The sequence below is a fragment of the Lagopus leucura genome, unplaced genomic scaffold (assembly GCF_019238085.1).
Source record: "Lagopus leucura isolate 7727_CA_CO unplaced genomic scaffold, USGS_WTPT01 Super-Scaffold_73, whole genome shotgun sequence".
Taxonomy (NCBI): Eukaryota; Metazoa; Chordata; class Aves; order Galliformes; family Phasianidae; genus Lagopus; species Lagopus leucura.
The window spans coordinates 5937322-6009410 of NW_024962252.1; the positions used below are offsets into that span (position 1 = coordinate 5937322).

Consider the following 72089-nt stretch of genomic DNA (forward strand, 5'->3'; position numbering starts at 1 on the left):
GCCTAGATCCTCCATGAAGGAGGTAAGACGGAAAGCTCAGCTGAAGTGCCTTTATGCCAATGCACACAGCCTGGGAAACAAGCAGGATGAGTTGGAAACTGTGATGCGCTTGGAAAGGTACGACCTTGTTGCCATCATGGAAATGTGGTGGGATGAATCCCATAACTGGAACACCACCGTTGAGGGCTATCGGCTCTTTAGAAGAGATAGGCTAGGTACGAAGGATGGGGGAGTTGCCCTCTATGTCAAAGAGTGGATAGACTGTGAGGAGCTCCCTCAGAGAAATGGTCAGGAACAAGTTGAGAGCCTGTGGGTTAGAATTAGCGATGGGTCTAACAAAGGTCAACTGGTGATAGGAGTACACTACAGGCCACCTGATCAAGGGGAGACTGTTGACAAGGCTTTCCTGCTTCAGATGCGGGAGGCTTCGTGCTTGCAGGCTCTTGTGCTGATGGGGGACTTCAACCATCCAGATATCTCTTGGAAAGACCACACGGCGAGTTGCAAAAGGTCTAGGAGGCTTCTGGAATGTGTTGACGATAACTTTCTGATCCAGCTGTTGGACAGACCGATCAGAGGTGAAGCGTTGCTGGACCTGCTGCTTACCAATGCGGAGGAAATCATTACTGGTGTTAAGGTTGGAGGCAGCCTGGGTTGTAGCGACCACGCCCTGCTCGAGTTCGTGGTCTCGAGGGAAGTGGGCCTTGCAAAAAGTGGTGTCAGGACCCTGAACTTTGCAAGAGCGAACTTTAAGCTGTTCAACAGACTGCTGGCTGAGATCCCCTGGGATGCTGTCTTAAAAAACAAAGACATTGAGGAGAGCTGGCTATTCTTCAAGGATGCCTTCCTGAGAGCAGAAGAACTCTCCATCCCTCTGAAGAAGAAAGCGAGCAGAGGAAGTAGGAAGCCGGTGTGGCTCAGTAAGGACCTGCTGGGCATGCTGAGGGTGAAGAAAGGTGTATACAGGCTCTGGAAACTAGGGCGTATCATGTGGCAAGAATACAGGGATGCTGTCCGGGCTTGCAGAAGTGTGATCAGGAAAGGCAAGGCTCAGGCGGAACTGAACTTGGCGAGGGACGTGAAAAACAATAGGAAGAAGTTCTACAGGTACATTGGCCACAAGAGATGTGCCAAAGCGAGTGTGCCTCCTTTGGTAAATGTAAAAGGAGAACTTGCTTCAACAGACAATGAGAAGGCTGAGGTACTGAACAAGTTATTTGCCTCAGTATTCACTGGTGGACAAGATTGCAGAACTTCTCATGTTCCTGAGCCCTGCATCCCTAAACCTCCAGGTGGGTACCGGGGTGACAAATCCCCCCCTGCTGTGAGGACAGAGCAGGTCCGAGACCACCTCATGAGACTGAATGTGTATAAGTCTATGGGGCTGGATGGTGTGCATCCCAGAGCTCTGAAGGAGCTGGCTGAGGTGGTTGCCAAGCCGCTCTCTATCATTTTTGAAAAGTCATGGCTGTCAGGTGAGGTCCTGGATGACTGGAGGTCACATCACTCCCATTTACAAGAAAGCAAAAGCAAGGAGGACCCCGGGAACTACAGGCCGGTGAGTCTCACCTCTGCGCCTGGGAAGATCATGGAACAGATCATCCTGGATGACATGCTCGACCACATGAAGGATGGGCGTGTCATCCATGACAGTCAGCATGGCTTCATCAGAGGAAGGTCATGCTTGACCAATCTGGTGGCCTTCTATGATGGAGTGACGGCATCAGTGGATAAGGGAAAGGTGACCAATGTCATTGACCTGGACTTGAGCAAGGCCTTTGACATGGTCCCCCACCACATCCTCATCTCCAAATTGGAGGGATGTGGATTTGATGGATGGACCACTCGATGGATAAAAAACTGGTTGAAAGGCCGCAGACAGAGGGTAGTCATCAATGGCTCTGTGTCCAGGTGGAGGCCAGTAACGAGCGGCATCCCCCAGGGGTCTGTCTTGGGACTGGTGCTCTTTGACATCTTTATCAATGACATCGATGTAGGAATCGAGTGCACCCTCAGCAAGTTCGCTGATGACACCAAGCTGAGCGGTGTGGTGTACACTGTTGAAGGAAGGAATGCCATTCGGAGGGACCTTGAGAGGCTAGAAAGGTGGGCCCGGGTGAACCTGATGAGGTTCAACATGGCAAAGTGCAAAGTTTTGCACTTGGGCCGGAGGAATCTCAGGCATCCATACAGGCTGGATGTAGTGGTCCTTGAAAGCAGCCCTGTGGAGAAGGACCTGGGGGTCCTGATAGGTGAAAAACTTAATATGAGCCAACAGTGTGCTCTTGCAGCTCGGAGGGCAAATGGTATCCTGGGGTCCATCAAAAGAGGGGTGGCCAGCAGGGACAGGGAGGTGATTCTCCCCCTCTACTCTGCTCTTGTGAGGCCCCATCTGGTATGCTGTCTCCAAGTGTGGAGCCTGCAGTACAAAAAAGACAGGGAGCTGTTGGAGAGGGTCCAGAGGAGGGTCACTAGGATGATCAGGGGACTGGAGCACCTCCCGTATGAGGACAGGCTGAGGGAGCTGGGCTTGTTCAGCCTGGAGAAAAGAAGGCTGCGGTGTGACCTCATTGCAGCCTTTCAATACTTAAAGGGAGCCTACAGAGGGGAGGGGAACCAACTCTCTGAAAGGGTAGATAACTGCCGGACAGGGGGAAATGGTTTTAAGTTGAGGGAGAGGAGATCTAGGTTGGACATCAGGGGGAAATTCTTTACCCAGAGAGTGGTGAGGTACTGGAACAGGCTGCCCAGAGAGGTTGTGGATGCCCCGTCCTTGGAGGTGTTCAAGGCCAGGTTGGATGGGGCCCTGGGCAGCCTGGTTTAGCATTTAACGTGGAGGTTGGTGGCCCTGCATGTGGCAGGGGGATTGGAGATTCATGATCCTTGAGGTCCCTTCCAGCCCTGGCCATTCTGTGATTCAGCGTCTACCAGGAAAAGGTCATTCACTGATAATTGTCAATGGTTATTCTATATAGAATAACATCTTTCAAACTGCATAATTCTTCACTGTACTGCTGTTCAAAAAAGGTCACTTTTATTTTCTCTTGTTACAGTAATGAGTACACTGTATTTTCTCTGCCCTGGGACAATTACTCACTGAGTCTTCTCCAAGGGGTTGGAGGGGGAGGCGGGGGGTTGGACTCGATGATCTCTGGAGGTCCCTTCCAACCCCTACAATTCTGTGATTCTGTGAAAATACAGAAACACAACTGAAAACAGGTGATTGTAATGAGAGGTTGTACTTTGTTTTCATCTTTTTAACTAAACTGTGCTTTAACTGTGGCATAGCCCTGTTAAGGAACTATTGAACTGTGACAGCTTAGACTCTGCCTAAAGTACAAACAAGGTACTCAAGTTCTACTCACTTCCATACAACACTGCAGAGTGATCACATATTTTTTCCATACTCTTGATGCTTAATTGCAGATACAAAAGCAAATGCAGAAATGTTCTTCAGTGTTCAGAATTGAGAGCTTGATCACATCTTCAGTATTATGCTTTGTTTTATTAGTTTGGGAGTGTTGACTTCCTGGAGGAAATGACTTAAATACTTCCACTTTATGATCAGTGTAGAGAATTAATCATTTCTAGGACTTGATTCATTTGGCCTACTTTGTATGTCAGCTTCAGAAAATACTGAATTGTAACTAAAATTACCTTTTCCCATTGAATATAATGGGATCCACAGGTGACTTGCTCATATCTTGAGAAGACATCACCTGCACCGTGTACAGACATGAACATTTGATTAGATGAATCCTTACCAAATTCTCTTGAAGTTATGGATACTATACTTGGGCAAAAGGTTAAGTTACTGCATTTTTAAATACTATATACTTTTCATTCACTTTGCACCAGAATTTTAATGTTTCCATGTATGACTTCTCATCCTTTCACCTCACACAGTGTGATGGGTATAACTCCATCTTCCTGATGATCTCTTTTGTAAAGAGATGCTGTTAGGTGTACCAAGAGCTATCTTTTCTCCAGACTGGTCAAATCCCACTGCTACAGCCCTTCTCATGGTGTACTACAGCTTTTCAACCATCCAGTGATCACAGAGGTCTGTAAACAAAACACAGTGCAGTATGTTGTTAATTTTCATATTAACTCATGTTTACCTTGCAGAAGATCTGCTCCTCAGCCAGTCCATCTTGAGCTGCATAATTGCACCCTCCTTACCAGGTACAAAACTTTGCCTTTGTCCTTGCCAGATTTCATGAGGTTCATTCCTCCAACCTGTCCTGGTTGCTCTCAATGGCAGCTCTGCCCTCAAGCGTAATAACAATCTAAAGTGCAGACCACAGTGTATTTGTATTTACTACGTTATCATAATCTACATTAATTTGTATTAATTAACGTCTCAAAAGAAAGGAAGAAAGTTAGGAATGAAGGAAAGAAGGAAGTCGAGAACTCGATATTGCTGAAAAATTATTTTAAGATAGTAAAGATAGGATCCTATTTCTTCTCTTTAGTGCTATGACCATAGTCTTTCAAGTGCCTGTCAGCACAGTGAGTTTGACCTAAAGACATAAGGTGATGTTTATCTTTCTGTTCGTCATTACTAACTTTTCAACAACATTTAATGAAAAGAATCCTGCAAAATTCTAGTGAAGATTTCTAGTAACAACTTTAAGAAAACAAATTAATGAAACAGTGAAAACCAAAACATTAAACAAACAAACAAACACAAGAAAAACAAACAAACAAAAAAGCCCACAGTGACTTTGTGGATAAAAATCTTCAAAATCCAAGCTTCAGTTCCAAAGCTGAAGATAGATTGACCCTACAGATTGTAAAACGAGGTTTGAGTATTTGTGACTGCTTAGACAGCACAATATTAAAGCTTCAGGTGCACAAAGTTTCACATAGCCAGTACGTAAGGCAGATTTCCATCCTCATGGCAGAAGAATGCTGATGTAAAAATTTGCTCTGATGTCTGTAGTGTGTAGCTGCATTATCAGATGAGCAAACTAAAGATACAAAAAGATGTCTATTAATCCTGCCATAAAAGCTCTAAGTATTATCTTTTCTGACATCTCTTCATTCTTAAATATTTTCCCTTTGAAAAAGAATTTTTCAACATATATTGAAAAAGAACACGCTTCACATTGCTTTTTTTTCTTTTTTTTTTCAAATGAAGCATATTTTCTTCCTTGCAGCAAAACCTCTCCATAAATATTATTACATAGCTACCAGTGGTTTAGCTCCTCCGTTCCTCCCATTTCTCAGATTGCTTGCCAAAGTGATGTAGTGTATATTACACAGAATCAAAACTAATTGATATAATTTAACCAATGCTATTTTAGTTGATTTTTCAAATCAGTGCAAATTAATTTACTGTGATTATTTCTAGTAAAATACATGAAATAGATTAATTTATTTTTCTCTAATACATAATTTCCCTGAAGAGCTGAGCTAGGACTGAGAAAATAATTTAACATACATAAAGAAATGCTCAACATGGCAATATTATTCACTTCTCCAAAGCGCTTTATAAACTGCTTCTGAAGTAAACTTAAAACTCTGGAACCACATTTAAAGGTACGTAACCTCAAAACCTTTGGCTTTACTTTGGTTTAAGGTAATGAGGGACTTTTTATTTTATCAAATTCTTGGTCCAGATATTTCTAACAGCGTGATCTGACTGGTGATAAAAATGCACACAGGTTTCCCACCAGGAAGCTGAATAAAGAGTTTCTATATGATGATTCTACTGCTCATATACAGCTGGACTTTTAACAACTGAAGGCAAGTTGCACTGAGAGCTGAAATTCTATATTAATTGCAAGTCTGCTATCTACTGAAAATGATTATATATATGTATATATCAGCATGCACTTTTTATCCAGAAAAAATGTGGAGCTACTTAAACTGATGAACTCTGGGTTTTGAGATAAGTTTAAATAAATATCCTCAGAATGTATCTGGACATTAGGATTATTGTTTGAATTTAAAAAGTGATCAGTAGCTGCAATGCTGCTTGATGGGAAAGTAAAATGACCTAAACTAGAGGTCTAACTTTAAATGACTGAAATTATCTAAATCAACCATAGCCACATTGTTTTCAACCCAGACAAACATCTGCTGAATTAATGACAGCACATGCTTCAGCTGGCTTCAACATTTGGATTCACTTGCACCTGTACTCATCAGCCATCTAGCTGCTATCAAAGCAAATGCAGAGGCTGAGCTGTGGCAGCACCAACCTCATAAGGCACAGCACACACATGGTGAAAATCAGTGAAACTACACTGGGATGCAATAGATACCAGCGTGACAGGTCAAGGTAGTGTTCTGCTTCCTAAGAACAGCCACTCTCAGAAAAGCTGCCTCAAGTTTTCAAAGCAGTGTAGGCAAAACTGAATTTTGTCTTCTCAAGTATGAAGAGAAGAAATTTTTATTTTAATTTTTTTATGGGACCAGAACATTTCTCCTCTAAGAAAGGACTGAGAGAGCTGTTCAGCCTGGAGATGAGGAGACATAGGAGGATCCCATCAGTGTCTACAGTTATCTGAAGGAAGGGTACAGTAGAATCAGAACCAGGCTCTTTTCAGTCACACGCAGGAGACAACAGACACAAACTGGAACATAGCGGGTTCCTTCTGAGCATCGTGTGACCAAGTGTTATTACAAGGTGCTCAAGGAGAGCAAGTCTCAGAAATAATTAAAAAGCCACATGGATGTGGTCCCAGGCAAACTGCTGTGTATGTTCCATATCAAGTAGGAGTGGGCCCAGGTCTTTTCCAACCTCAGTGATTTTGTGATTCTGTGAAACCTAAATGTTCAGGCTGTACTGACATGAAGTGCTGACATGTGACATGGCCAAGCTCATTTGCTTCCAGTTATTTGTTTCCTTATTTTGCTACTGCTTAGTATCAGATTTGACTCAGCATGATTGCATTGCTTTGCAGAAGCTAAAGCTTTGTTCACTGCAATTCAGGTTCTTTTTTTCAAATGGCTGGAGAACAGAAAGGGTTAGAGAAATCACTGCATGATTTTTATGGCTTCCCCATTGCTGCAAAATTTTGCATTCTTTTCTAATTAAAATTAGATAAAATTTTTAGAGGAAATGTTTGTTTTATTGTATCTTTCCAAACTCTCCTTGGAATCCCTCCTTTTTTTGAGGTACATTCAGATGTGCAGCACTGTAGTGATGACCCTGACTTTACAATATACACATCATGATACACTATGTCAGATTGAGTGGTACAACTAATGTGACGTGACCTTATGCTATACTGAATGTCACAGCAGCATTTTGGTTTTACCCTTCATTCCAAGTATATCTGTCATAAATCATTCTTCCTTGTGTCAACTACTAAAACACTTTTATCCACAATGATATGTGTTATAAAACACCTTATCTTCAAACAGTTTGGTGAGTTAACCCCAGAATATTTTTCTCTAATGTTTGGTTACTCACAGTATTTTCTCAAAATATTGTATTTTGTTTACCTCACTAAGTTACACAGAAAAGTGCCAATAACAATCTCTCCTGATTATTCAGCCCCTCTGTACTGTAAATAGTCTTCTGTGTTTGATTTCATGTTTCTGGTCAGTCCAGACCATATGAGATAACTTTTTTGTTTGTTTGTTTGTTTGTTTGTTTTGTCAGATAGTGATGTTGGGATGATCGTTCTGCAGTTGAGGTTTATAAATGAGTTGCTTTTCCACTACCCATATGATTGCTCTTGCTTGGTGTGGAGTAAATGGTTATTGACAACCCTTTGAGTTTCTGAATGAATAAGTAAAGAAGTGTATGGACATGAAAGCCACATGACAGGATATCCAAGAAAATTTCAAAAGTTCAAAGCTTTTTTAAAATTTATTTATTTCTCTCTTTTTTCTTTTCCTTTCTTTTTCTTTTGGTGAGATCTCAGTATAAATTATTGTATTAAATGAACTGGACTGCAACACCTGAACATATGTAAGCTTTGACTGAAATCAGGCAAACTGCTCACATTAATATTAGCCAGCTGATGATTACCTCTTTTCTGTCCTACAGAGATTTTCTTTTCCTTCAACTGATGATACTTCAAGTACTTGTTACAAATATTTGGCTTTCATCAGTCCACTGAACTAATGACTCCCGCTGTAATAATATTCTGTATTTGGGACCTCATCCAACTGCCATAGAAACTCTTTACTGAATTAGAAAAGAATTGAAGTAATATTCTCTTTGTGACCTTTTAGTATGGGTTGTAGTGAACTAATGTTTTTCATCCTTCAATTCATTTATTGCTGAGATGCTCCTGTTGAATTTGCTTTAGAGTTTTAGCATGAGGCAGCTCCCAGCTTGTTCAGGAATTGGTCCCTACAATGAATGAGGATTTTATCTCTTTGCTGCTTAGCTGAAATAGTCTAGAAAACATAAGATCATATATTTTTCTTAGTTTTGAACTAGAAAAGACAAAGCAGGTTTTCCTTAAATAAAATGACTTAAAAAATATTTTAAAATGTTCAGATTTGAACAAAGAAAGGTGAAGTGTTTTCATCATACTGCCCAACTTTGGAAACTTCAATGTACTTACTTTAGTTAGGACAAAAGTCCTCTCAGCCTAAATGTACAGTCACAGAAGAAAAATGGCCTCTCTCTTGAGCATAATTCCTTGTAAAATATTACTTTCTGTGCTTTGAATCAGCACCAGAGTCAACCTCTCACTCTTTCTCCCATGACTTTCTCAGAGATCACAGAGAAAAAAAGAAAAACAAAAAACAAAGATTAAAACAAACATTGAAGTCAGTGTCTTATACCATTACACTTTCCAACTCCTAACAGAAATGGTTTTTTTAGGTAGCTGCTGAACTGGAGTTTGAATCTGTACCATTGTATTTAACAGACTCTGAATTCGCTATTTGTATTGGTTTTGCTTTCCTTAACATACCTTTTTTTAGTGCTGGTATAATCTTTAAGAAATGTTGTATAGAGAGTTCAAGATGCAGCTGCACGTAGGAAAAAAAAAAGTTTCCTCTTTTGCTTTCAATTTTTTTACTAAAAATTTCTTAACTTTATGTTTCTTGTTCAACTTCTGTTAAGCAGGCACTTTCTTAGAAATGCCTACAATGACTCAAAAAATTTGTCCTCTAAGTTATAATAGTTCATTTAGAACTCATCATTTCATTGCACAGTTTTTCCTGCGTTTGTTACTTAGCATTTATTAACACTGTGTCTCTGATATATTTTATTACCCTTTTAGTTCTGTAACGCAGTCAGTGTCAGCTTTGACTTTCTGGCATAATTGTTCATCATCAGCAAACTTTGCTGCAGCACTATTCATTGCTTTATGTGAATTATTTTTATTGATTCAAAGATCTCTTCTGAATTCCTTTAACCTCCTTCCTTTTGATTACTGTTACATTTTTAGGGTTGAATTTTGTTACTAATTTGTAAGTGAGAGTTGTTTCTTACCAGTGATAACACATAAGAGACTTCTGAAAGCAACTCTGACAAATTTTGTAAGAGCTTCACATAGATAACTATGGGTGGATCACCCCATATTCACTTGCTATTTCACCTCTTCACAGAAATCTAATAACTCTGTGAATCAAACTTTTCCTCTGTAAGAAATATGTTTAATTACTGATGTTGAACTTTTTAACTTTTGTCATATTTGTCCATGTACCTCTTAATACATATTCAAATGTGTATCCCCACATCATCCCCAAACATTTTTCGAAGGTTATTTTCTTGTTACCAAATCCAGTCACCAGCAAGTAAGAGTTACCTATAATCATTAGTGCCTTACATGTATAAATACAAAGTATTTAATTTTAATTAAATTCACTTTTAACTTCTGAGTGTTTCCATGTTGTCCTAGAAATTTTGATGTGTTTCTAATTTATTTTGTTTTTATACTTTGTTTTCCTAATTATACAGTTCTTTTAAGGAAAACCAAACACTAATGTAGGATCTGGGTTCCATGCCCTTCACTGGGCTACGTAACTATTATCTGTAATGTAAACACTCAACATCAGTAGACGGAGTAGATTCAAGCGCTTTTACTCATCCCAGCAAAAGGAGCTTTCTATTTGTTCAAGATCATTATGAATAATACCTGATTGATAAAATTATCAACATTATTTTTTGATTCAGCTACATGTGCTTCTAATTTAATCTAAGTACAGTTTTTGTGTATTTTTGTACAATAAAAATATGTAAAAATAAAGTTGCTGTTGAACTACAGCAAATAAAAACAGGAGACAAACACCTTGAAAACATTCAGTGATACTTTATAAGCTGGTCTTGAGGCCTCAGTGAGCACAGCTTTTATCTATGAAATGTAATATTGTTATTTTCAAACCAAACTTTTGATATGGTCTTTGTTTACATCTTTGTTTAATAAGATAAATAAAAATGGCTTGAAGCAAAATAGCTAAGTGAAACACAGATCTATACTAAGTAAGCAATCCTAAGTAAAAAATGGAGAGTGCTTCAACTTTAAAACTAATGTATGTGTTAACTGCGAACCTTGAACTTTTATTAACCTCTCAAACAATAATAACTGATTTGTAAAAATGTGCCAAGTAATCATATTTTCAGTTCATACAAGATTTTAAAAGTGAAAACATAATGTCAAGTATGGATGGTTAGCAATTCTCTACAAAGAAGGACGAGGCTGCTTTCATTGTGCTGTAATCAAAATTTCTGACGTTTACTCAGGCAATATAATTGTGATTTATTTCTCTATTATTTCTATCAGGTCATCTCTTAAAAATAAAAGTAGACTAAGTGGTGCCAGAACTAGGCCGCAAATGACCATAAGAGAGAAGTACAATTCTCCTCCAAAACATTATTTTAACAAAAAATCAGGTCTGTTATTGTACATAATATAAACATGGCATTTTTTCCAGATACCTACAACACAGAGACTAAGGAGAGGCAGCTGTTAAACAAACAAGCAGCAAATGTGTGAAGTGTCATTTATCTCTAACAGGCACTCATGAGGCAATGAATTTAAATTATCAGCAGCCAACTATAGCTGGACCAAAAAATAAATGGGTACAGAGAGAAAGAATGGAGGGAAGGAAGGAAAGAAGAAAAGATAAGAAAGTGAGTATGATTTTTATTTTCTCTTGAGGCAGTATATAACAACATCAAATGACAGACACAGAAACATTGCCTCAGTATTTATTTGTTTATTTATTTATTTATTTATTTATTTATTTATTCATTCATTCATTCATTTATGGAAAAACAACAAACATAGCTCATTGCCACTGTTATTTCCTCCACTTATAGTCGCCCTTTTGGATTTTCTATAAGCTATCTTGCTACCTTTTGTAATCCTCAATTTCAAGGGCTATTACAGACTGCTGTGAATCAAAGCTACGCAGCTGTCTGTTCCTTCTTGGCTGAAATGAGACAGAATTTCTCAGGATGCTTTCTCAGCACAGAGAAGTCTTTTACATTTGTGAACGCTAGTGCAATGGGTGCAATGAATGAAATAGAAGTAAGAGAGGAAGAAATCATCATTTCTTCAAGACTCCTCTCCACAACTTCATGGTTAAGAAGAATGGTAAGAAATGCATAATTTAATACTTGCCGGAAAGTCTCCTAATCTAGCAGACAGTAAAGACATTGTAGATCAAGAACATGGCAGCAAAAACCTAAAGGATCTACTGGTCCTCAGAGTGATGTCCATGTGAGACATACTCTATTCCACGTTTCTCTGTGAAAAATCCATATAGTTTCTTTCCTATTCTTGTTCTCTTCTAGCAATATGCAACATGTTTTTTTAAAAAATGGTCGTGTTAGGAAGGAAACTAAGGAAACTTCATCTTTCAGCAGAAAAAAAAATGCACTTTTTTTTTCTTTCTTTTTTTTTCCCCCCCTTCATGTCCAACAAAAAGTTAAGAGAAACATTTAAAACATATCATACATTTCCTTCTGGTAGATCCCACGACTCTCAAAAAAAGTGATCCTTTACTTTCCCATTTTGCTAAGAAAAGATATTGACATTTCAATTGCACTCTTATTCATTGGCAGATGTGAAAATTAAAAACAAGGCGAAAATCATACAGGAAGTAACATTTTATTTACTTATAGTTTAATTAAAGTCAGTATACGTACTGGTTGATATGGTGTAGCATTCTGTCAGAGAAGGTAAAAATGCCATCCTAAGACAGAGGATTGTAATTTGTCATATGTGGGATATGAATCTTTTGAAACTTTCTTTTTTCTTTCACAGAAATGGGATGCACAGAACCCATTTAGTCCTTCAAGGCAGAAAATTATACTACAAAAAAGTAACGCAGGGAGATTGACTCTCCTATTTCATTAATGAACTCAGTTTTTTCTGCTTTGTGTTTGCGAGTATCTTTGTGACAGCTGAACTCTTGGTTATATTAATAAAAGGGACTGAGACTAGAAAATCAACATATAAGAATACTAAATGCAATAGCTTGACCTGAAAAACAAACAAACAAAAAACAACAGCCCTCTGTAGCTGGTAATTATAGCTCATAGAATCATAGAATGGCTTAGGTTGGAAGGGACCATAACTATCACTTAGTTTCAGTCCTGCTGCCAAGGGCGACTTCCCTTCTCTCCTGTCTTGCCCATCACTTCTATCCTTTGTGAATAACTCATTGATAGTTACAATTGCTCTAACTGTTCAGCTCTGATTTATTTTGCATAATTTCAAACTAAACTTTTTGTTCATGTACTCACATCACTGAGAGTTTAGCTCTTTGTGGAAGATAAGCTTTTCAGATAAAAGAAGCAAGCACTTAAATGTTTTTTTAATGATTCTCTGCAAGTCTTATTCCAAGGATACAAAGCAGCATTTGACTTTAGCTATGTAAAATAGAACATCTAACTGAAAATAGTCAGTTAAGCTCCCTTTATGGACAAACAAGGTTTCAACAGCCTCAGATACCCTACAATATCTGAAAAAGAAATACACAACTATGCTTGGGTACTTGAATTATTCCTCTTGCTAGACAATGGAAAGTGGCAAGGTGTGGGAATATAAGAAAAACTGTTCAGAGCAGAAGCTGTGGAGCAAGATAAGCAGCATGAGAATCAAGAACACCTCTAGAAGAAGAAAGGACGTCTCAGGGGTCTGACTGGATAAACGCCTGTGTGAACGGTTGAAGAGTGCTTTGTAGAATGCTCTGTTGACATGTAAAGGTGGATGGGAAAGTTATAGGGGTGGTTGGGAAAGCTAGAAAAAGAAAACTTGTGAAGTTATATAAGTGATATGAGAACTTGTAATAAACGATTTGAATCATTTGCATCTGAGTCCGTGCATCAGACACTTCAGCAAGGTTAGATACACTTTAAATCCCACTTTTATTGAAATCACCACAAAATTGATTTAATTTCACTTGTGCAGGTGCAGACCATTACCTCCCATGGACCTCAGATTAACAAAAAACACATGTAAGTATAAAGCCTAGGTAGATAGCTGAGAGTACTTGCAAATACTTTTGTTTGTTGGAAAACTGTACAGGTCTTAAGTAAAAGATAGCTATGTATGATTGTTTTTAAATAGAAGAAATACTCCAAGTAAGTTTACCTGCAGGTCTTGAGCATTTTGTGTGTTAAACAACAATAACCAAAAAAAAAGAAAGAAAAAAGAAAGAAAAACAAAAACCTCAAAACCACAAGGAAAGAAGAGCAACAAAAAAAAAAAAAAAAAAAAAAAAGCAACAGAGCAAACTGTTGACTCAGAATATGAATGAATAGTAAGTTGTGCAATTTTTCAGTTTGAAGGTTCACCACTAGGAATATCTTTATTTGTAACCAAGAGAAGAAAAGCACGTAGTTTTAAAAAGAAATGTGAATGATTGCATTATACTGTCACACAATCTATGCCTGCACAGCGTTGTTATGGAAAGTTGGTTGCTTTGTCCATTAAGAAACTGCATAATGCCTAATTCAAATGAAACAGAATCTTCCAAATAGCAGAGGGAATGAAATTTCAGACCTGTTCTCTACTTTTGAAGTTTAAAACACTTTGAGAAAAGACCAGTCTACAGATTTTTTTGGAATTTTTACAGACTCCCAGTTATATCACAATCTTTATATTACTAAACTGCACTAGATGCAAAGATACTTCAAAGCTAACAAAAGTAAAACAGATGCATGTAATGTGCACATTATTGCAAGACTCCCAAAGTTTTCTGTCCGTAAAAAGATACATGAAAACATTTTAGATACTTCCAATGCTGCAGATTTTCTGACAACTCTAAGAACATGATCACAAGGCTTTCTGAGGCTACAGACTGAGTTGAGAATCATCCCAGTACAGCAATGAAGCAAGACATTTACTCACTTCTAGAGGTAAATGAAAACCAGAAGTAAGCGGAATTGTTTTGAAAAAAAAATTCTGTAAATTCAAATAATGTTTAAACATAATGTCTCCAAAGTATTTAGAGATTCCTTTTCCTTCCCCAATGAAAATGTAAGTCTTCTATAGAACAGTTTATATCCAAGTTCAGTTGTCTTCAGGAAAAAAATAGATTAATATGTTTCACATAGATCAATATGCTGTTTCACTGAAAAAGAGAATTAGTGGATTCCAAAATTATGAAGGCTGAAAACATCCAACTGACATTTACAGAAGAGACATAGAGCTTTCAAGCATTTAATTTAAACAGGTGAAGTGTGTGTTGCATTGTCTGTCAATGGAAGCTGTTGATTTTTGATATTTTCCATATTTAAACACTTTTAAAATATTAGATATTTATATTTCTTTCCCACTGTTTTGGGGTTTTTTTGTTATGTGATGTGTAGAAGAGAAATGTTTCTGAATATGCATAAGAAAATAAAAATTCTCTTAAATGCTTGAAAGAATAAGAAACAGAACATAAATAAGAAGTTAATCAAATAGAAAGAGATTTGACAATAAAAAAAAATTGTTAAAAAATTGAAAGCAAAATATTGGTTTTCACTCAGACACTAATATGAATCACTGATCAGATGTATAACTCTCCAATTCTTTAAATCCCTAAAATTGTTTAAATCCTTATTTAATTCACTTAAATCCCACATACATAAGAAAAAACACTGAGAGGTTTTCACAACGCATGAGGTTTTCACAAACTCTTGGAGTATTTAAATTGAGTTGTGCTTGTTCAATTATTTTCTCATGAGAAGTAGAAATCCTTCTGACAACCAAGATGAAGATTCGGGCGTCTGACAGCCTAAGGTCTGGGGAGCTTTCTATTGAGCAGTCCATAAACCTGGAGCCACTGTGTGGTGGTCAGCGTAACCTACTTGTTGTGGATCTCATCATTTATGGATCTCATGCTTTGGTCTTCCTTCTCCCAGTAGGTCAAGAGGGACAATGAAGGTAAAAAGTTATGATGTTATAGTGTTTGCTGTCTTACTAGTAATAACTGTTTTATGGTCATTGATGTCTTACTGATTCTACACTGATTTACAGAAGATTAGATTTTTCAGTTCCTCCAGACTCATGTAGCTGATGTTTAATATCTTCATGGATTGAATAATGAAAGTCTGCACTAGATATAGTTTCTGCCTAATTCTTATTTTGTGATTTAGGAGCCATTGGAAACTCTTCTTTTTCCAAGAAGTTTAGACTGCTAAATACTTTGGCAGCAGGTCAAAGTTGACACCTGCCTAAAGAAGCAAGAACTGTGTAACTCCTTGTATGAAAAGAGTTTAAGGAAGTCAGCATCAAACACTACAGATTTTCATACCCTGGGATACTCTGCAGCTTCAATGAAAATTCTTCTGCTGGAAGGGAAGAACTCTATCTACACCATATTCAACAAATGGATGGAGGAATGTCCCATTTCATCAGTGCTCAGCAGGTGCTGTGGAAAAAAGCTCAAATACTTCCTCAAGAGCTTATTAGCTATTATTTATGTCAGCATCTCTCATGTTAAAACATAGAAGTAACTTGTCAGCTTTTGCATATTGTAGGCCAAGCTCTTTCAGTTCTCTAGCCATTAGTACTTCCATTAGCACTTTTTGAGAAACTTACTGTGTAATTGTGGATACTGCTGATCACATCAAGTCTTTAGAATATGTAGCCACATACCTATTTACTCCCCCAATTACTGAATTTCACATCATTCTTCTGCTGTCAATTTGTTCTTTAGAAAACTAGGCTTTTATTTATTTATTTAGCAATTTGTGTGTGCTTAAGACAGCCTGACTCAATTGCCACTCATAGTCTAGGGATAATTACATGTTAGATACTATAAATGGAAACAAAGCATGTATTCCCCTGAAAATACAGAAGAAGAGGAAAAAAATAACAAAGAGCAGGCAGTAGAAACACTTTAAACCTCTTGTCTTTCCATACCAGCTGTTCGACACTAGCACTCTTATTGAAATCACTTTTAGAGTGAAATCATACAGTGATGCTGCTTCTGAGATATTAATATTGTCATGTCTAAGACTGGATTATCCTCCCTAGGGCACTTTTTAGCAGGCTTTAGGTCCTTGCCAACACCAGCAATATTTGGACCCCTACCGATGATAGAGTAAAAGAATTGCCTTCTGTCTTAAAGAGAATAACTGCTCCTTGTGACTCACACCTCCTTACTCCTCTTGAATGCAGCTGTCTTTTTCTTATCACAGTTCAAGTAAATTTACAAGGATGCTTTAGTAAGAGAAAACTGAAAAGGCTGCTTATTCTCCAAGCTCACTATGTTGGCTTTTTTTTCTGAGGAGCACTCATTGTTCAGTAATGATATTCCCTGCTGAATTCACAAATTGAATCTGGGGGAGAGAGAGCGAGGATGTTTTGAAGGTTAAATTAAATGACACGTTTTGTCAGCATGGCCCATAAAGATGATAATGTGTTATTTATTGTGAGTTTTGATGTTATCAGGTTTGCACAACATAGAATGTAATCTCTGGAATATCTGCTAGATTTGTCCCATGTTTCTGGAGCCCAAACAGCCATGGAAAGCCTCTGGTTTTCTATTGGTCAAGTAGCATAATGTAAAAATGGTTTTATACCTCTAATCTGGATATGATGGGTCATAAACACTTCTCCCTACCCAGGATGAACCAAGCAACAACTCTTTATTTGGCACCACGTTTCTACCAATGTCTGATAAAGAAAGCTGAATTTATTTTACAGCTGTGTGCCACTGCTTGTGGCAGAATTACCGAAGTTATCCCAAATGGGTGTCTGGAGACGTAACCATATGATTTTACAGTGGAGGGACAAAGATGAATAGAAAATGAGAAAGCAGAAACTATGTAATATTGTGAACTATTGTATTTTTGGTAAGCTCACACCAGCATCATTGTCCAAGGTTGCCAGTGCTTTGACAGCATCCCAAGTGCCCCCATCACAACAGTTATACCATTCATCACTTAGAGGAGCAGTGAAGTAGCATTTTTACTCCATCATTCTTAGCAAGTCTCCCCAATGATAGCACAAAACATATGCTGCACTTTTCTCACATCCAGCTTGCCTCCTCAGAGCACTAAAGTACAATTCAGTTTGGCTCTTGATAGAAGAAGTAGTAAAAGGCAAAAGATTATTGACTTGCATGAACATACTGAAGCCCATCCAAGTTCAAATGAAGCAGTAATCCAAAGTTTTGGGTGGGCTTTGTGGAAGAAGGGAGATGTGGGAGAAAATGAAAGTAGACATTAAAGCAGTGTATATAGTATTATGTAAATGAAAGCCCAAATTTTCAGACCTAGCTAAGCATTACATAAATGACTGTAGCAAATGTTTCAAATTAATGTAGCAATTTTGCTACACTATTATTTATGAGCAGCAATTATCTTAATTTCTGTGTAACACTGAATTATTTCTGCCATTTTTGGTTAAGACCTAACAGTTTCTTTAACCTTCTAATAATTGAAAGCCTGCAGTTCATGTATTGATTTCTTCTGAAAACAGAACTTTTAAAATATTTGAAATTGCTGTAGGAAAAAGAAAAATCATTTTCTAGAACTAATGTGAAATTTTTTCTATATGTTTCCAAGTTCTTGAATTGAGTGCTTATAACATGAACTAACAGTTGAACTCTGAGGATAAAGAAACTATTATGGCACCCATGTAAGTTGTGTCTCTAAGCCACCTCTTCTGTTCTGTTACTATTGGCCTTAATATGAAAGGTTCTTTCAATATTCTTCATGATCTGTTGGAAAGAAATAAAATTCTTAAAAATTTAAAATCTTCCTACATAAGACATAAGAACATTACATAAGAAATCTTAACACAAGCAAGACATTAAGATGTATAGAAAATATCGCGTACTCAGGGAACTTTATACAGAAATAATGATGTAAATTATTGTAGAACCTTGGAGATATGTCAGGTATCTAAAAATCAGAAGATAGTCACCGTTAAAATTGAAAGACAATAACAAAAAGGAACCTTAGAAAAACTGATAATAAAAACATGCTTCTTTTCCCTTTCTTATTATAGAGAAAAACATGTAAGGATAGAATTTTATTGGTAAGAGGATTAGGAACTTCTTGTATCATAGAACAAGAACATATTTTACATGAAAAGTAGAAGTGGGATATCAAACCATGGAAAATTCTGAGACAAGTACTTAATTGGAAACAAAGTATGAGTAAGTATTTGTAATTTCTGTAGATTGTTCAGAATTATAATTAATTCTAACAAGCATTGTGGAAAAAATTTTGTATCTCTTGTAAAATTAGAGAGAATATGAAGATGAATATCTGTGTATTCTTTTACAGTGTCTGCTGTTGGTCACTTTGAAAAAATGGTTTAGTGAATTAGAGGAACATCTGAATTGATCCAGTATGACAAAATCCTTTCAAAATTGAAATGTAAATAACTTAAAATTTGGCTGTCTGAAATTACGTACTTAATTTAAAGACTCAAGAATTCATTGATCTAAGGGGAGGAAGCATTATTGAGAGAATAAATAATAAAAGCCAATAAACTAGGGAACTATCTAGTATTTTGTTGTTAGTGGTGATGCTGATGATTATGATGATTTTTCTTTGTTTACCTTCAGGGAGCAGAGGATGGACTTTATCCTCCTTTCTTATTTTATCCTCATGAGAATTCAATCCACTGATATCTGACCATCACGTTCTATCAGTGTCTGAGATGCACCTCATGAGATCTGATGGCAGTCAAAGACTCCTGAGTAGAAAATTTATTCAAAATTCCACTGTTTGGCCACTAGATGACTCTCTGATCTATTTAAATTTAGCAGGAAATGTATGTGGTAGACACTGGGAACACAAAAAATTGATGAACTTATTGTTGATATTGGTAGTTCTGTATAGAAAGAGAGTCTGGAATCAAGACAAAATTCAAGCTCAAATATTTTAATAACTTCATTTTTTTCCCCCTCAAGTCCACCAGAACTTAAGGAGAAATACAAATGCACACACACAAGGACAAAAAAGCAATCTTGACAAATCTAATAGACAAATCTGAAACTCCAGTGTTATCACTACATTTGTAATAGGTAACAGTAGGAAATAGTGTCTGATGATAATTCTACTGATGTTCTGTTGGTTCTAAAAGCTTCAGACATGTTTAATTCTTTCTTTCAGAAATTTTGGTCTCTTCCTGGGGAGTAGTGTTATTATTTCTTTATTTCTATCACAAATGCTTAAGGAAGTTGCAGTAGCATACAAGTTATGGTTACTCTCATCTCACAGGTGAGCAACTGTAAAGCTGCTAAAAAAAGGACTTGAATGCATGTGTGTGAGAAATAAAAGTCAGATCTGATTTGAAATTCCACAACTAAGTGATATATTGATAAAGGTTATTCTGGATCATGAATTTTAAGTCTGACTACTGACATCTGCAGTATTTCAGTGCTTGACAAACCCACTAAACTGACCAATTAGATTCCCTGTATAAAGAGAATTACAGTGAATCCCAAAAATGCATTCTTCATTGCTGTTTTATGCTGAATCAAAGAGCAGATGGTATGGCTGCCAATTGGTGTTCAGAATCATAAGAATATTAGGAGAATATTCTGTGTTAAAGTGGAGAGCAGTAAGCAACTCAACAAACCAAGTTTTGATAGAATTTCTTATCTGCTTATGAAAAATTCAGGAACTAGCACTCCTATACAGATACACACACACATGTATATAATGCTTACAGTTCTTTCCAAAGTGAATTACTGTCACATGCTATAAAGAAACCACATACATTAAGATCCAAATTATCAATGTTTGTTTCTTACACATAATGGAGAAAATGGAACAATTTTGAAGACTGTGTGAATACTTGTTTAGCCTTGTTTTTGACACCATGATCAGAATCACTGTTAAATAAAAACTATTTTTTCCCACCTGTAAAGATTATGTTTTCATAAGACAATACTAAAAATGATTTATTTGGTCAGCAGAAGTTTAGTTTGGCATCTGAAAGAATATATATTTTTTTTTTTGTTAAAATGATCGAATTCTCAAATGAAAGTAGAAAATAAAACTAATTATATCTACTCCTCACAACTAAAAAAGTATTTTTTTCATCAAAGTGATAAAGATTTTAAAAGTACTTGAATTCTCATGTGCATTTTCAAAATATATTCTAAAATGCACTCACTATTAGTGAATGAATGACTAATTATTTCAATATAGTAAAACAGATTTTAACCATCACTTCCTTTCAAAAGTAGGAAATTTTAACTTCAATATGCAACTATTTAAATGTAAATGCAAATTCTTCTAGCAGTGAAAAAAATAGTAAAGTGCAACCCTTAGAATATAGATCTGGTGGCCATTACATTACTGTAAATTGTACTTCAATTTCATTCTCAGCTTTTTCTCTGATCTACTTTTTATGCTTCATAAGAAATGAGTCAGTCAGGAGGCAGAGTGGAGCTGGAATGTTGCAGACAGCCATTTTCATTAGGTATTTTTCAGTCAAGCATGAAATTCATCAATGGAACATTTAAGATTTGTGTATTTCATTTTTAATTCTGGGTATTCCTTATTCATTTGTCTTTCTTGATAGCGAATGTTTTTATTTGGAGGCATTTGATAGAGTGATTTACGGAGTTTGATCAATCAGAGCCTATATCAGCTTAGCACACTTGTAAAAGTAGAGATGAGCAGTGAAATCAGGATATACAAGGGCTTCCTGTCTTTTTCTTACATTGTAAAATTTGTTAGCCAGAACCAAAAATTCAACACTCAGAAAGCAAGAAGAGTCTTCAAAAATGTAGCCAGAATTTTTTATTACATAAATTCACCTTAGATACAAGAGAACTGTGTAACATTAGCACTTCAATGTCTTCCTTGTTTTAAGTAGTTTCTTTCATATTCTGTGCCTTGGCAGCTGCAGACAGACTATAGCCATGGACAAATTCAGTCTAGAGAGATTCAGAAGCAAATCTGGCCCTCAGTCAAAACACTTTGAAATGGATGAAAGGGGGTCTATTGACTTTGATGGACTTTGGCTTTAGCTCTACCAGCTTCCACAGGCAGTCTGGGGTTCTGATTCTGGCTCCACATGATGTTAATATATTTTATTCAATGGCTGCTTAGGTATATATATATTGAATGGCACATGGAATAGGTGTAGGAATACAGAGCTTTACCCCAGAGATGTTGTTTAAAAAGTGAAGATACATACTATATATGATATATACATCCATAATACTTCTGAATTTTCTGCAATTTTCCTGCAGTCACACAAATTTTCACAGAATTGTAGAAAACTCTGAGTTGGAAGAGACCCACAGAGATACACAAGTCCAAGTCCTAGATCCACAAAGGACTTAAAAGTTACTTGAATTTTTAAATTAAAAATAAATTTCAAATTTAAAAAATTATTACTTAAAAATTAAGCTAAATATCTAAGACTTATATAAGCACTTAATGAACTCTAGTAGTTTGTGGTCATGCCTACAGCCCAGGGCAGCCTGTTCCATGCCCACTGCCTTCTGGTGCAGAACCTGTCCTTAACCCCTAGCTGACACTGCATCCAAAATGAGGCCTCCCCTCAGCCTCTTCCTTGGGCTGCACAAACCCAGGGACCTCACACACAGCATATATATCTTGCCCTCTACACCCTCTACCATCATTGCAGCTCTTCTTTGGACACTGATAATTTTTTTATCATTTTTGCATTAGAGCTATCTTCTGTCAGTGTGTAACTGGACACATGAGATGAAGTGGATTGCTCATGGAAAAATGAAGAAAGGAATTACTATCCACATGAAAATGACTTCTGTAACCAGATCTGAGCTAAAATTGCACATACCAAGTTGTAGCAAAAAAAAAAAAACGAAAACAGTTACCATTTGTGAGAATCCTTCTTTGTTTTTCTGGCTCAAAGTTTGCTTCCTTAGGTATTTTGTTGAGGAGGCAAGTGGTGGATGTTGTGTGGCAATCAACATCGCTGTGTGGACAATTTTACATCTTTGGAACTGTTTGCCTTCGGAAGATAGTGCTCAGGATTGTTTACTGGCAGAAGATCTAGCCTGTTACCAAATAACTCCTGTTTGCTATGGAAGACTGAGGGACAATGCCATTGTATCCTGCGAAGGCAAGATACAAGTTGGCGCCTCCCTGCTCCCTCTTATCTGCTGGCAAGGCCAGGAAGATAAAAACAAAGGAGTTTTCTGCTGAGATCCCAGAGCCAGAAGCTGCCACTCAAAGGAGAGCTGACTCAACCACTTTGGATTTTGAGCTGTCACTGCAAAGACCGCTGATTCAACCACTTTGAAACCATTGAAAAGGGGCCATCATCGCCATGGTCGTTGTCGTCGCGCCTCGTCGTTGTCAACAGAACAACTCTGCCTGACAACCCACCGCTACTGAAGATCAAAGACTGAACTACGAACCTCGCTGGATCCATGGTGGTGACTATCTCCCTCTTGCTGCCTATAAAGACTCCTTGTTTCTTCTTTTCTATCTTTCCTATCACCCTCCTTCCCTTCCCCATTACCCTAATTCATAATAGTGTCCGCCCTCCCCTTCCCCATTTCCCTGATTAAGATTTGTAATAAACTGGTCGGACCAACATTTGAACCATTGCTTCTTAATCTCACGCCGGGTATATAGATAATAAAAGAACCTCCTCTCCCTCCTATAAATTGGAGCGAGACACCATTGCATTTCACCGAGTCCAAATCTGCCTGAGAGAGGTTGTGGATGCCCCGTCCCTAGAGGTGTTCAAGGCCAGATTGGATGGGGCCCTGGGCAGCCTGGTCTACTATTAAATGTGGAGATTGGTGGCCCTGCATGTGGCAAAGGGGTTGGAGATTCATGATCCTTGAGGTCCCTTCCAACCCTGGCCATTCTCTGATCTGCCTGACATTGGGAAAAGGCCAGACTGCAAGCATTATAAGGAACTGTCAGACCAAGAGCAACATAGCTATGAAATAATAGCTTTACTGCTTTAGAAAGAAGATGAAGATATATGGCTAAGATTTCCTGTGATTTTTGAAAGTATTACTAAGTCTTAGAAAGTTTGTGGCCTTTATCTACACTTCTGTAAGCATAATATGCTGATCTAAGTACACGACAAGGGAGAAAATGGTCCACCACCTGCTGCCTGAATCAAGCACTCACCCACAGGTCACCAGTCTTGTCAAAAAGATTTGCACTGACAGAATATGAAATGGCATTACCATCAAAACATATAAGATTATCTTTCCTTTGAAGAAAAGCAACAGCTAAACTAACTTTGAAGTTAGAGGACAGGAAGGCAATTAGTTCGAAAATATTAGACACAAATGGAGAAATAAACTCAATGTTGCCACTAATAGAAACTGGCAGTTTCAAACCCTGAAAGATGGGCTTCTTAGTGCACTTTTCAGTGCCAAATCCCCAGCTGGAGCAAACTGATTTCGGACCATAAGAATGGAATCATTTAAATAGCCATGTCCAATCCTCTATAAATGCAAGCTTTTCTGCTATACATAAACAGATTTCACAGAACATCTCTGTGTCACTATACTCTCATGAGCCATAGACCATGTTCTGATAACCCACATAAATTTGAGGCTTACACTGAAAGACTAAGAGATGTATCACAAGAACAAAGCAAAGGAAACTGTGGAAATTTAAGAAATTATGCTAATCAAAACTTTGCAGATGATTTTAAAAAGTGAACTACGCTATGGAATACCTAACTTCTCTGCTTGCAAAAGACTAAACAGGAATCTGATTAGTGAAAACATCTTTGAACATATGAACAAAATAGAGGCAATTAGGCACTTATGAAAGTACAGTGCTATCGAAGGGATCAAATATGGGATTTCTGGTTGCCTTAAGCACTTGCAGAGCTTCAGTATTCTTCAGTTTATATTAGTTTAATATCAAGGCTTCAGTCTTTAGAATATATTTGGCATTACTTAAAGCTATGTTACAATTTCTGGTATCACTTTTTTTAATATTTTTACATAATTTTGAATATCAACTAAGCTGAGCTGTTCACCCTAAAATATGTTAACTGAATCTCAAATGGCTACATTCAGCTTTCGCACTTCATTATCCACAAACACGCAATCTGCTGTCTTGCTGCAGTACTGATGACCATAGTAACACATTCATTGAATGGCTTGGGTTGGAAGCAACCTTAATGACCGTGTAGTCCCAGTGCCCCTGTTGTGGGCAGGGTTGCCTCTCACTAGATCAAATTGCTCAGGGATCCATCCAGCATGGTCTTGAAGTATCACTAAATACATTTTGCAGACAGCAAGTAATTATTTTCCCCACTGAGAGAGTAACGTGGCATCTATAGAAATACAGAGCTTAGTGAGTGTTAAATCCTTTACTATTATTGTTATGCAGTTGATTTCTTAAAGAATCCAGGCCATCCTTTTAAATGCAATCTATGCAAGCTGTTCATGTCTTTTCTGCCTTTCTTTTGATCTGTTGTCTAAAACTAAGGTAAGGCTTACCTTGACAATCACCTGAGAATTTTCAGAAAATACAGAATGTACCTGTTGTTCTTTTTAACAGAATCTGCTATTGCTAGCATAAATCATAACTCTGTGAATATATGCTGAAACTATACTTTTGTTCAGACAAATCTGAAGATGTTATTAATACTACTTAAAACCTCGAGTGGCATAGACATCAGCTTCACATCAGAACACCTCTCACACTATTTCTCCTTATAAAAGTTAAAATCAATTGCAGATCTCTTAAAATGAGCCATCAGATTTGCGTTTTTTAAGATAACAGTGATATCAGCAGTGGTTCTCATGCTGGAAAACTATTCCTCTGGCAGGTCACCAGAATTTAGATTTGGCAGGCTGCAAAGTGTAATGTAAGGTTTACTTGCTCAATCAAGCATTCAATTAACTAACACGTCAGTATGCCGGTCCTTTGTGAGGCAAAATAAATGTGCTAAAGCACACTGAACCATCTGAATGGATAGTTGCATAATTAATATTTGTTTTTAATTTATTGTAAGTTGTCCAGATGCTCTGGCAATCAGTCCCTTAGATATCCTTCAAATAATTGACTGAGTCCTGTAATCTTACTAGAGGGCAGCAAATTTTCCTCTGTTTGATTAGAATTGAGTAAATGATTCAGCAGACATTTTCAAATTCTTTTTAATTTTTTTTTCTAATTAATGAATTGTTAACAGTTCTGAAATCATTTTCTTCAATTGCCCATTTGTTGATTGATATGGTTTATCAGTTATCCACAAATTATCTAAGATCATCATTGTTTTGAGACCAAAACATTCTCCAACTCAGTAAACCAAGTTTTATTAATATGAGGTTTGTCAAAGTAATAGTGCTCTTCTTGGGAGAAAAGAAAGCATGTAATTTCAGGGCATCTCATCTTTGTTAGCTATTTCAGCATTAGGTTAATTATATTTGTGTAATCATTAAGCAGAAAAAGACTGAGGGCAATATAGAGATAGGATGCGAGGAAATTATCTCAGATTGCACCACAATAGATTTTGTTTGTGTATTAGGAAAAATTATCTACACAAAAAGGGTGGTCAAGCATTGGAACAGTGCCCAGGAAAGCAATGGAGACATATAGATCTCCATTGATCTATAGAATAGATCTATATATACTATATATTCTATTATATATTCTATATAATAGAATAGATCTATTCTCTTACAGATTTGTATCATTCATTTATGCATTCTCTCAATTCATACACTGGACAAAATGTCATTTGCAGAAGAATAATTCCTTTACCTATCAACTCTATTTTATTTTTATTCTGTCCAAAGTTACACTGATTTCTCTACTGCCTTATTCCTGGCAAACAGTTAATGATCACACTCAATGTGCAAATATAACAGGGATCCTTATATTTTTCTGGTTAGTTGTAATTGTACAAAGCCATTCTCACAGATGAACACAAATAATAACAGATGCTACAAGCATTAGTGTACATAGAGACATTTATTTGAATGATAATGGAAACCTCAGCAAGGGTAGATTGGCTCATAAATCAGATTTATGAAATACTTTTTTGACCTCTGCATCTTGCATTCACAATACAGCGGGTTCATTTCAAGATAAACTGCTTAGCAGCAACCTTTTTAAATGTAATACTTCTATGTTTAAAAAATCTACTTTATTTAACGCTTTACAATACACAATATTTAATTGTGTTCTATAATATTTTATTTGCAGCTATGAAAGCTCATTAAAATATGTGAATAATATTTCCCAAGCTCAATTTAAGCTGTTTTCAACATTTGTTTTTTGACTGGGGTGTCCTCCGGGTTTTCATTCTCAGATGTTAGGATTTTACATACTTGTTAACTCAAAAACAAACAAGCACGACAGAAAAATCATACACACACACAAAACAGTTTGAGAGGTCATCAATGAAGTATTGATAAGATAAAGCACCAAAATGACTGTATCTGTAAAACACTAACCATTACGAACAAAACTAATAAGAACTAAGCATCTCATATTTTTGAGTTATTCAGTCAGAAACAAGTTCTATTAAGATTTGAAATTGGACTAGAACTTTTGTGCAAATATGTCAATTCTATCAAACTCAAAATCCTACATTTTCTTATTTCTTGGCATTGTTTTATTCATTAAAGCACTTCTGCACAGAAAGGAGGTCTACGGATCTTGCAAACAGAACTGCTCCTTAAATATCAGTACACATCTTACTCCTATTTCAAAGAAGTAAGAAATATTTGACAATCCGTAGCTTAACATAAAAAAAAAAAAAACAAACAACTCTAACATGCCATGTTTCAGCTTTATTTTCATTTACATTATCTTGGACAATTATTCTGAGGAAAGTCATTAATCTCATGCATACTCAAAGGTATGCACGATATCAATGATTTTAGGAAAATGAAATTCAAGAGAGGTTTTCTGATATCATTCACATTATGCAAACATTTAACATTTCTGCTTCTGCTAGGGTACATTATCAGCACACAGAGAATTCAACTTTGGGTTCCTATGGATTAAAAAAGTAACTAGCATGCTATGAAATGGAAAAGAAAATTATTTAGCACATATATGCAAGCTTTCAGTATGTCAAAATTCAAAGGGTATCATTTCTATAATTGGTGCTCCTACTGTAAGTGAGAATTTTACCTGCACTTTTCTAAGTTAATCTGTATACAAATTGTAAGTATAAAAAAACAGTTCAAGATTTCTGACTTTTTTTTTCTTTTTTAAAGAAGCTTTTTTTTCTACCCATCTATTTTGTCATATTTCTTCACCTTGAAAGAGAGATAAAGATAGAGGGAACTCTTTTACAGTCCTTAGCTAGAGCTAAAAGGACACAGGAAATATTGAATCCACATATTAATTGATTATTTTTGTAGGAGTTTAGCACTTGACACTCTTTTATACTGCCATAATTAAAATAAGTCGATGGGTCAATTAAAGTGAACTTTTCAATATTAATGACCTTTGATTACACCTAACTGAAGAATCAATGATATAAAGCCAGGACAGACTAGAAATACTGATCCAGAAACCTTGTAAAATAGGCACGCATATCATGCAAAAAAGTTTGAATGCAAAGATAAAGTAGGGTTGTGTCATACGCAAATAAACAGAGTTCTATCATTCAGTTATATGATAAATATTAACAGATACAGCACTCATCCAAGCCATCTCTGTTAAATGAAGTTGTAGCATGAAACACAACCTAAGCTTCTTAAAAGTAACTGGTGCCAATGCTTAATCAGATATTGTAATTACCAGAAATATCACTTATCCATGTTCTGTTATATTAGACCTATTTTCAGCAGCAATGCTTTTATTTACTTATTATTTTCAAAGCACTCACTGTTCTTGACAGATCTCATTTTCACCCTGCATCCATAATGTAAGATTTCTAAAGTAGACAGGTTAGCCTAGCTATGGCCCAAATAATTTGGTGAAAGGTCAACAGTGTGTTCAGTGGGGAAGGAGCCAACTCAGTTACAAGTGTTTTTCAAAGTCTCGCCTTTCAGCTTTTCAAATAAAACATCTGAGAAAAATCAAGAAAATGCCACTGCCACTTTACTTTCAAACAACTGTACAACAGTAGGTGAGCATAGCTAAACAACAGAACACAGCTTAATTCAGTGGTTTGCTTTCAAAACATTACAGCAAACGGAAAAAAAACAACAATAGCAATAACAAATGTTTAAATTAGTAAAAAAAATAAAAAATAATAATAAAAAAAATTGTGGCGCTATCATTAACGTATGCCAAAGAGAGGATGGATAGATACGTTACTGGGGCATTTTTTATTTATTTATGAACACACAAGTTAGTAGCAGCATAGTTCATACTAAAAGGATAGTTTGTTATTGCAAAGTGTAGTGCTCCTTGATTTTTTTCCTGCAGTAAGTAGCAATACATCAAAACCCACATATTTAATCAACTTATCTTGATGTCAGAAGACCATGGCATACCCTGAAGAATAAATATTGAATAGTGTTTATATCCTGCCAGTATATTCTTGGGTATCCATTTGTTGCACAGTTAATATACATACAGAAATGACTGCCATTTATTACCAGTACTAACAAAACAGTCAAGACTTATTGTGTGTGCATATGCATATTATATACATATTATGTATGCATTATGCATATGTATACATATTTACAATATTATATATATTAGTTGTATATCAATATGCATATAAATTTCTGTTTAAATATTTACAAACAATTATCACATTTTTCAGACTCAGTCTTTAATATTGCTTTCAACTGACTGAAAGGGCACGTGGAAACAATGGGAACATATGGAAAGAGATTATCTGTTTTGAGACCAGATTGTGATGTGTTTACTCACACTGAATAACTTATGAGGAATATTCCTTCTGTGGTGTAAAGTACTCTGCTGTGAAGGAGGGTCATGATGTGGCACTCTGTATTTACTCATGCCATTGGATATAGGATCTCAGTGTTACGTTAGAACTAATTCTAGGGCTTGATTGCTTCATTGTAAAGCCCACCACAGGATTGTGTTCATGAAGTAGGTACTGGTAACAAGCTCTAACCTCCCCTACATAGGAAGTAGAAAGACGACTGAAGTCCTTCATTTCTAAGTTTAGTTCATGACTTCATGCAACTTTCAAAGTAGATTGCCAATGTCACTGTGTATCCAAATAGCATTTAGGCTTAGAAAAATTATTTGTTACTTAAGGCTGATGACACTGCTTATTTTGCTCACTATTTAGCCTAGAGCGTATAACGAATCTCCAAAATGGGAATGGTTTTGTGCATGAGGGATACACAGTTACTCACCCTCACTAACCGTGGAGAAGAAAGAGCAGCTTTCAAGTTTAGCTTGAACTTCTTTCTTGAAAAGTTTAACTAACTCTCCCACCTTTTTTTTTTGCAGTACTCACATTAATTTCAAATTCTGTCTGCCTCCCTACTAAAACAGCAGGGGATTGGCACTTCAGAGACACAAGCCCATATGCTAATTCCCCATCTTCTGTCAGTGTCCAACACTTGGACCCACACAGTCACACAAGTGGAAAAAATATATATATTTGAAAAGCATTAACCCACTTTACCTAGGAAATTGCCAGAATTGCATAGATAATTACTATATGTACAAGCAAGAATATGCAATTAAGGCTCTTCTGGTAAACACCATGTACATAATTTTTCCATTGAATTGTGTGCACTTGATGGTCAGGATGTTGGCTAGACCTACTCCTCAACTTTAACCTCAAGTAAATGCCAGATGAAGGGGACAGACCCTTCCTTTACCCTTATGGTAAAGGACCTGATATTATAAACATTTGCAGAAGCAAGTGGTTTTATGCTTGGATCATATGCAGAACCAGAAACTCCCAGAATTCCTCAAATAAAAATATTCTTTCAAAAAGAAAAAGAAAAAAAATGAAATGTGATCTTATAAAACCATAATCTCAACTATCTCAATCCATATGGCCTATGCTGATGATTCCTCTGGATATAACCACCTGAGTAGGTTTGTTAATGATGCAAAATATTAAAAATTAAGAAGTGAAAGTGAATATTACTATCTGCTCAAGTATAAATGCTATCAGACAAATTCTAATTTCTTTTTCAAAAATACACATGGTTCAAATAATGATTACTTTCCAAGGCATGGTGACATTTCAATATATGGAAAAAGAATAATTTCACAAGGGATATGTATTATATATGTAAATTAATATCATATTGCAAAAGAGAGAATACACAGTGTCAAAATTACTTTCTAAAAAAAAAAACAAAAAAACCACTGTAGGACTAATAGCTTATACGTATATAAACTGAGAATAAACCCAATAGCACTCCAAGTAACAGAAGAATCCTCACTGCCTTTTTCCCAACCTAACATCTTCTTTTCATTTACAAGCAGTTCAATAAAATATCTGATCCCAGTATTAATTTTCTTTATAGTGAAACTGGAAAATAAAAATAAAGAATTGACAGATCAAACTACCATTCAGAGGATCCATGAATGTAGGGCTGTTTTACTTGTCATATTTGAACTCAGAGAGCAGAGAAGTTTCATATTTCATAATAATTAAGTAAATAAATTCCAGATTTGCCATGGAAACACTGACATTCATGAACAAACAGCAGCACGTGATCACACTCTAGTCATACAGTATTATCCTTTCAAACATAATTCTGCAGTGAAACTGCTCTCAGCTTAGTAGCCCAATCATACCTCCCTACATATTTCTGGATTAATCCTTTTGGACTGAGACCGTCATCTTTCTCCTGGGATATAAAGCAGAAAAGATACCATTTACAAAATATAAGCATCAACACATACCATTTTTTTTTTTTTTCATCACAGCTAAGTAAAATTATGGACAGAACACTTCTACGCTACTCTAGTAGAAAACTTTCATAGAAAATAACAGTAAAAGTCACAGTAGATATCACAGTCCCCTATTTCTTCTGTAGTTGAAAAGACAGATTTGGAAACTTTGGGGGATGGGAGGGGGGGAAGCGGGGGTTGAGGTACCTGATCCTACAGGATGTTCCATGTCTCCAGTGAGATCCAGAATTCTCTCAACTTCAGCCAACTTTGGTTGGAGTTACAGCTACTCAACACATCGCATAAAGAGGTCTATAAATTCTGACAGATTTTTGCACATCACTTACCTGAATATGAAAGACACTAAAATTAAATCAGGCAGGATAATTAACATCATGCACACTCTGCACAGACTGAAGGCCATTTCTTGTCACACCCTGAAGGCCATATCTTGTTACAACCTGATTTCAATCTGAAATCAATGTAGCATAATATTGCCCTAAATATATATATATGTATATATAAAACGAAGGTTTTTGTCTTTCTCGAATTGCATACAGATAATTTTTAGAGGGGAAGAAGTCCTAAAAAATGAAAGCAAAGTAACACAGAAATACAGAGCTGATGGAGATAAAACCCATTTTGCCATTCATTCCCATACTTCTGTACCTACATACCCAGCCAATAACCAGCAAACAATTCAGTCATGCCAGTAAAACATTTCACAAAGGCTCTCTATGCTTCAAGAGAACATGAAACAATTTTTTTAATAACATGTTAGCCTCAAAGCAATTCAAAAGACCACGTTTGGAAATGACAAGGAATATAGTATCCAAGCAAAACAGTTTCAATAACGCAGCTCCCCAAATAGTTAACAGAAAACTTGAAACATGGCACAAAAGCAGGATTTTCAAGTAACCTAAACCTGCAGTCACACTACAAGACAGTACTTCAATGGCAATGAATTGCTTAGATATAAATATTTACCCTACAACGCTAGACTGAAGAATGTAAACAGATCCCATGGATATAATATAATTTGTCAATATCTTTACTGATGGAAATGGAAATGTTAACTCAGACAGGTCACTGATCCTGAAAGATGAGTATAATCAATTACTTTTCTACCTGTCAGTCATACACATAATTGCCTCACTTGCATCCAACTGCTCCCCAGCCTTTCCTTTCTTGTTTCAAGGCACCGAACAATCATTTCTATTCACTTTTCACTCTTTTCCTACTGATTCTTCACATTGACACTGCTTGTTTGAGGTCTAGCCCATTTTCTTGCCTATTTCCACAATATTGCCTGTCTCTGACCTCAGAAAGGTGGCCCTTCTGTTCTCCTCAGTGCCACTTAAACCTCACTCTCTTCAAGGTCCACAAATATTAACCACCTCCTAATCAACACAGCCTGACCCAAAGCTCACCGAAGTCAGTGAGAACCTTTCTATTAATCTCAGTGGACTATGAATTAGGACCAGATTGCTTCAGATACTCAGGACTAAAATCCAGTGAAAGTAAAATGATCCGTGTGGATATCTCTGTTGTGAACAGCAGACTGCTGTAAACAGTTTCAGCAGTAATCTCAGATCAGTGCCATTTATGAATATTTCCAATACATTCTTCCAGACCTCATGCAAAGGACCGAGGCCCTAATTTGCTTGTTACTTTTATCTGTACAAATCTGGAGAAATGCCAAAGACTTCTGACAGAGCTTGAATAAACACACATCTAGCAAAGCCAGCTAAGGAAAACTAACATGTTCATGAAGGTTAGTTAGTCATTAAAAATAAATAAATCAAAAAACCCCACAACAAACAGTTTTAAAGGCTATTTAGATAGAGAGATGGAGTATTTGCAAAGCACAGTGAAACGTTTAAAGTCACTATGCTCTAAATTTGCACTGGTGAGGACCTGCAATGCTATTTTTGCACTGATCCTCTGTCTAACCCTACTTTATTAATTTGTGAACAATTTAAAGAAAAAAACATTTCAGAATTCAAAATTTACATGACCCCATTCTTTCTGTCTTTGTAGACACCTTGCCACTTCCTCTCCCATCTCTTCCTACCCCAGCTCTTCAACATATCTTACAAGGAAGAATTAAATTACTTTTGCCCACTCTTCCTTCTACTATTTATGTTCCATTTTTTCCTTAAGTGCTTTGGCTGCAACATCAGTATCTTTCTGCAATCTCACAGCACTCCCCTCAAGTGCTATGAGGTACTCAGCAACTGGAACAGCCTGGGAGATGTAATGCAATATAAATACATAAATACAGTGTTGAAGACTGTTAATCTTATGGAAAAGAGCTATCGTTACCAGACATTATTACCCATCTAATGTTAAAATAGTACATATTTAACAAAAGGTATGGCAATTCACTTAAAAAAAAATAAATAAATAATGCTTACCCCATTGTACCAACAGTACTTTAAGGTTAAAGGAAAAATAAAAGTAACACTGCCTATTAGGGCATAACTATGCTATGTGCATCAGTAAACAAAGCCTGTTTGATGACCTTCACTGAAAGAGTGTATTTATTTATTTTTTTAAACATATTTATGCTGATACTTATAGTGAACTACACTCCACCCTCACAGCTTCAGGTATGGGAGGCAAACCCTTTGTAGAAATGAAGTTACTGTTGCATCAAGGTTGCTAATTACATTGTTTAATACAAAAAGGAGCCAGGATACAGTACATTGATAGGGGGTGGAGTGTATTGTACATACAGAACAGGGGTGTTGCTTCTATTCTGTCATCTGACATTGATGTGCGAAGAGGGGACAAAAACAAATGCATTTTCTTTCCAGCACTGAAACATGCAAAGACAAATCACTTATTACAAGTTGTACGCAGCTCAGAGTAATAAAAATAGAATACAGATTTAGAAATGCCCCAGTATAATTTTTTAGATTTTACGTATATTTAATATTTTGATCTTCCACTTCAAAACTGCGAGTTAAGCAATGAGTGAATTGGATCTGAAATACAACAAGGCATTACCCACATCACATTAAAAGGCATCTTAAATGCAGCTGTGGATTCTTAAACTTAAGACTGAATGGGATTCTTAGTTGCTTAGAATATGAATTGCAAGATGAACTTGGCCACATTACATATACTTCAAGTGGAATTGTAACTATGTAATAAATTGCTGTTTAAAAAGACAACATGCAGAATTCAAACCTATTTGTTTCTTGCAGGATTCTGTTGATTTGTGCATGAAGAGGTAGTGATGCAGTGTTGCAATGAGAGTCACTACAGCGATACAAACCCACAGCCCAAGCATAAGAGTCTAGAGGCTGGATCTCCAAGGACCAACACTGAGTACACTGTTCTCTAAAATACACCTTCAACCAGCAAATTTAGTTTCAAGGCAACAGCTGCTTACCAACTTTTTCACAAAATAAAAGAACATTAAAAAAAGTGGTGGTAGAAGCAGCTTATAAATTATGATAACATTTAGCAGAGAGCTGCAGACAGAAAGCAAAGACATTTAAACGTGATCAGCTTCAACCAGAAATGTGAAAGCATTTTCCCCTGCTGATGTCTCACTAAAGTTGGCTGGGACAAAATTTGCGTTGCAGCTATGGGCTGAAGCAACAGTGTTGAGAAACAAAACAAACAAGCATTTACAACTCCCCCACCTGCAACCCCTTCCAACTAGCAAAGTATGATGGATGCTTTTAGTTGGCTGCAAGGCAAACATTAGCTAAGAACTCATTTAGCTAAATCCACATCCATGGCCCCCAATGTTTAAAATTTGTCATGGATTAAAGCCATGAAATAAAAATTAAAAAAAAAATTTCAATTTGAAATTTTATTAGCGTGTTGCTAGAATGGTCAACATCGATTAACAGGAGAGACTTTGTCCACACACTGAGAACAGCCTTCGTGCACCTCCCCCCTCTTTTCTTCCTCTCTCTCAAGCGCTCTTTCAGCATTAACACTATTGAAAGCCAAACAAAATACTGGCTATGGGTGTAAAGAACGCTGTTTGTTTGGAATGTTGCCATGGATCCTGCTTTCAGTCGCGTCCCATGGAAAGAGGGTGCAGCCGGCCGCCCCTGTGGCAGGCTGGGTTCCCCAGCAGGGCAGAAGGAAGATAGCCATGTACCCCACTGCGCACTATTCTTTCCCATCCACTATAGCCAGGTCTTTGATCACCCTCAGTTTGCCACTGGCATCGATTCGGCGCTTCTCGCGTATTAGATCCTCCAGACTGTGGAACCTCACCGTGTGCACTTTGTTCTCCGCCAAGTGGATCTTGAGATAGTACTGCTGCTGGGTGCCGGCAGCAGCCTGCAGCTCCCCCCCGGCTTTGAACTCCCGTTTCCCGAAGCGGCACCAGGCGGCGAAGCTCTCGGAGTTAGTCCAGCAGATCTCGTCGCTTTTTAAGCCCAGGTGCCCGCAGGCGTTTTGCACCACCAGCTCAGCCACCAGTGGGCGGAAGCGGTACCAGCTATTCACCACCCGGCCCACGTTGCCCGCGGCCGCCTCGTACAAGCTGTCCTGGCGGATCTGCCCCTGGTGCAGGTGGATGATCTGCCCGCTGCCCACGTACACTGCCCAGTGCGGCGGCGGCTGCTCCGACGGCCCCAGGTAGAGTAGCTCCAGCAGGTCCCCCGGCTTGCAGAGAGCAGGCAGCGCTGACACCGAGTAGACGCTCAGGTCCCCAGCCTGGGGGCCGCTGCTGACCTTGGAGAAGATGCATTCCTGGCCGCGGAAAGCGGAGAACTGGGTCTCGTTCAGCACGAGCTGGTGGTGGAGGTGGTGGGTGGGCGTCTCCTGGCCAGGGCTGCCGGAGCCCTTCACGCTGTACTTCTCTGGCTGGCCTCGCTCGTCCAGGTCCTCCTCCTCATCCGAAAAGAAGTAAGCCACCCCGACGCGCAGCTCGTCCTTCTCGATCCCCGAGGGGTCCCCGGTAGGCAGCTCACTGTAATTCAGGTGGGTGATGCGATCCAGTTGATTTCCCATCAATGACAGGGCGAGGCGAGGGCAGGAATCGCCGGATCTGGAGGAAGGGTGGGGTGGGCAGGGACAGAGAAAACGAGAGTGCAAACGGAGGGAAGGAAAGGAAGAGAGAAAGGAAAAAAAATAAAAAATCAAGACACATACAAAAGACTTCAGCGATTCCGCCCCGAGCACCCATTTCTCCCCCGCTACATCCCTCCCCTCCGAGTGAGGGGAACTCCCAGCGCGGATCCTTCCCCCTCGCTTTCGGGGTGCAGGGCAGGGCAGTGCCCCGGGGCTCCCGGCTCCCCGGCCCAGCCCCACGCCACAGGAGAAGGCGGCTCCTCGCCGCCCGCCGCCTCCGCGCGGGGGACGGAGTTGCTTCGGGAGCCTCTGCTCTCCGCTCCGCAAGGGAAAGGGCAGAGGGAGCGCTGGCCCGGAGGGTCCCGAGCCCGCTCGCAGCCGAGCCAAGCCGCTGTACGTGAGAACAGGATGCTGAAGAAGCAGGCGGCCTCGCAGCTGCCACCCGTGTCTACCCGCTCAGCCTCGCATTTCGGCCAGGACCTCGCAAGGAGAGGGGAAAAAATAAAAATTAAAAAAGAAAAAATAAAAAAATAAAAAAATAAAAAAAAAAAAATGAAGCACCCTTTGTCCCCGAAAGGTGTCCCTCTCTCCCCCCCTCCGTACCCGTGGTCGCCCAGCGGGTCGTCAGAACCCCCCAAACTCCTTTAAAGTCGTTCTGTCCCCATGGGCGCCGCAGAGGAGGTGAGTTCTGTCCTCCCCAAAGCGCGCCCGGTTCCTCCGCCCGCGCCGCCCCGCTCTGCTGTGGGCTGCTCAGCCCCTCCGGCAGAGCATAAGTACCGGCGGCGCCGCTCCCGAGCCCGCCCCGGCACCGCTCATTGGCCGCGCCGCGCTGCGCTGCGCCCGGTGGCGGCGGCCGTAGTGGGGCTCCGCGGCGTCACTGTCCGGTCCGGCCTCGCTGTCCCCCAACGCCCGAGAGTCTGATTTCGGCGCCCCGTGGCTGGCCTCTGGTTGTGGCACGGAGACCGCTCGGTGTCTCCGTGCGAAGCACGGCTATCCGGAGAGAGAGAGGGTTCAAGCAGTGTGCGCACCGCCAAGCGAGCCCTGCAACTGAAAAGAAAGCAGAAAAAAAGTGATTGCCATGGTAAGAAAAACGCCCTTCCTTTAGCTAGAGGGTTGTATCTCTCCGAGAATTTCTTCACCAGTCAAAGAAATGAGCGTCCGCTTGTCTAAATTCAGAACCTCCGTGCGATCTGAGCTCTGGATTTCCCCATGGTCAGACAAAACTGGCCTTTCCCATGGGCTGTTCTGCTCACCTATTGCACACCCCATTTTAGAAAGGGATGAGCTGCCTGTCTTTTATCATCACCAACACATTGAAATGTTGATGTTAGATGAGGTGACTCCTAGCTGTGGTCATCTGTCCACATCTGGCTGCAGCAGCAGTAGTGGGTTGTCCTAAGACAGAAGGTGGGCTATGGCTTGTCTTACATAAAACATAAGATTGCCTGATGGTAGCAGTCCATCTTTTCCTAAAATACGTCAAATCTAAAATCTACCATCTGTAGTAGTTAATGCCAGTACATATTTTACATATTATTTTGCACATTATGAAATCAAGGCTTAGGAATAATTATCTGATGTGAACACAGTTTCCCTATAAGATGGTGTTAGCGATGGGATTGTAACCTTGGTTCTTCAGAGAGCTCTCATCATGGGAACTTTTGAGACGAATTTAAATATTAAGACGCTTCATGAAAAACCTAATGTAATTATTTGATTCATATGTGAGTCACATTAAAGCACCATTTTTATCTATTCACAGCGGAAATAAATTTGTCGGATAGACATAAATATTTCTATTTTTGGTGCTTGTGGATACTAACCACCTTCACTTCTGACTCCCCAACTTAGACTTTTTTTTCAGTCCAGTCTTTGGCTTTTGTTAAATAAGAAAAATAATGCTGATGCTTTATTCTCATGATAGTGGCATGCAGCTTCTATCTACCTATAGCAACTTCCCATTTTTCACGGTAAAAATGTCATGCCTAGGTTTATATGGGTCAAATACTGGGTTTCTTATGTAGACATGTGTTTTCTTCAAATGAACCTTTAATTTTCCCATTCAAATATTTATATGCCTATCTTTCTAGGAGAGTATTTTGTTTCTCATTAATTTTTTAGCATAGGCAAAGGCATCAGATCATAAATGGAAGGGAGAAAAGGGCTTGTTCAGTGGTGTGACATTCTAAGACTGACCAGTTATTTTTCACTGTGGCAATTATACTATTTTGTTGGTTAAGACTTTGCGTCTTTCATAATTCGGGGACTACGGTCTCAAACTCATAGGTGTCTGAGCTGCTGGTTTACAGCAGTTCAGGATGCGGCATTCAGGGGTTTGTGGAATTAGAAATTGAAGTAAAAATGTTTATCTAAAAATGACTATATCCTAAAATATGTGTTTAAAAGTTTCACAGGAGTAAGCATAGTGGATGTTACAAACCTCTGAAATTGTTTAGATGCTTTTGTCCTGATTGTCAGAAATTATACATTCTTTTATGGCATAACCTTCATCAACTGCAACATTTTAAATTAAGTTATGAATACACCCTAATACACTTATCATTTAGGCTGGAAAAGAGCCTATGATATTTTGATTTTTTTCATAACTGTTAATTGTTAAAGCTAGTTCAAACAGAAGGCCATTTTCCATACATACATTCTTCATCAACAGTTTCTGTTTTCTAAACAGTTTATATTTTTCTTGTTCAAAGTCTGCATCATTTTAGGTTGCACTCACAGTTCACACTTCCCACATTTGCCAATCATCAAGGCTATGTGGAGTAATTTTTAGACAGTTCCAAACAAACAATACATTTCATCTTTTCCATGCAAAATAGTACAGAACAAATTTCTTCAGTGAACTGCATGGTGCAGAAAGAATCAGTCTGTGTTCAAGAAAGACTCTTCACTTCTAACTGGATGGAATAGCCCCAGCCAAATTTTAACCATTTTCTTTGCGTTCCCCATGCTTTTGAAAGTCTGCTCAATGAGTGCGTCCCATCTCTTGCTGAAGCACTTACCCCTGTTCAGGACACCTGCAACACCCATTTCCTACTTACCTTTCAGTTCTGGCTGCAGTCTGTCTCATCAGTGTTTTATGCTCTTCCTCTGTCCCTCAAGAAGGACTTTTTTTTTTCTCAGTTTCTCTCCAAGTGTAAGGAATGTGCCATAAAACAAAGCAAAACAAATGCCAGTATAAATGTTATTATATAAAACTGTCAGGACAGGAATTATGTAAACCAACAGCTTGAAGTAAACCTCTCAGTTTGAAAGCTTCTGTTGGTGTTAGAGAATGTTACAACAGTACAGTGTCCACAGAAGTATATTTCTGTGGCCTACTGCTTGTTTTGACTGAGCTATTCTGATGGTACATTTATCATCTCCTTTAGGCATTTTATTTTTGGGGAGCTTGTGGAGACTTACTTAGCATGAATGCTAGTGCAGGGTTGGCTTGGCTGCTCTCAGATCATGGCACTGGCAACTGTCACTCTGCTCACACTTGTGTTCACCAGCTTCAGCCTCATTAACCAGGGTCATAACCTTGTCCTGCACCAGGACATAGGAATTTGCCATTAATCCATTCTTATTAACTCTAACATATTTTTCCTCAGACTGAGTGTAGGGAAGAAACCTGACAACATCATCATATCTAGCTTTGTCCTGTTATACTATACTCCAAAGCAGTGAATTTACATTTTTTATTTCTGTTTTTCTTTTTGTGCATTTTTCCACCCTTGGTATTTTGTCAGTCTTGCATTTATGTTTAATTTAACACACTGAAAACTCTTAAAATATGTAATAAAGTAGATGCTCAGTAGCTTATTTTTTAAAAACTTGTTTTTTAAATAATATCATCATCTTGCTGTGAGCTCAGCTTTTAAGCCTTGGGCCCCTGTTGCTAAAAGTGGAGCTGAAACTCTATTAATTTAAATGAGTGAATGTTTGTGCTGAAAAAAATTGGAAACCCACTTTTCAATAAACAACCAGAGATACAAAAATTCATGACAAGTGTTGAAACTTGGCTATGTTTTATAAGCTTCCTCAATATCATGGAAATCCATCCATCACAATTCTGGCAGCATTGAGTCTCAAATGTCCAGTAGTTTACCTCTCTTTCTATTGTAGCCTGGTCTGCCCAATAGACACACCTAGATATAATGGGTACCAGGAAGGATCATCTTTACTCTACACTCCCTAAAGTGCCCAACTCCAGTTGTAATTTCACTATACATTCACATTCTGTGTCTGTTTCCTATATTTTCTTTACAATCTCAGTGTACCTTATGGTACCTTATCAGAAACAAACCATGCTAGTCCTCTGAGAAACCTGTTATCTGGACCGCAGCTGATGTAGATGGTAGAGTTGCTTATTTTGCAAACATCTTCACATGCAAATTACCCATATACATATATAGGCAAGGCCATAATGTCCAGGTTTGAGTAAAAGCGTGGTATGCAAGCTCTATAGCAGCAATGACACTACATAAGTATGTACAGTTTCTACAGTATCCAGTTCGGCAGTGTCCGGGGATTTTGATCCTTGAGCTTTGGACAGCTTCAATAATTTTTCATCCAATGATGTTGAAATATAAAGAGTGAAAACTCACTAATGTCAATAACTGTGGCCAGAGATTTGCCCTTTGCCTTTTTTCTTCACTTCTGCTGACTTCTGCTTGCTTTGTGCTTCTTGCATTCACGGGGCACTTGAAAGTAAAATTGGCCAGAGGCTGTTTCTCAGCCCTGAGGGAGATTATAACTATATACCTCAGATGAACTCTAAGCTCCAAAACTGGGTAGCTGCATCCAAGCTGCCTATTAGGAATTACTCTGAACCCCTTTTAATCCCTACGCTTTATAGAAGAATATTAGCTAGCCTGTGCCAAAGCCTTTCAAGAGGCCATGCTACCAATTTAATAGTATAAGAAATACCGTTCCACTCCATGGCCCTGTGACCTGGTTCTTTATGGCCAACTGTTTACACTTAGCTTCTGAAGGGGAGGTGAGGCATGACCCAGTGTTTTTGTTGTTGTTGTAGTGGTTTTCTTTTTTTGGTCACATATCACCTGGGAAGACCCAAACTTAATTTCTATATCCTGCTCAATTGATACAACCAAAAAGATACTGTATAAAAGATTTTGTGGAGGGCTTGGAAGAGACAACTGCCCTTTTAAGTGTATTTATCTCCAGAAGACTTACACAGAGAGGATTCCACACCAGGAAGCTGTATCCCTTTCCAGCTGTCAGGAGGCAGGGTGTCAGGAAGGAGCAGGATGTGGGGACCTATGGATCCCCTCATTACCAGCGCAGTCTCTGGGTGAGCTGTTGAACAGAGCAAATCTGGGGAACCGGTCATCTGAGGCTGACCCAGAAGTTAGGGCAGCCAGGCAAGGCCTTCCCAACACTGGCTAACCAGTAGCCCAGCCTAGGCATCAGGAGATGAAGTCCCAGCTGAGCCTCCTCAACATTCTGTCATTAACTTCACTTTTCTCCCAGACGTCTGCTCTGAGGTTATCAGAGCTGATCTTGAATGTGAGCAACAAACTCTGAGAAAGCAGAGGAAGAGCTTGTAGATCATATTCATTCACTGAGTATGAAAAAACTAGCTGAGGGACTAGATTTTCATTTAGATGTCTGTCTCTGCGCCACATGGAAACTGAATGCATAGGTTTTGGGGATAAGGGGTGGGAAAGGCTGCTTTTAAATTAGTTACTCTCTTTGGTAGTGCTTTCTTAAGTGTTCCAAAATGCTCAGACATACCACCATTTTCACATAAATACAGAAAAACAAAACAATAACAGCAAGAAAACACTCTGAGTTGACACGACAACATTCAAATGGAGAAAACTTGCTTATTCATAGCAGAACATTTAACCTTATCCAGACTGTTATTTTGTACAGGAACATAGTCTGAAAGTTCATGTTATTTACACAAATTTCATTTTACTTTTTAACTCTATTTGGAAATGAAAGAAAACATAGCCTAGCCTTGTATGAGCCTAACCAAATGTTTGTTAGCCACAGCACCTGTTGGGTTTTTTTTGGTCTTTTGTCTTTGATGACTATGAATTTGAAAGTTTTTGGTAAAGTAACCCTGGTTTTAAATTTGTCAATTCAATTACGCATTGGTAAAATTAGGTTCATTTTTTCAGGAGAATTTTTATCCTTTTTTTTTCTTTCTTTCCCCTGTAAAGATGCAGTTTCCCATTTTATTTAATCATGAATAAGAGGTGCATCAACAGTGAGCTTTAACCCCCCAACTACATACTCCTTCAACTTCTTTTCTGGCTGATCTTGTGAGCATGTAGTTACAGCATGAGTTTAAATTTGCGACACAGCTGAAAGGAATGTTGAATATGTTCCAGGTGAAAAACAGATCTTTTTTAAAGGTGTTAGCACTTTATAGTTGGTGCTCAGAAACTGTCAGGAATATCAGTCCCTTCTGAATATATCCTTTTGACATGGCTTTTATTAGATGTAGTTACATTGTTCCTATGGTAAAATTATGATGGCAGTGCCAACCTAGAAGGGAAATTCCTATAGTCTATTCTAGCTTAAACTACAAGTAAATATAAAGTAAAAATGTCTTAATAACTTTATTATAGGAAAAATATGTCCAGAAACTAGTGCAGCTTCAGAAAATAAGCTGATAAGGGAAGAAAAAAAAAAAAAGAGTATTTGTAACCGTCTTTTAATACAGTCTTATTAAGAGAAAGGACCACTGTCACATGGCAAATCAACTTTTGATGTCTTTCCTCAACTAGCATTTTATGACTTTGTGCAAAACTTCCCTGATCAGTATTGCAGATTGAAAAACTTTCAGAAATATCTGGCCATAAGGAGTAAAGTAGTAATGGTTCTTCACAAAAAAATGACATTTTCAGTGTTGGACTCTTTACTAATGAACTGTGTCTCTAAATGATCTAATAAGAAATTTATAATAAAGATATATCCATGTATCTACTAGTTACTTAGGTAATTGCTTGGCCATTTTATTTTTCACATATTCTTTGTGATACTTTATTAAGTCATTGCTCCCTAAATGCATTCTATTACAATTCTTCTCGTTTTTAATAACGTAATGTTCCTGCTGCCCTGAAGGACTCGTATGAAAATTAAAATGTTTAAATAAAATGGGCACCCAATGTGTCTTTCTATTAGGGTAGTTAATATTTTATAAAATATTTTAATCTGTTAAGCTCTTAATACCTCAACTCCAAAAATGACTTTTTAAATATTATAAGCAATAACATATACCCCTTGACAGAGTAGCAAAGAAGAAATTCAATTTTTTTTGCAGTTGCTATTCATAAACTATTTGAGCTTAACTCTCATGCTTTATGATGTTAGCTGAACCCTTTTGACTGAGTTACAGAACTAGATTCAGTACAGGAATCATTTCTTGTCATATGTAAATACCTTTTGGAGTTAGCCTCTATTTTCCTTTTTCAGATACGGAGCCCATTCCTGGAGACTTCAGCCATTCAAAACTTGTATCAATTATACCTCCACACCAGACTCCTTCTGCCTGTAGTGCAGAGAAGCCTGTCACCAGGGACATGCACACTATTTCCTTTGAAGCCAAGGAGATCGCTGTGTGCATTCAAAGAAAGAAATACAGCTTCAAATGCTTAGAAATGACAAATTTATACAATTAGAATTCATTCTGTTTGCAAAAGTGTATATGTTGTGAATAAAACCATTGAGACTCCACAGTGGTGCTTTTAAAAATAGATTTCTGCTCAACAAAAATGAATTTAAGCAACCCAGGCTTGTAAATTCATTACTATTCCCAGTAAAAATTTGCAAACGTTTTGCCAGCCTCTAAACTTATCCTTAGGACTGAAATGTGAGCAGTGGCTCTTCATATTCATCATTCTCACAGCTAAAAAGCTGGCTGACCTGATTAGACTTGCAAGTTAAACTTATTATCTTTGTACTTCTTTTTGTGATCCATATGAACTTGTCAAAAATTTTCAGAGATGTGTGTCACTAAACTTTAACCAATGATTTTATGTACAATGCATAAATGATTATAGACTACAGCTCATTGTGTTTAGCTGTGTTGTTTCTTCAGTAGTAATGGAAGTAACAAGCCATGCAACATCAATATTTATCCCTTTGTTTAGAAGATGAAACATTACTTGAATATTTGGGGTAGGATGCATAAGGTGTAAAAGTATTTTACCTTAACATTTTTATAGTTTGGTATTTTTTATTTTTAGAGAGCAGAAATGAATGCAATTTTGGAGGAGAATAAAATGTACTACAAAAAAAATAACATTGTGATTTGAGACAGGGCTCTTTTTGTACCTGTTTATTTTCTTCTCATCTGTACTACGAAGTCCCTCTAAGTGTCCCTGGCTATGTCACTGAGGGCCAGGTTGGTGCTTTCAATCATTACTTAAAGAGAAAGAAAAGAAAGCTCTCTTCTATTTTAAAAAACAATTGTCAAACTTTGTAACATATCCTACTGTTATTCATCTTAAATTTGAAAAATCTGGGTTCAGTTCTTTATGTAGCCACAGATTTAATTCTGTGTCATCTACTTTAAGTGTATCTACTCATTAGACATGCTAGAGACTATCTGGCTATTCTCCAGTCATCAAGTTGTAACCTTTCTGGTGAGAAAATAATTCAAGGAAGCACGAACAAAGCTTTTAACTAAGTGATTAGAGTACTCACCTTAAGGCAAGGAAACTGGGGTTCCTATTTCTGTTTCAGTAGTTCAAAGACTACTTGAGGTAAAAATGGAAATAGCCTTGAGATGAGAATGTTCCCCATGTAGTAGGTGCCTCTTTCTTTCCTACGAAACAGAAAAAACTCTGGATCCTACTTTCCTGAGAACTGGTTTCTGATTTGACTCCTAGTTACAAAGAAGGTGGTCAAGAGCATTACCATTTTCTGGCAGCAGTGTTTTACAACAAGGAGGTTGGGTGCTGTGACCTGTGGAGGATGGTCAATGCGACAGAGCACAGCTCAGAGCCCCAGGGATTTCCCTAGGATTTATCACAATTGCACTTGATTCTGCTGTGTTGCTTAGATTCAGGAAATTTTAGTTACTTTAATGCAAAACATAGTCATAGTAAAAGACTTGGAATCAAGGTGCTAAGAAATATAGGGGGAATTGTCCCTTTCTAGAAATGAAAAAAATAAAAATCTGTGGCAATGTGAGATAGTAATGTAGGATACAGAAGACAGTAGTGCTACAATCTCAGGGCAAGTCTGGGGAGATGTTGTAACACCATTAAAATGAAACAGTGATGTTAATACATATCTGCAGGGAACATGTAAGTGAAGTGCAACAAACATGGGATAAGGAGATACTATAAGAAATGAATTTAAATGATATTACTTACAAATTACTTAACGAGTGTTCACATGAGTTCATAGTGATAAGACAAGAGGGAATAGTTTTAAACTAAGACAGTTGAGATTTAGGTTAGATATTAGGAGGAAGTTTTTCACACAGAGGGTGGTGATGCACTGGAACAGTGGATGCCCCATCCCTGGAGGCATTCAAGGCTAGGCAGGATGTGGCTCTGGGCAGCCTGGTCTGCTGGTTGGTGACCCTGCACACAGCAGGGGGTTGAAACCAGATGATCGTTGTGGTCCTTTTCAACCCAGGCCATTCTATGATTCTATGATTCTGTGATTCTATGATTCTATGATTCTATGATTCTATGATTCTATGATACATGCTCATTTCATTTCACTTACAACTCCCTAGATGGTCAGTGACATAATTACATTATTTTTAATGTCATTAGATTCAAATGCTCAATAATACAAAATATGGATGAAATGCCAGGTGCGAATTCCCATGCAGCTCTTGGGTTGTATTTGCCCTGTACAGGAGAACTGCTAAAGATAAGAGACCTTTGTAGATTCTGAGTCCCAGAGTGATTGTTTTGCTCTGACCAACTTATATGGAGGTTTTCACCTGAGATAGTAAGCCAGTGTGTGGGATGTGATGAAGTTTGCAGCTACACAGCCCTGACATAGGCAGTGATTCAGCTCAGTCAAGAAATACCACTTTTGAATTGCGGTGTCTCCAAAACATTACATGTCAGTTAAAACAAGAAGGCAAACAAAGCAGAATAACCTATGAAAAAAGATTATTTTATATTGAGAGAAAAGTTTATGCTCTGTTAAGAGAGCGGGCTTTTAATCATGCACTTTTGTGTATGAAGTACAGGTAGGCAGGTAGAAAGTGACTTTTTCCTCTGTCTTCCAAAAGTGGTTTTCTTCCACATTAAAAAAAACACTAAATGCTGATATCAAAATGAAACATTCAGAATTTTCAAAAATGTGGAACATCTTTTTGATTTTGAATTTTCATTCAATTTAACTTGGATTTGAAAAATATTTTTTTATAAGTGAGTAATATATTTCTTGGTACACAGCGTATTTGCCAAAAGAAAAAAAAATAAAAATGTTGTTCTATTAAGCCATCTTGACAGCAGCATGTGAGCTTGGACTAGGACTACAATCTTACATTGTCTGGACACGTGAAATAGTGTGTTCCAGAATCAGAGATAGACAATTCCTTGTATGCTAAAAACACCTGAACTGGGCTTTGACAGCCTCTCCCCACTTTCTTCCCCGTTCCCTCCCTCCAATACTATTAACTTACAGTGTGATTTGTTGAGAATTGCAGAAATAAATTGATAAAGGGAAAAGACTCCGCAAAGAACCACCTGTAGTAAATTAAACTGAAAATGGTGTGAGTCGCATATGTTCATTACAGCCTTAATTGTGCTCATGATTCTGAAATAATAATTTATTTAGCATATTGCTTCCTTTTTAATTTCCTTTTAAATATATCTATTTTTTACCATTCAGAAATAGCTCATGGGCGATAACTGTTTCCTTAAGTCTGTTGATTGGAGAAAAATTTTTTGAAAAGTATCCATGAACTGAAATCACTTTTTTTCATCTTAAATGTTTTATTATATGTACTTTTCCTCATGAGCAGAAGCTTGTCAAAAAGACCTCAGCTATGAAAATGTTTTGGATGCATGTGACTCAAAATCATTTATGAAGTTATCAGTGCAAGAAAAATAATGATAATTTTCATGGTTCCAAGATACAGTTACTTTAAGTCCATGAGACAAGACAGATGGAAGAGAAAGAACTCAAACAAATTCAAAGGAGAAATATAACAACATCTTTTCTTAGTATAAAATTATTAGAATTAACTATTAGAAAATAATTCACATAATAATACAATATTTACAATATAAAATAAGTGTTGTATTAAGTGCACCGTAAAATACTCTGAATGTATTGTACAGAACAGGCAACTCAATGGTTTACTATTTAGCCAAAACAAAAAAATAAAAAGATACAGTCATTATCTAATCTTCTCCTTCCTGAACAACATCTCTGCATGCTCATAGTTCACATATATGATTCCACAATCTCCTGCAAATTTTATTCTAGCATTTAACTATTCTCATCATATTACTTTTACTTTTACTTACAATAACATTTTCTAATACTCTGATTCCAATCTCAGTCTTCGTTACATTTTAAATTCATCAGTTCTTTTATTTAATAGGTATGGAGAATTTTCATTTATTTATTTATTTATTTATTTATTTTGTACTTGCAGCTTTTTATATACCTAAATAAAATCCCCCCTTTTAAAAAATTATTATTATTTTTCATTTTTATTTATTTGAGCTAAAGAGTCCTAATTCGTTTAGTCTTGAGTCCTGTTTTGTTTTCTAGAATCCAGTTTTTAATATTCTACTGAGCTCTCTTCAAGTTTATATGTTTCACACACTGCAGTACCGAAAATTGGAAAAGAGAAATCCAACTGAGACTTTAACAGAGCAGGAGGGAGCAGGAGAACTGTTTACTGTCCCCTTGCCTATTCTATACCTTTCAATGTGGTGTCATATTTAATTAAGGTGTATACCTCTTTCCAAAGGTGTGGCACTGTTGATTCACTTTTATATTGTAATCCAACTGCAACTTTTTCAATGAAACAGGTTATTTTATAAATCCCTGTTTTTAACCTCAAAATTTTGGAATCTCTGAGAATCTTGTAAATCACTACACCTTGCTTCTTTGCCCTAGTGATTACATCCACCAGTTATTTCCTCCTGAAAAAAACCACTATATCACAAAATCTCTTGTTCACAAAGCAGTTCATCTATATAAACTGAAAGATCCTGAAAACAAGTTCAACTCCATGGAGAGCATTTGGATAATCATAAGTAGTAGATGTTCCCTCTATAGAGGAGCAATTTGCTTGCCATAGCTGATGTCCAGTACTTGGAATTCATTGAATCTTCCCCTAGGTAAAATTCATTTGTGGAAATGGCATGAAAAATAGAGATTTCAACATAATTAGTGTGAAAGCTTTTAAAAAATGGGATATGTAGGGATACCTGGAAGTCAATCTAGTCTATCTGCTATGTAAAATGAGATTATCATCAGTGTGTTTTTTTCTGACTGTGCCTTGTAAACCTTGAAAGATAGAGATTTCACTACTTCTCAGTCTGTTTCAGTGTTAGGTTACTTGCATAATGAGAAAGCTTTTATTATAGTCCTGTTTCAATTTTCGAAGTCTCAGTTTGCGCTGCTTCTTGTTGTCTGTTGTTGTTACAGAGATAGTACTGAGGTGCTTGAACAGACTGCCCAGAGAGGCTGTGGATGCTCCGTCCCTGGAGGTGTTCAAAAGCAGGTTGGATGGGGCCCTGGGCAACCTGGTTTAGTACAGATCTGGAGGTTGGTGGCCCTGTCTGTGGCAGGGAGTTTGAAACCTGACGTGGGTGTTGGGGTCCCTTCCAACCCAAGCCATTCTATGATTCTGTGAATCTATGATTCCATGATTCTACGAGTCTGCCACTAAAGTGAAGAGTTTAACCCTGTCATCTTTGTAACTGCACTTTTAGATTATCCCTTAGCCTTCTCTTTGCCATACTGTATAGATACAAGCTCCTCCATTTTTTATGGGCCACATGGTCTAAGTCCCTAAACATCATTTGCTATCTGATGGACCCTTTCTATTTTCCTCATGCTGACATTGAGCTGTAGAGCCCAAAATTGGATGTAGTGCTCCAATTGCAGCCTTGTCAATAATGTGTGGTGTGACTCACAAAGTACTGGACTCATTCCACAAATGTAGCTCAATATGCAATTTATCTCAAATTCACTTCTGCTCATATTCAACTTGAAACACCCAAACACTTTAAAGAAGATACTGCTCAGCCATACTTGTGAGGGTATTCCACCTCACATGCAGAATTTAGCATTTCTTCTTGAACTTCACAAAGATTCTGTTGGCACAGGATTCAGATTTCTCAAGGTCCCAGTGCTGAATCTGGATCATCTGGTGTGTTGAACACTTCCTTCTCAAGTGTTCTGAAGGAGTGTTCTGTCTCATCATCCAAGAGAAGATACTGAACTACACCAACTCTGCTATCCAACCCTGGGGTGCTTCATTCTATACCAGTCTTACAACTTCAAGCAGTTGAATATTATGTTGAAACCCAGTGGTGAAGCCACTTTTCAGTCCAGTTACAAAATGATTTATCCCACCACATATCCTCAGTCTCCAAATGATAATGTGAAATACACTGTCAAATGCCTCACTAAAGTGAAAGTTACAGGAACTGTTATCCTTTATTTTCACAGTCAGTCATTCCTTCACAGAAGGCAATTATATTAGTCAGATATGATTTACCTTTGTAGATCTGTGCTGAATGTTCCTGATTGCTTACTTGTCATGTTTGTACTCATAAAAGGATGCCAGCAGGATATACATACTCCATCTTACCAGGGATGGTGATTACTCTGACCACCTGATAGTTCTTCAAATTGTCTTTCTTACCATTTTAGAATATATGTTTCATCTGTCATCATCATGATTTTTAAAAGTAATAGCTTTACACTTACATCACCCAATCCTTCTACAGTGCTGGGTATCTCTTCAGGTTCTATAGGCTAAATAACCCATGTTTTTCTAAGCAGTATTTGTCTGTTGCCACCTTACCATTTTTCTGTCTAAACCATGCAGGTAAGACTGAGGCAAGACTAAACTTTTCCTATTCCTTCATTGCCAGATTATCCTCATCCATCAACATTCATTTATTCAGTTGCTGAGTTCCTTTTTCTCCACACCAAAAGAGATGGTTAGGTCATCAAGAACATTGAATGCTGCAGTATTACTTAGTAATTATTATTACTAATAATGTGTCATTTCATTACCAACAGTGGTCTCTCACTGTCCCCTAAAAATTAGTTTTCTGTGGGTGAGACTTGTCCAGAAATAAAGAAGGGGGTTATCATTTCCAACTAAGTGATTATGTTTAGTGGATGCTTTTGATACTTATCTCCCTGATATCCCTTCTGCCAATAGGATATTCATTAACCACAAAGGAAATTGTGGCTCTTACCTAGCCAAGAAAGTTTATCTGTTTATCATCTTGGTCCATCTCCTTTAGACAATACAGTCAGATAATGTGTAGCATCCTCAGTTGGTTTCAGGTCTAGAACATGTACAGTTCTTTGTACCACACTAAGAACTATGTTAGGCCAAATGAGGCTCTAGCAAAGCTTTTTTTTTTTTTTCTGAGAATGCAAACATGAGTTCTCCCCTCACGCCCCAATGTTTAGATCTGTTCACATTTCTTCAAATTTTAAAAAGATGTTAGAAAAAACACCCTCATTTCAAACATGAAGTTTGAGCTTCAAAGCATGGTTCAACTTTATAAAACGAGGTTGTGAATATTTTTATGTTAATTTCTTCCTAATTCAATTCCCTAGAATGGTTCAGTTGTTTGATTGATTGTTGCCCACCAAAGAAACAGCCTCAGGCAGGCATCTGTCATAAGAAAAAAAGTCATCCAAAATCATTAATATTTTGCAGAATTATATGCTATGAATGTAAGGACTTGAAGAATGAAGCATCAGGGAACCACACTATTGCATTATGCTACTACATTCCTTCACCAATAAATTATTAGTAATAACTATATATTTGATAAACTTCTTGAACTACATACATATCTATTCATAAATGGGTGCGCAAATTTGGTTCCGAAGTGCTTTGGATTTCTGTAATTCTTTGTTACAATGCCTAGACACAAAAGATTTGTAATAAAAGTGAAACGGCACTCTGTATTCAGGATGCCCATGCTTTTTTGTTTTGATGCCTCAGCTTTCATTTTGTTTTTGTTGTTTCTTTCATCTTTAATTTTACCGAGATATTCATATTAGATGCATTATTAATCCCTGTAACACTACCTTTCCTTTTTCTGCACAGTATGAGAAATTTCTTGCTTCAATAGAAATAATAAAGTGTGAGATTATTTTCGACATTAAATATGTGAACAAACAAGTAAACAATGTGATTTTTCTGAGATCTCTATGCATTGTAATTTTCTTCCAAAGTTTTCACTGACGCATTAGGACTGAGAGGAATGAGCAATCACCAAAAGCTTTTAAGCAACGATTTTGGTCGTGTTCTTTATAACCTGAGAATTCTCAGCATGCAGTATGTTATAACACATATTGCACTGGAAAATACACAGAAATGTGAAACATAGTAGCTGGACCTTTGTAGGGGTTTGACGTACATTAAATGAAACACAATTCCAACATGTTGATGAACTTCAGAAGAGGAAATTAAATGTCTCACTGATGACGGTTAATGGGACCAATTAGAGATTTGAAATGTGAAGGGTACAGTTATGATGCCTACAACTGAGAGGGATGCAGGAGGAAGGGCAACAACAGATTCTGAATGCCTACTGGAAAAACTACTAGCGTGAGATTTGAGGGTTTTTAGTTGTTGAGTGAAGGGGAAGCTGATTACAAATACTGCTTCACTTTGAATTAAATTGTGTATCATATTCTCTTCCTAATTTTATTTATTCTGTAGACCTTATCACAGCTGCACTACGCACAACCAAGTCAAAGAAAAAGATTCAGCTTGTAGTAGAGAAATTTCAGCTGTAATATTTCTACACAGCGACAGTATATGGGAACTAAAGAGCTTTGGTGGTGTTGATCATTGTTAGCAAAATTATCTGATGAATGTGAGGCATCCATTCAAACCTGTGAGTGATAGCAATAATCTACCTACAAAGAAAATTAGAGCTGAAGGAGTATTTGTCTGATATCCATCAGATAAGGTGGTGTGTTTCTACACAAGGCAATGCAGTGCTTTTGCAGATGAAACATTTTCTTCTATTAAAAATAATGGCCATTGCAATGGCTAATCTTTCCTGAAATAGTAAATTGTAGTGTTTTTGTTTTGTTGTTGTTTGTTTGTTTGTTTGTTTTAAGCAGTGCTGGGCATGAAGTAATTGGAGTAAGTGTTCAATATGTATGTGTACAAATATTTACAAATATTTGACTTTTTTTCTTTCCAAAAGTAGTGTGAAGGTGATTAGAATATGTATCAGAGAAGTAATTCTCCCACAGTTTGAACAGAAACTGCCTAACTTGTTATGAACTCATTGCATGAAACAGTAGTAAATAAATATAAAATGACTGTTTTGTTTTGGAAAGATGTAAGTTACATTACAGGACAATCGAGGTCAGTGATATGGGTTTTGGTGAAGCTACTTCTGACATGAGCCATTTTTCCTAAGGTGAAACTATTGTCTGTTAAGGCTTCATCTGTACTTACTCTCATTTTAATCCTCAGTGAACAATACTACACAACCAAAAAACAAACGTAATTGGGTATAATTCATGATTCATGGAACAGCACCTGCTGTTCCACACTGGGACTGAAAAGTACTAGGAGGTGTGTTAATACAATGTAAGGCACATCCTGAAATGGAGTTAATGACTGGCTCCATTGTTTTCAGTGGGTATGCGTGCCTTCAGATTCACTTATTCAGACTGAAATTCAGCAAAGATTTATCAGAGTTTTAATAAGAAACAAGGCAGCTGGAGCTGGTGCTTACTGCTGTTCTTGGTTTTGTTGTTGTGGCTAATATTACACATGCAATAAACAAGCACTATTAGAAATATCCTCTTGAAAATTTTGTAGAATTTAATCCATAAATACTTATCTAAATACCTCTACTTTACTAATCATAACAGACTATATGCACTGCAAAAGTCATAAAATAGATGAGGCAGTGAAAATGTTTAGGAAATGTTAGAACTAATAAAGATAATGACTCCAATAGAACAGTTGGAGCACAACACACAAAGACACAGCAAGAACTTACAGCAAGCTCATTGCACTCTATGCAGAATCAGCGGTAATCCAGGACTGAATAACTGGTATTACAGGCTGTACAGGAGCTGGTATTAGCTTCTGGGATCGGTTTGTGCTAGCAGAGCCAAAAATAACATAAAAGTTCATTTGATGTTTAGAGTACTTCCTCTCTCTCAGCATTCGTTCCCTTTTCTGTCTCTTTAAAACAAAAAACTTCAGCATACTGTATTGTTATCACCTTCTTTTGCCTTTGGCTTCAGTTTGCGAAACAAAGAAGGTTCATTTCTTCTATTTCATTTGCAGGTGCAATACTCAGCAGATCAGTGGTGTTACTCCACATCAGAGCTGAGTATGTCACCCAGAGCTGCAGAGCTCTGCTGACTCACCTGGCTGTGAGGTGTGAGGTGCTTTTGCAGAGAGGCGTGCTTAATATGCTGACTGCTTTTGGCAAGCAACCCAGGAACATAGACAAAGTTAAGGTTCTGAGTCTGAGAGAACTGAAGAATAAAGAAAAGTTCAAATGGAATAAACACTTTGCTAGGTGCTAGAGAAGAAAATCAAGTTTATGCAGTATGTAATTTTTAATTCATATTATGTCATTCTGGATGTATATTTTGTATGCATGAGTGTGCATGTTCATGTTCACATGTTAGGAGCCCAGTGGGTTCCTATCAACGCAGGCCATAGATTGGAATACCTCCAGAAGAAGAATTTACGATCTGTAAAGAATTTATTGATAATAGTAACATTAATAAAATTAGCAGCAAGACCTGCTGCTAGGTCTTTGCTTCCTGAGAAGTCCTTCTTTCCCTATGCAGAAGTTAATCCTATATTTGATCATGTATAATTAACTAATGACTGACCCAACAAACACTTTAAGGGTTTATTAGTCCTGGTACTGTCATAGATAACCAACAACCAGACAAATAACACTGTAGGAATAAATTAGTGCACAACACTATATTCCTTAGGAAGATAATAACGCAGTTTCAGAGATTCCATTTTCCTACCAACTGATGATTCTCTTTAGCTTAGTAACAGTTCAGATCTGAGATCAAACACTGCATCCTTGCTAATGCATTGAAGTCATTGTGCTATTGTGGGGAGTATTATAACTTCTCTAAAGTAGTCACTGTCCAAGCCTATATATTTATATTTATTGTCTCTTTGGCATTTTTTCATCCATATCACATTAAAAAAATACTTTGTGGAACTAAACTTATCAATTACGGTGTTTAATAGTTATTCAAGGAAATTGAGAGATTCTCGCAAGGGAGAGAATGTAAATATTCAGAAGAGAACCGAAAATAAACAAAGGATCAGTGAAGTTGAGGAATGCGGGGAAATGCAAATGTTAGTAATAACACAAAACAAAGGGAAACAAGAAAGCATGCACAAACAAGCCAAACCTAACTGCAGGATACTCCATTTTCCATGCTGCAGTATTAGCTTTTTGTATTTTCTTGTCTTCCAGCAGTCACTAAGAAGTGAACATATTTAATGCCAGTTTCTGTTCTAATTGTTTAAAATGTATGAAACTACAAGGTTTCATTTTTAGTTAATTCTCAAAAAAGCAAATCTCAGTATGGTATTGCGACTTAGATGCCAAATGAAGGTGTGAGTACCATTCAAATTAAAATTTTTAGCATGTACTCATTTGGAAAGAGAAAAAGGGGGAAAAATTTGGTGTTTGAAAGAGAAACAGAATGAACTAGAACAACAACAACAAAAAATTACCCTGTGTTTATTACAAAACCTTTGTTCCTTTTCACCTTAAAAACACTTGTAACACTGAAACTTTCATTGGCTTTGGCTGTGAATTAGTGTAAGAGCAAATTTGTATTTGTGAGATAGGAAATACTTAGCCACTGAGTCTGCCTCATTAAGCTGACAGGCTAGAGCCTGTACTGTGCTCAGAAGGAAGTGGAATAGCAGTTTTAAACTAAAGGAGTGGAGATTTAGATTAGATGTGAGGGGAAAGTTTTTTTTTGCTGAGAATGTGGTGAGGTGCTGCAATAGGCTGCCCAGAGAGGTTGTACAGGGCTCTCAGCAGCCTGATCTAATACTTGATCCAGTGGTTGGCAACCCTGCATGTGGCAGGAGTCTTAGAACTTGCTGATCCTTGAGTTTCCTTTCAACCCAAGCCATTCTGATTCAATGATTCTATGATTCTAACCAGTGCACTGGAGACTATAAAGGCTGTAGCTGTCTTGAAAAAGAGGACTGAAAAATATAAGATCGGAGAAATGATGTTCAAGACATTCCTCAATCAGCTTTCTATCTGGTCACTTATCAGGAAGCAGTGAAGCACATCATAGAGTAATTTACAGAAATGCCTCAAACATGTTATGGAAGGCCAAAATCCAGCACATTATCCTATGTGCCAGCCAGATATCTGATAAGTAAAAGATAATGGTAGCTCCCTGCTGCACCACTAACAACAAGACTTGCTCAGATTACAGGAGCTAAGTGCTCCCTTCTGCCGTTGTGAGGAGGATGATGGAGGCAGGAATAAAGGAGGGGTTGTCAGCAGATACAACAGCTATACATTCAGCTTATAGCTATGAATAGGTCATTTATCGTTGTCTGTCTTCATTTTTGGTAGCTGGACCAAAAAGTCAGGCAGAAAAATAGTCTAGTGTGGACTTGTCAAGATCTTTTTGCTGTTGATTAACTGTTCAGACTCAAAGAGATTCTAAAATGAAAACAACAACAAAACTAGTATAACAAGTATTTTAACAAGATTTTTTTTCTTAAGAGGTAACTCTGGAAAAGGGAAAACTTAGCCCCACTTTCAGGAAGTGAAAAAAAGAAGATCCATGGAGCTACCAGTCAATCTCATCTCTGTGCCTGGCAAGGTCATGGAGCAGATTCTCCTGAAGGTCCTACAGAGGCATATGGAAAATAAAGACGAGGTGATTGGTGGTAAACAACATGGGTTCCATGTTTGGTTGTCCATGCTTGACTTGCCTTTTGGTGGCCTTTTATGATAGAGTTACAGCATCAGTAGCTAAAGGAAAAGCAACTGACAACATCTTGTACAAAGTGTTTGACACTGTCCCACATGACATTCTGATGTCCAAATTGGAGAAAAATGGATATGATGGACAGGCTACTTGCTGGATAAGGAATTTTCTAGGTACCGCACTCAGAGAGTTGTGGTCAACAGCTCAATGTCCAAGTGAGCTCCAAAAGTGGAGACTGATAACAAGTGGCATTCCTCACAGATCAGTGCAGGGACTGGTGTTATTTAACATCTTAGTAGGTGACATGGACAGTGGGATGAAGTGCACCCTCCATAAGTTTGCTGATGACACCAAGCTGAATAGTGCAGTTGACATGCTAGAAGGAAGGGATGCTATCCAAATGGACCTGGACATGCTTGAGAGGTGGGTTCATGCCAACCTCATGAAGTTCAACAAGGCCAAGTGCAAGGTCCTACATCTGGACTGGGGCAATCCCAAACACAGATACAGGTTGGGTGGAGAATGGCTTGACAGCAGCCCTAAGAAGAATTTGGGAGTATCGGTTGATGACAGGTTCAATATGAGCTAGCAATTTGCAGTTGCCGCCCAGAAGCCTAACCATTTCTGGAGTTGCATCAAGAGGATTGTGACCAGCAGGTCGAGGGAAGTGATTCTGCCTCTCTGCCCTCGTGAGATGCCACCTAGAGTAACATGTCCAGTTCTGGGGCCCCCAATACAAGGTCATTGAGCTATTGGAATCGGTCCAGAGGAGGGCCACAAAGATAATCAGAGAGCTGGAGCACCTGCCCTACAAGGGTAGAACTAGAGTTGGGGCTCTTCAGCCTGGAAAAGAGAAGGCTTCAGAGGGAGCTTATAATGGCCTTCTAATGACCTGAAGGGGGCCTACAGGAGAGCTGGGAGGGACTTTTTAGAAGAGCATGTCGTGACAAGATGAGGGGAAATGGTTGTAAACTGTAAGAGGGTAGATTTACAGTAGATACTAGGAAGAAATTCTTTACTGTGAGGGTGGTGAGGCATTTGAACAGATTGTCCAGAGAAGTTGTGTATGTCTCACCCTAGAAGCATTCAAGGTCACGGTGGATGAGGCTTTGAGCAACCTGGTGTAGAGGGAGGTGTCCCTGCCTATAGCATGGGGATTGGAAGTAGATGATCTTCAGGGTCTTTTGTAATGCACACCATTCTATGATTATGATTCTATGATTTTATTTTGAAGTTTAAAATTTCTCTGGCGAAATTATTTGCTGTAATTTCCCGAAATATTTATCTTTTTTTTCCTAAAGATTACACTTTCTGACAGATTTTGTAAGACTTAAATCATGCATTTGGACTTAAGGAAGATTATGACATGCCACTGAAGCCTAGCAGACTCACATGGCCTGTAGGCATTCAAAGTAAAAGATATAATATAGAAACTATTACCAAAGTTAATTTGATTCTGGTACATTAAAAAGAAGACCATTGTACAGATTTCAAATATCGTTCCACTTCTTGCCCTTTGCAGTGTTTGGTTGCTGAACCCTCTCCTACACAGATGCAGAAGAGTGGCTGCTTGCTGTTTCTCTTCTGTAGTGTCTTGAAGCAGGGAATGGATTTGAGCTTGGCTTTACAAGGACTAAAATTTGTTCCTTCAGGAGACTTTTGAAAGCAGTTTATTAATCCTTGCATTTGGTCTGAACAGACCAACACAACCTGTGACCAAATCCTACGATCAAATGTGTAATTTGTGTTTTTGTGTGCGTTTCAAGTGAGGACACAGTCTCATGCCCTGGGCAGATCTGTAACATTTATTAACGCTTATTAGAATTTTGAACAATGTGAGTATATTATTATTTTTATAAACAGAAAAAAGTGGGTTTTGGTAGACTGGGAGAAAATGTACGTAAAATACTTTGCTCATAATAACAGAAGATTTGTAAGATCGTTTTCTTTCCAGTATGAACAACTGCTCCTGTCCCAGAGAAAATATCAAGTTGTATAACACATGATTTTGTCACAAGTGGCAAGCCCAGGAGGAAAAAATGAATTCTTTTTCTTAACTTCTTTTTCTTAACATTCTATTCAATATCCCAAAATTCTCCTGGTTCCATTTAGATTAGTTTACTTACTGTAAAGTTCTCCTCTTCTCAGTCTTTGATACCTCATGTGTAAGAGAATGTATCTGTACAAAAGTTGACAGTAGTGGTTTATTAATTCTTGCAGACAGAAGAATGTACATAGCAATTAAAGATAATTCAGCACTCAAATATGAACAAAAGAAATGTTAACATCTATCAATAACAAAAGTCAAAGATACAAAAAAGAAAAAATAAATAAATAATGAAGTCATATTCTAGAAGTTTCCTTTAATAGAGTATAAGATTTGTAACAGCATAACCAGACAGGGAATGCCAACTTCCCATTTTAAAACTTTTTTCATTGTTTTTACTTTGTTGTGAAAATTCACTGCAGCTGGATCCTTGTTTCTGAGAAGCTTAACTGGAAAGAAATATTGCTTATTAATTTTCAGAAAATAAAACAAAAAACAACAATACAACAACCCACACTGCTGGTCTCAGGATTTATTTAGTTTTACACAGCCACAGAGACTTGAATAATATTGAATTCCTGAGATTTGTGTGACTGTTGTAAATATATGGAGAAAACCAGATAATTTATTTTTCCCATTTTCTTTCAATGATAATGCATTTATTGGTGCACTTTTGGTGGTCATCATTTTCAATTTTAACAAACACGTAAATCAAACAGGAGAGTTGGACAGCTCAAAGCCAAGTGTAATAGCCATGTTGCTCTGTTGAACACCAAGTAGTCATACCTGTGTAATCTCTATCTGAAATAGTGCTAGTTGGCTAAAAACTTCTGTTACACTGTTTTTCCAGAATAAGTCTTAAAGTTCTGAAATATTTTATAGTTTACAATGTCATCAGAAAAAAAATAAGGAAACATCCCTGAAAAAATACACAAGAACTAGATAACAAAGAAAGTGGGCAGCAAGTTCAGAAAATTAAGTCCGGTTTGCTAGAGAAGGATCTAATTAGCACTTAATGTTATTTTTTTTACAGAAATTTACCTACAGTTCAGTTTGTAGACTCGTCATCATGGTGGAATCTATGGAGAGAAATAGGCACTGAAAAAAAGGTTTCTCAGTTATGCTTTATAAATCCATGGATCTGTTGGAGCATGTCCAGAGGAGGGCTACAAAAATGATCCGAGGTATGGAACACCTCTCCTATGAGGACAGGCTGAAAGAGCTGGGGGTCAGTCTGGGGAAGACTAAGAGCTCCACATCCTTCCTGTAGTAGGGGACCCAGGCCTGGATGCAGTACTCCAGATGGGGCCTTACAAGAGCTGAGTAGAGGGGTACAATCACCTCCCTCTCCCTGCTGGCCACCCCTTTGTTAATGCAGCCCAGAACACAGTTGGCCTTCTGGGCTGCAAGTGCACACTGCTGGCTCATGTCCAGCTTCTCATCCACCAGGATCCCCAAGTCCTTCTCTGCAGGGCTGCTCTTCAGGAGATATTCCTCCAGTCTGTATAAATACCTGGGATTGCCCCGACCCAAGTGCAGCACCCTGAACTTGGCCTTATTGAACCTCATTAGGTTTTCATGGGCCCACTTCTCCAGCCTGTCCAACTCCCTCTGGATGTCTTCCCTTCCTTCCAATGTATCGACTGCACCACTCAGCTTGGTGTCATCTGCAAACTTGTTGAGGGTGCACTCAATGCCATCATGTGTCAGTGATGAAGATGTTGAAGAGCACTGGTCCCAAGACCAACCCTTGGGGGACACCATTTGTGGCCAGCCTTCACCCTGACACAGAACCATTGATCACAGCCCTTTGACTGTGTCCAGCCAGCCAATTCCTAATCCACTGAACAATCCATCCTTCAAATCCATGCCTCTCCAATTTAGAGAGAAGGATATAATGAGGGATCATAGCAAAGATTTTGGAGAAGTTCAGGTAGATGATATCTGTTGCCCTTGCCCCACTCACCAAAGCCATCACTCCATCACAGGAGGCCACCAGATTTGTGGTTGTTTAGTCTGAACAAAAAGAGGCTGAGGGGAGACCTTATTTCTCTCTACAGATACCTAAAAAGAGGTTGCACCAAAGTGAATGTTGTTTTCTTTTCTCAGGTGACAAATGATAGGATGTAAATAAATGGCCTCAAGTTACACTAGACAAGGTTCAGATTAGACATTAGGAAGAATTTCTTCATGGAGAGGGTAACCAAGCACTGGAATGGGCTGCCCAGGGGGTGGTGAAGTGCCTTTCCCTAGAGGAATTTGAGATGTGGACTTAACACTAAGGGACATGGTTTAGTGATGGGATTTGGTAGGTCAGGTTGGTGGTTGGACTTGATGATTTTGAAGGTCTTTTCCAACCTAAGTAATTCTATGATTTTATGATTCTATATCAAGGTAGATTCCAAGCTTTGTGGAGGCTTGTTTTAAACATTAACCCAAATCAGGAACTTTGGATAGTCATTGTGTATATTAAATTAGTCATATTTCTTATCCTTAATAAGTTTTTGGGAAGTATAATGAAAAGTGTGATATTTTGTGTTATTTCAGTGAGACATACTCCTCATTTTAAAATTTTCTTAACCCTCCTTTTCACAACCTTGAAGGCAGAATTTGATTTGCACCACCCATCCAACTCTAGAAGCAGCTCCTTCTCAGCTCTCAGTGTGAAGGACATGAATAGAATGTACATAGCTCAGCAGTTTCTGACTGCAGTAGGCCTGAGGAGACAGGTAACAGGGAGACTTAGAGCCTCTTCTAAGCTAATCTATGTCAGCATGCATGGGTTTAGTTCTTCCAGTTTATGATGTTCAAGGTGTCTGCACAATGACTCTTCTTTGAAATTCATCAAGTACTTTTTTGGTCAGTGACTTGGACATGGTGATCTCTTGGACTTCTCTGTCTCCTAGTGTAATTTATGCTGCAAAGTGAATAATTATGTACAAGTTAGCTTCCGAGTCTTTTTACCATGTTATGTTTTTCCTTCCTCTCTATCTCCCACACCCCAAGAAAAGAATCTCTGGGATTTCCTTTGATGAGTCTAAATAATTATTAGGCTTTCTAAATTTGGTCTTCTACAACGATTAGCAAAGTCTTATTTGCTTACTGGGTTTCCATTTCTTTCTTGGGTGTGCCTTGTGCTCTCATGTTTTCCCAGACAGTCATGCAACATTGCAAAAGCAGATTAGTGATGGACAAGGGCATGGTTTCTCTATGTTAAGCAACATCTAACTGTATGTTATTTGTCAAGATTCCTGTTAAGACATGTAGCTCAGTTTTCATTTTGAAAGGATATGAACGCATTCAGTAGCAAATGTGAAGGTTACTGTCAATCAAAATTTTAAATGAAAAACTGCATTATTCAAAAACTCACTTCAATCAATACGTTTGATTTTTGTTGTTTTCACTGAAATTGAATGGAGTCCAAATTCTCTACAAAATTTATTTTACTGTATTCCTAGTCATTTTAATCAATTAAATAAAATTACAAATGAATATTTGCTGTAACCTAAGTGATCTGAGACATTTTTACAATCTCCAAAATTATTGTCCTCCCCGTTCTGTTAGTTTTAGATCTTATTTTAAGAACACACCAGAGATTTAGAAAAAAATAAATAAATCTAGGATTTTATCCTGCCAAATGAATTTCAAAGCAAGCTCACTTAAATCAGAGATTTCTCCTGAGATTATGGAGAACTGAAGATATATTGAGTATTAGATGAACAATAGCATTAATGAGACAGGTAAGTTACTGGTATAACTACCTTTCTTGCATGAAGACCAAGAAATTAGCATTTAAGTTTATCTTACTCTGACATCTTAACCAAAGTCTTAAAATCAACTTTTTAATTTTATGACTTTTCATCGGCATTTGTTTTGATAGAGTATATTTTAAAAGGAAACCTTGTAAGATTTCTTATGTTCCCCAAAATCTGGAAACTTCACTTGACTGTTGAAAGGTAATGATAGGTCACAATGATAGGTTGCAGCAATTACAGATGCCTAAGTAACTGTAGGAAATAAATTGGCATAGGCAAGTTTTCTGCAGTGCAAGCCCCAACAGGATTGTGCTTCTGACTGGAGGAAAGGTAACACTCACTGCGAAGTCTGGAGTAGTGTAGGGACAATGTATCTTAGCAGGCAAAGAGGCATGAAACCCTGGAAGCTCCTTGGTCTGTGAAAGTCCTTGGAAGGACCGGTCAGGTCCCACGAACTCTCCAGCAGGAGCAATAGAGAAGAGTAAATTATGCTATCGTATCACTTGTAAATATAGTGTCTGAAGAGTAAAACCTGAGTGATAAAGAAGAACAGGGAGCTGTTGGAGTGAGTCCAGAGGACTCGTCGTTTCTTTTTACTCATAATTTACATGGAAAGATGCATTGTTATTGTCATATTATCATGTCAAGAAAGTTGTGTGCTTTAATCAAGACTCAGGCTACAGTGTACCATAGAGAACAAAATGAAGAATCTAACTTCTTCCTGAGATGAGCTACAGACCTTGCAGAAGCTATGTGCCTTTTCATCCATGTGTGTATATCTTCTATGCCTGGTTACTCAGCAATTCACATAGTTCAATAATTTTGACTTAAATTTTAGATGTAAGGTTCAGGAATATACAATCTAAGCATAGAGACAGCAATGTAGTTCAGGAATAATGCATACAAGATGGGCATGATGTGCTTCTTGAGCACATCTGACACTGAAATGCCCCTGCAGTCTGCGCTGTGCATCATGCAGGACCTCTGTGGCACCATCTCTGCTGTCTTCTAAAGCAGACATAATAAGTGTCTAATCCTTTCTCTTCACTGTCTACTGTCAGCTTTCAGCCTGTTCAAGGTCGTGATTTTGTTTCAGCTGCAGAAACAAGAATTTGAGTTACAAATGGTACTATTTAAAATGAATAAATAAAACATGACATTACACTTAGGTTTATAAAGTGATAAGTGGTCAATCCAGAAATTATGACAATGAATGTTGGATTGTGGAATAATAAATCACACTATTTGGTGTCATAAAAAAGCATCATAAAAAAAGTATAATGTAGATGTTATTTTTTTAATAGCTTCCACACTTTATATTTTTATATTAAAAAATCTGTATAGTTTCCAAAGAGGTAAATAGGTCAGACAAAGCAAAAACACAGCAAGTGCACACTTTTATACCTCAGAGTGCAAAATTCAAAATGCTTTGGAAATCAGGAGGTCTCAGAGGCACTTCCATTTGTCCTTGACTTTGGGCAGATAACTCAGTCCCATGACTGTATGGTTAGGCAATTACTCTGTCAAATCCAGGTTTCTGTCAGATGAGTTGCATAGCTAAAATGCCAAGAGAAGCGCAGTTCACACTATCCTCCAGGTCTGTAGCAGTGTAGCTAACTCAAACCATTGGAATTCAAATGCAGTGATTCATAGACAAATGAATTTCAAATAGTTATGAGGAAAAGAAGAAATCTAAATCTGTAGAATTGAAATATTTCTGCAGCTATGAAAATGTACCATCATGATACTTCTTTTGTTGTTGTTGTTAGTATTAACACTGTTTTAGTTTGAGACCCCATGAAAACATTTTATTATGTTTCAAATTAGGACCAGGAAATTACACGCTTAGATGTTCTGTAAAGGCACTGAAAACCTTTGGACTGGTAATCTTTTCATCACAAAATATGGACACTAAGAAGCTGATCTCCTAATTAAATTCTACTAGCTAATTCATGATATATCATTAAAAATCTAAAATCCACTCTTTTATCAAGTACTTTTTCTTGTATTAATTATCTAATCACAACAGACACGACTGATTAATAGTCCTTGTAAAATGTGTTTTCAGCATGTTGGAAAGGTCCATATGGTTAGAAAATTTGTCCTTATTATGGAAATTATTGCAAGAAGGTCTAGCCCCACTAAATGCTAGCAGGGTGCTTAAAACAGAGTGTGTAGAGTTTTGGTGGAGGGTGACAAGAAAACCGTGAGGGAACAGAGAAGGGCTTTTCATTCTATTTGCATCTGTAAAATCTCTCAGACTCCATGTACGGTACACACCACAGAATAAGCATTTTGAATGAATGCTCTGTCAGAATTCTCATTTATAAACTAGATGTGCCAGAAGTTACTATATGCATTTTAATTATTGTAATGACCTGATGGTGTGCTCTGCAAAGTCAACAGGTAAAAATACGTTGTGAATTTAATTTATTATTTAATCTTAATTCAATCAAATGACTTGACAGTAACATTGATGAATATTGAGAAATTCTTTGTTAAACTCCAGTTCAAGGGAGAACATATTTAGTAATCATTGACTTAAATAACTTCCATAAACTGAAAAACAAAAACAATCCAAACAGTTTAATAATACTAATATTCCTGAGTATGAGGTTTTTATACTCCCTGCTTCCTGCACACACATTCTAATAGTTTTTGAGCATTTGATAAGATGTATTAGTACGTGTCTCCATAGCTACCTAGGCAAATACAGATGGGTTACATACACGTAAAACATGACATGTATTTCATTTGTATGTATGTAATTTAACAGTGAAACATCTGTATCATATATTAGGATTCATGTAGTTGTGTGTCCATAAATTAGGTTAATGTGGCCTAATTATAGCCTTTTTCCTATAAAACAGTGATGAAGCCAAAAGATTTCAAGCAGTATGAAGAATTCAAGCTTCACGATTTTTAAGAATTCAGGACATAAGCCTTTCTCTTTGAACCAGTGCAAAATTTAATCAAGTGATCTTCATGAAGAGTCCCGAAGACATAGTTAACAGTGAATAAAGCAAAATAGTGTCTGTAAATATCACCTCGGTATTAGACGAATCCCTCTAACTTTGTATACCGTGACAAGTATATGTATAGTACCCATGAGATTAGTTTGAAAATTATGAACACAATGACAAAAGCTCATCTTCTCCTCACGCAGGCTAGTAATCCATGCTTTTTCCTCTCATCAGCTTACAAGCTCTTATTTGCCAACATGAGAGATAGAAACTTACTTTTATGAGTAAAAGTTGATTTGATTCCAGTATCTGTGACTTGATATAAAACACTATTCATTGTGAAAATTCACAGTAAAATCACTGGAGCTGGAAATTTTGTAATGACACTTACAGATAATGCCAAATTCTGTAGCAGAAGAATTAAATTAGCAGTGTAACTTTAGTCCTTATTCTCAAAAAGAACTTTCTCAGAATTAAAGAATCATAGGGGTTGGAAGGAAACTCTGTGGATCATCTATCCAACCCCCTGCTAAAGCAGGCTTTCTACCATAGGTTGCACCAGGAAGCATCCAGGTGGGTACTGAATGTCTCCAGAGAAGATTACTCCACAACCTCCCTGGGCAGCCTGTTCCAGTGCTCTGTCACCCTCACAGTAAGGTCTTCCTCATCTTTGTATGGAACTTCATGTGTTCCCATTTGTGCCCATTACCCCTTGTTTTGTTGCTGGACATAAGAGCCTGGCTACATTCGTTTGACTCCCACACTTTATATATAAACAGCAATAAGATCCCATCTCAGCCTTCTCCAGGTTGAACAGTCTCAGGTCTCTCAACCTTTCCTCATAAGGGAGATGCTTTAGGCCTTTAATCACCTTTGCGGCCCTCCTATGGGCTCCTTCTGGAATATCTCTGTCTTTTCTGAATGTGGGAGCCCAGAACTGGACACAGTATTCCAGAGGGGGCCTCAACAGGGCAGAGTGGGAGTATCCCCTCCCTCAATCTGTGGGACACACTTTTTAATGCTCCCCAGGTTACTATTGGCCTTGGCTGCAAATGCACGCTGCTAGCTCATGGTAAACTTGCTGTCCAGCAAGAGACCCAGATCCTTACCTGCAGAGCTCCCTTCCAGCAGGTTATTGCCTAATCTGTACTAAGTCATGCAGTTATTCCTCCCCAGGTGTAGGATTCTACTCTTGATTTTATTGAGCCTCATCAGATTCCTCTCCACCCAACTCACAAGCCAGTTCAGGTCTCACTGAATAGTAGCACAGCCTCGTGGTGTGTCAGCCACTCCTCCCACCTTTATATTATCAATGAACTTACTGAGGATGGACTCTATCCCTTCATCCAGGTCATTGATGAAGAAGATGAACAAGACTGGATGCAGTGAAAACCTCTGGGGAACATCACCAGGTAAAGGTCTCCAACTAGACTCTGTGCCACTGAGCAGAGTGAGTTCTACCAGTCAGCCAGCTTTCAGTCCACCTCAATCTCCCTCATCTATGTCACACTTACTAAGCTTTACTACCAGGATGATGTGGTAGGCAGTTGACTGGTTTGTCAAGCATGATGACAGCCACATCTACAACCAATAACGTTCTGCATCACATCTCTCCTTGTCTACTCCTCTACCACCTGTGTCAGAAAGTTATACTGATACTTTGCAGGAAACCCTTGGACTGTGTGTTCTTGGCAGTGTTGCTTTTCCAGCAAATATCAGGGTGATTGAAGCCCCCAGTGAGAACCAGTGCCTGTGACTGTGAGGCTACTTTCTGCTATATCTTAAGAAGGCCTCACCAACTTCTTTCTCCTTGCCAGGTGGCCTTTGCTAAATAACCACAGCAGTGTCAGCCATATTAGTCTGCCCCTTAATTCTCACCCATAAGCTCTGCGCTCATTCATTCTTCAGCAGAACTTGATATATTCCAGTTGTTCTCTCTCACAAAGAACAGTGCTAATGTCTCAACTTACTGCTGTGTCTTTTGAGAACGAACATAATCATGCACAACAGCGTTCCAGTCATGTGAGTTGTCTCACCATGCCTTCATGACTGCAATGATATCATGGCCCTGCAACCATAGATCTTCAGATCTTCCTGTTTATTCCACATGTTGTGTGCACTGGTATACTTTTTGTTTTCTGTCTATCCATAAAACACAAAGAATAGCAATTGGTGCAGTAATCCTTCCATTAAGAGAACATTTAATTGTCATCCTAAATTATTTTTCAGTTTAAAATTAATTTTCAAATATGTGATTAATTCTTCAAATGAGAATATCCTGATTTAAGAGCACATTTACCAGAAATATTAGAAAAGATTTATCCTAATCTATAAAAAAGGACACCAGGAGATTTCTGACATACTCAAATGAGACATTCTTGATGCTGAAAACAGCTTCAAGGAAAAAAAATCCATGTAGTAGTCCAGAATATCAATTGTTCATCTCATTTATTTCTTCCTATTGGGTATATGTGGAGTGGCATCCTAATTGAGCATTAATGAGCCGTTAATTAGAATTAAATGCTTCAATAACAGTTGGTGATTATTAGCTTTTTTTAGGATGGGACAATTTAAATCTAAAGAAGTACCCTAAAATTTTCAAAAGAGGGATAAAACAAATAGAAAACAATTAGTTCTTCCTTATCTCCTCAAGCCCTGAATTTGCACTCCTTCATATGGTGACATTTTTTAATGTTTTAGTGATAGCACTTATTAGGAACCTGTCTTTCCTGCCTATCCAGAGGTCCAGGTTTTCAGTAAGTCTTTTACATATATCCCTCAACACTGTGTTTGCTCTCTGCTACGAAGAAGCTGTTTCTAAGAGAGCAAAGATGTTATTAAGTAAGTGACGATGCTCACCCAGTTCTCAGCCCATCTGCTGAGCCTTGCAGCTGGGATATATGGATACACAGGAAGTCTAGCATGTTCCAGGAAATGGAATTTGAAAACAAACTGATTTCCTCTAGGTACACATACTAAGATGCATATTACCCATGGATCACATCTGAGAGATTCTGTATTCCTTCAACCAGAAAAAATCTAATATGTCAATACTATCTCTTGTATTTTCAGACATTAGCGAGACTAGCTCTTTTAGTTGATTCTATGTTGACTTGATACAAGAAAACAAAACTCTAAACAGGCAGATGTTGAAAATTATTTTCTTCATGTTCTGGCAAGCATGACAAAAATTAACAGTATATAACTCAAAAGAGGCAGAAATTACAGAATAGGAAAAGTTCAGCATACAATTTTTTCAAGTGGCTAACATTTCTCTTGTGCAGTTTGCAGATAGATACAAGGTTGATATTTTCACTTTTTGAAGTATTCTATGGATATTACTGTTAAGGAATGGAAGAACATGATCTCTTTTTGACAAGATGACGAAAAAGTTAGATAACATTTTTAGCCCCCCAGTTTTCCTCACAGTGATGCGGCCTGAACTGTCTGTAAAAAGTCAGAGCTAAGGAAGTGTGTCATTGTCATGGTTTTGTGATTTTTGGTTTTTGGTATTCCACCTCATAATGTCATGTGGGACACTGGGAATTTAACTGTTAATGCTCAAGTCCTGGGTACCTGCCCAGAAGAGAAGAAGAACTACATTCCCCAGGGGACTTTGCCAGGAGTTAAATCTCCTCTCCCTGATCAACTCTAGAGAGATGGACATCTTCGGTGTCATGGAACTTAATTCCTGAACACCTGAAAGACCCTGAGAGCTTAAACATTTATTTGAGACAGGAAATTCAGTTCCTAGGTATAAAGTGGCAAGATGACCATCGTCACATCCTGACAGATGTGATCAACAAAATCACCGGCTCATTCTAAAAAGCTAAAAAACAACCGTTGCCCACATTCTCCACCAAGAAACAAGGCTTTAGTATCTGCATACAGAAGACTGCAACCCTGCTCAGAGTTGCTGCTGAATGTGCATCCACATAGTTAAGTGGGAACTTAAAAAAAATGAGCCATTTTAAGTCAGTTTAGTTGAAAATTTAACCCTAAAATTCAATAATAATAATAATAATAATAATAATAACAATAATAATAGTAAGCAAATTTGAATTTTACACATTTAATGTTTCCAGGAAGCGATGCAATGCTCAAACAATATTTTAAATATTAAAAAGTAATATTAATGTAAGTATGAGTTCGTTTACTTGAGTTCATACCCAGACACGATGAGCATGTTATGCTAAAATGAAGATTGGACAATGTGTACTTTTGAAAGATGAGATGGTAAACATGATTAATACAAGCAACATAATTTAGGTAATGTACTTACAATTTTATGAGATATTCAACCTGGTCACATACTGTATTCTGACACAAAATTAATGCAGTGGTAAAATGTGATTGACTAACAACTCCAACTTTTTAGCAGGGGTTTGGATAAGATTTTCTCAAGAGCTCTTTCCTAACCTCAGCTATTTGTGATTCTGTAACAAAATTGAAAAATTATATTTTATCTGGAGCACAGGAATGAATAGCTGGACTGAGTGTTGGTTTACTTATTCTGAAGTATAGAAAGCAGGAAGACCAATTCAACTTGATTCACGTAAAAGTATATTCTTCTTTTACCTGAGCACGTTACCTGCACTGGAGTGACATAATATTCAAGTTTAACATGGAAAAAACAGTGATCTCTTGTTGTTCAAGACTATTTCATGTTGTTCAAGATCATTGCTAACTACATATGAATATATTTGTGTGTGTGTGTGTGATAAGTGTTTATCATACAGATTAGGAGATTCCTACTAATGTTTGTAAATCTACGTGGTAATTACCACTCATTTTGCTACCTTTAAAGAGTATGCAAGTTACTTAGAAAGGTCTCTTTATGAAAGATGAAATATTTGCAGCACTAAATGAAGATGGCATGGTTGTGTTGAATCAGGCTTAAAAGGGAAGGGAAAAAGGTATATAGAATAATGCTATTAGGTATGTAAGTACCAATACAAGCTTGAGGATGAAAGGATTGAGTACAGCTCTGCTGAAAAAGACCTGGAAGAAATGGTGTATGGGAAGCTGGACATGGGCCAGCAATGTGCTTTTGCAGCCCAGAAAGATAATGGTACCCTGGTTTGCGTCAAAAGAAATGTGCAGATGAGGGCAAGGGAAGTGATCCTGCCCCTCTACTTTGCACTGGTGAGGACTCACCTGGAGTACTGTGTCCACATATGAAGTCCTCTGTATAGAAGAGACATGGACCTGTTGGAGTGCGTTCAGATAAGGGTCACAACAATGATCCAAGAGATGGAACACCTCTCCTATGAGGACAGGCTGAGAGAGCCAGGGCTGTTCAGCCTGGAGAAGTCTGCGAGGTGACCTGATAGCAGCCTTTCAGTATCTGAAGGGGAGCTACAGGGAAGAAAGGGGCAGACTTTTTTGCAGGGACTCTGGTGATAGAATAAGGGGAAACGGTTTCAAACTTAGAGAGTGGAGTTAGGTTAGATGGAAGGAAAAACTCTTTTATGTTGAGGGTGGTGAGGCACTGGAATAGACTGTCCAATTGATGCCTAGTCCCTGGAGACTTTCAAGGTGAGGCTGGACCAGGATCTGAGCAACACGATCTAGCTGTGGATGTCCCTATTCAATGAAGGAGAACTGGACTAGATGAACTTTAAAGGTCCTTTTCAACTCTAAGAATTCTATGATTCTGTGATTCTAAGTATTTACAGTTTCTAACAGAGAGCTTAAATTCAGATGAAGTGTCTTGTGTATACAATTTTTTATGTTCTACCTCAAGACTTATTCACCTTAATGATTGCTCATAGATCCTGGAAAAATTGCTGTTGCAGAACATGCAATTTATTAAGAGTTTCATACATGCAAAAAGTGTACATTTGCTTTTATGGAAATGTATATACACTTACATGCAATCTATTTTTACTGATGAATAAATAAAGAATTGGAAATTAGTTAGGTCTAATGAATCACCTTACTGAAATATAAAAGATGTTTCCAAACTATCTGAGCTGGAGGAATATTGTCCTTATAAAGCTGACTTCATGAATCAGTTTGAGAATGACATTATTAATGACATAAGAAAATTTTTGAAATTTTTTACCCAAGCAAGAAATGAACTCAGAGAACAACACAGCAGATATAAATGAATGGTGGTTTGGGGGGGGGGGGGGGGGGGGAAGGAGGGAGAGAAAGGCCAAGGGAGGGATGAAAAAACAGTAGAAGACAATCTGGAAAGATGGCACTCAATCATGCAGTTGTCTGAATAAAGCTCAGTGAACCTGATCTCAGAGATAACAGCATTAACTATTTTAAATAATGAACAATGTCAGTCTGAGGCCAACAAGCAATCTTGTAAGCAGCCAAAACAACAAACAAAGGATAAGGGTATTTTATGGATAAACTGCTAAAGCAATATTCATCTGCTGCCAGGGAAAATGAAGGAAGTCTTGCTGAAAGCCCATTTTATAAGGAAGAGTGATAGCATGTCATGATCATGTGGTGATATGTTCTGGTGGCAAGAACTGCAATGAAAAGAAAGGGCAAGACCTATACTTTGTACCTATCCCTGATACACAGGTAAATCAGTATCACAGAGTGACTGACTTCAAAAAAGTTCTTATTTGAAATCCTATGTAAGTAAGGGTCTAGTTTTCAATAACTGAAATGTAACACGTCCACTCTGAAGCACTCATCCCATTGCAAGACAGACATTGGAGAGCCCAGGCAGTGAGTAATATGTGTTCACTATTATCAGACAGGATCTTTGCGGTATTAAAAATACAAAATTATTTACAGTGAGAATGTAAGAACATCAGTGCTGGGTCATTACTAGTATATACCAATTTCCTGTATTTGAGAGCAGCCAGATGCTGAGTAAAAAGATAATAGGAGCAGAATGAACACACACCAGTGCTTTCTTGTAATGTTCTCTCACCTTCCAGAATTCTGTACTTCAGCCAATTTTAGAGCACTAAGTTCAACATTATGGTTATTGTAATGTAAAATATTTATAAACACACATAGCACTGATGTGC

The 72089-nt window shown here is 37.7% G+C and overlaps 1 protein-coding gene and 1 long non-coding RNA gene across 2 annotated transcripts; one reads left to right on the plus strand and one right to left on the minus strand.

Moving 5' to 3' along the window:
• Positions 1 to 33635: 33635 nt before the first annotated feature.
• Positions 33636 to 36917, minus strand: LRATD1 (LRAT domain containing 1). Its single transcript, XM_042893066.1, has 2 exons — positions 36770 to 36917; positions 33636 to 36143 (listed from the first exon to the last, which is right to left on the minus strand). The coding sequence occupies exon 2, from the start codon at positions 36104 to 36106 to the stop codon at positions 35258 to 35260; it is 849 nt and encodes a 282-aa protein (XP_042749000.1). The 5' UTR covers positions 36107 to 36143; positions 36770 to 36917; the 3' UTR covers positions 33636 to 35257.
• Positions 36918 to 37029: 112 nt separating this feature from the next.
• LOC122191832 lies at positions 37030 to 43876 on the plus strand. The gene is made up of 2 exons (XR_006182472.1): positions 37030 to 37247; positions 43616 to 43876. It is a non-coding gene; the product is annotated as an uncharacterized LOC122191832 (long non-coding RNA).
• Positions 43877 to 72089: the final 28213 nt, after the last annotated feature.

Bases quoted from the DNA above. Each gene is read 5' to 3' on its own strand.
- LRATD1 (XM_042893066.1), bottom strand. From the start codon at position 36,106: ATGGGAAATCAACTGGATCGCATCACCCACCTGAATTACAGTGAGCTG.